This window comes from Gossypium arboreum, chromosome 13 (genome assembly GCF_025698485.1).
Source record: "Gossypium arboreum isolate Shixiya-1 chromosome 13, ASM2569848v2, whole genome shotgun sequence".
NCBI classification, from domain to species: Eukaryota; Viridiplantae; Streptophyta; class Magnoliopsida; order Malvales; family Malvaceae; genus Gossypium; species Gossypium arboreum.
Window position 1 is genome coordinate 107,413,443 of NC_069082.1, and position 72,089 is coordinate 107,485,531.

Below are 72,089 nucleotides of genomic sequence, written 5' to 3' on the forward strand. Positions count from 1 at the left end.
AAAAATAGCTTAAAAGCCTAATTAAAAAATTTGGCATATTAGGCTAATGTAGCCAAGTTTTTAGATACTCATAGTTTTATATATATTAAATTTAAAAGATTTTATACATTAACCTATAATATTATTTAAGCTCTGATTGAGTTGGTGTTATGAGTCAATTGGGAACAAACTCGGTTAGGAAAATTATAAAAATATCATTTCATAATTAAAATAAGTTATATTGTTCGAGGATACTTCAGACTTTTTATTTTTATTTTTAAAAGCCTATAAAAAAATTCCATATGATTAGATTTGAACCCAAGTTAGTTACAGTTAAACATTAATTTTATCACTCAACCAAAATTTTATTTTAATGTTCTTATACAATATAATTTTATTATGCACAAATTATTATTACCTCCATCAATGGTATATCTATACTTACTATTACTTTAGCCCCTGACTGAGTTGGTGTTACGAGTCAATTGGACCCCAAGCCGATTAAGGAATTATGAAAATGTCTTTCCATAATTAAAATAGTTCTATTATTCAAGAGTACTTTAGTCTTTTTTTTTTTGGAAAAGCCAATAAATATTTACATATTATTGGATATGAACTCGTGTTATTTACATTAATAAAACATAAATTTTACTACAAACTAAAACATTATTTTAAATAATATTTACATTTTAATTGTATTATGCATACTTTATTACCTCCATCAATTGTATATTTATCTCAATAATATTATTTAAGCCCCTAACTGAGTTGGTGTCACAAGTCAATCGCACGTAATTGATTTGAACCCATGCTATTTACAATAAAACATTAAATTTTCCACTCAACCAAAATTCAATTGTGATATTTTTTTTTTACACATTTTAATGTTATTATGCATTCATTTTTACCTCCATCAATTATTTATCTATACTATTATTTCTTTTGGTGAAAAACGAAAATACAAATTATATTAACTCAGTTGCCTAAAAGCATCACTCACTTCATCCTATTGTAAGACCTCAAGAATCTCAATCAAGGCCACATTAAAGACTTGTAAGCTCGACTTCCACGTTAGGCTAAATTTGGCCAACTGGTCTGCAACAATGTTGTGTTCTTTATACACATACCTAATTTGCCATTGCCTTTCAATTCTCATAATTCAAAGAAGCCTTCTAAGCAGAGTAGTACCTGTATCTTCCAAACTAATATCAGTTAAATTTTGAATCATATCAAGATTATCAGTCTGAATTGTTGCTCATTTAAATCCTTTATTAAGCAGAAGAAGGAATCCATCCAGGATACCCCAAACTTCAGTCTAAAAAGGTGAGCATTTACCCAAGTACTTATTAAAACCCAGAATCCAATTTCCAAATTGATCCCGCAGAAATCCTCCAGCAGAAGCATTTCCCATGTCTCTTGCAACTGCTCCATCCGTGTATAACTGAACCCACAAGCTTTTGTCTCGAGAGCTATGAATTGAATTTAGAGTGTTGGTCTTGTACACACGTTGATGGAATTCGAATTGTTGAGCCCAACAAATGTAGACTTTAACAACTTCCATGTGACATTCTAGAATATGAAGAGGTTTCTATTCTTCTAGATGCGCTAGACAATTAATCTAAAAAGGTACAACCAAGTGATACCACGATCCTGCAATCTCAAATGACAACATAGGTTAGAAGAAAACCAAACTTGAAAATTATCAGAAAAGAACCTTTGGTGATACTCTGTTGGAATCATATGTTGCCACACTTCCTTAGTTGTCAGACGATCCTGAAGTACATGAATAATATCCTCAATTCCATGGCCACAAATAAGACAAGAACTGATGTAACCAATCCCTCACCGTGTACGTTCCGAATTTGTAAAGAGCCTTTGTTTAACCACCAACCAAAAGAAAAATCTCACTCATTGCAGCCCCTAACAATTCCATGTAGGCTTTCAAAATTTCTCTTTAGGGTTCCCGGTTCATTCTTTTAAGAACCAATAAGCATTGCGCACAGAATAGGTATCTGAGGCTGAACGAGCTTAAATAATTCTATTGGATCCCGAATCCAAATGGGGAGGAGGAATACTAACAATGTGATTAATCACTTCATCAGACAACCATTTACGAAATAGGTCCAAATTCCAAGTACCATAATGCTTGAACAAATCCTTTAAACTGCAATCATGTCAAGATTAGCATAGGAGGGAATATGTGTGTTTAAAAGTTGGATATCTAGAATCTAGGAGTCTTTTCAACATCGAATATTTGCATCGTCTCCAATGGACCAAGCTAATATCTCCCGAAAAAGAGTCCAAACCTTAAATAGGGCCCGCTATAAATGCGAGACTTTTAGTTATAGAATCAGGTAATTGCTCTTTCCAGCCATATTTTGAGCGAAGGGTCCGAACTCACAATGCGTTGTCTTTGGAAACTAAGTTAAACCCAATCTTCATAATAAATGACATATTTTGATCCTACAAGTGTGAAAAACTAAGACCACCTTGATACTTAAGCTGACAGATAGAATCCCACCCTACTAAGGACATTTTTGGTTGACCACCAGAGCACCCCCTATATAAACTACCTTGCTAAGCACTCAATCTCGTCACAAATTCCTTCCGGTATCAATACAGATTGCATGAAGTAGCTCAGGATGGAAAGCAAGACAGACTATGCCAGGGTTATTCTACCAACTATGGATAACTTTTTAACGTCCCAATTTGGTAGCTTTCATTTCACCTTATCAACCACAAAACTTAGGGTACTATTAGGAACCCTATAATGAATGAGATGTACCCATAAGTACAAACCAAGATTCTAAACTTCTTGAAAACCAAGCATTGAACTAATACAATTGCTCATCTCATTTTCAATTCCTTTGGAAAAGTAAATATTGTTTTTCCTTACACTGATTTTGTGTCCAAAAAATTCACAAAAATGATTCAAAACTTTCTCCAATAAAAAAGCATGGTTAGGTTCTGTTTTACCAAAAAAAACCAAGTCGTCTGCAGAGAATAGATGGGAAAGAGTAGGACCCATTCTTGAAAGGTATATAGGCCTCCACCTAGCAACTTCAATTTTTAATCGATTAATATGACCTAGCCATTTCATGCACAAAACGAACAGATATGGCAAAGGTGGACAACCCTGACGAATCCCTTTCACCGACTTAAACTTCTAAGTAGGAACTTTATTCCAAAGAATTTACATGGTAGAAGAAGATATGAATGGAATGACATGATCACTTTCCAAAGGAAATCGGGAACCCTGAAAGCTTGTAAAGAAGCATCAATAAAAGCCTAACTCACTTTGTCATATGCCTTTTCTAAATCAAGTTTAATTGCCATCCTATTCTTCCTATTTCATTTTCTTCGCATAGTGTAGATCACTTCTTGAACTATAATAATATTATCAAAAATATTGCACCCATCAATGAAACTGGCTTGTTCCTGAGAAATAAAGTTTGGGAATGCCATATTAAATTGGTTTGCAATCACTTTAATCACTAACTTATATAGGACAGAGCAAAGACTAACGGGTCGAAATTGGCTGAAGTTCTCAAGACAGTCTTTTCTTGGAATTAAAACAATCGGAGTATTATTCAATTCTGAATCAATAGGTTTGCCTACAAAAATTCCTTGTACCCACTCACAAACAGTACTATCAACGATATCCCATTGGCTCTGGAAAAAGGGTGTGTAGTATCCATCACTTCCAGGGCTTTTAGCGGAGCCATATCGAATAAAGCCCTCTTAATCTCAACATTTGTTACTTGTTTCCCTAAAAAAGAAATATTCGAAGAACCAAGGCTAGGGAAAACATCGGATGGAAGATCTCTCATGGGTTCTGAGACTTCTCCATACAATCTCTCAAAAAACTCAATGCCTTAGTTTGAAGTTTGCTCTGATCAAAACACCACCCTCCACTATTGAGTCGTAAGGCCATGATGTGATTAAGCTTCCTTCTTTGTATCATGCGGCTATGAAAGAATTTTGTATTCTTGTCCCCTAAATAAAGCCAGTCACACCTCGCCTTTTGTCTCCACAATAATTTCTCATGGTTAAGCACATTTTCCAACTCATCACAAATCTCCATTTCTTATTGGACTAAATGATTTGAATCAGAGTGGTCTAAAGCTACTTGGACTATAGAAAGCTTTCTCATGAGATACCTCTTACTGGAACCTAGGAATCTATAAACATTCCCATTCCAATCTTTAATAAACGAAGTAAAATCAGTAAGAGTGTCAGCCATATTACCCACACAGTTCCACTTATATTTGACAAAATATGATAAGCTTGTGTGTTTAGTCCACCTCACTAGAAACCTAAAAGGTCTTCCTCCAGCCAAATTTAGATCTGGTCTTATATCTAGAAGGATGGGTCTATGATAAAATTTCATGCAAAAAAGGTGAGAAACTAAACATTGAAGGAAATTTGTCACCTAAGCATTATTAGCCAATGCCCAATCTAGTATTTCAAACGTACCTTCTCCTTGTTAAGTAAATGAAGGACCAATGTATCCCAAATCCTGCAAATCATAAGAATCAACAAAATTTCCAAAAAAAATTTGCATCTCTTTTCGGTCGCACAGCAACTTTTTTATCATCAAGTGAAAGAATAGTATTGAAGTCACCTATTATTAACCAAGGAGAGAAAATATGTAGTAACACAAATTTCAAACCATCCCAAAGTAGTCTTCGTTTCTTCGTATCAGGATTACCATAAACAAATAAGATAAAAAAGGAATTAGTAGAAAAAATATCATCAGCATGAAGGAGAATGAACTAAGGATGATTTTGGATAATTTGAATCTTAATAGAATCTTTGCAAACCACCCAGATGCCTTCTGAAAAGCCAACAGCTTCAATACGGTGAGAAAATTAGACCTTAATTTACCAATAACATAATTTTATTTTTTACTACTTATTCTCTGTTCCACAAACATCCTATATCTGGATTAAATTATACATTATATTCAGGAAAAACTCAAAGAAATTTACTGTTAGCGCACCCTTGGCAGTTCCATGAAAACAATTTTAATTTTAAATCCATAAAAAATTAAACATTAAAAAAAATTAAAAAGAGAACGATACAGTCTTACTGTCCATGAGGATCAATTCTGGCCAGATGCTCCTCTAACCTAACAAAATCACCTAAGTTGATTTCCCCTCTGTTATTAGTCAAAATAATCTCAGTCAAGTAGTTCATGGTCTCTCGCAACGGAACGCGTGAAGTTATCCAAGTTTTTGAATCTATTATATCAGCCATGATTGATTTTATTAAGTTTTTTTGTTATTTTCCTACCTCTAAGATTATCACCATTCTCTTTTCCAGATTAGCGAACCACTGCCTTCAACACAATTATTCCATTATTCCCCTCATCGTTAGAATCATATTTTTAATCTTTTTTCACCTTAAAAATCACAGCCGTGTGTTTTTTGGGGTCAAGGTTGCCGACCATCACCTCTGACGCAATACCTATCATTCCTTCTATTGTTGAGCATGGAGCAAAATTAGATTCCAAAGAATCCCCATCGTTGCCATTAAATAGCTCAAATTCTGAATCAACAGACTCATCATTCTTTATCAGATACTATTTGATGATAGTAGCTTTGGGTGTCTACTATCTTCCAAGTCCTTCTATAACCTTGTTCACCTTAGAAAATGGCATACCTTCAAGTGAGCCATTAAGATTCAACCGCTCATTAGTTTCTTTTATATTCTTCCTAGACTCGCCATTTCCTAAATGATTACCATTAGCCAACGTACTAGTTGCACCAAGCCCAACAGGCAACCCACTAGCAGCTCCATTTGATCTCACCAGGCCAGCAATATTTTTAAAACCCAATTTATTAGGTGAACCTTTGTCCACTAATTTACTTACCGGATGACCGTTGCTTTGCCTTAAGGTTTCTTTTTTGATGGTCCCCATTCATTATTCCTTTCCCTTTATTACGTCGATTGTCAATCACCTCGGTTTGATAACCAGAAAAAACCCTAGCATTTAGTTCCAACTCCATCAATACTTTAAACTTAAACATTCCCTTGTTCTTCGCTAGATTTTTAGCATTCAACTGCAGGGGATCCCTAGCCTTTCACCTAGATTTCTTTTCCACTAACATCCATGACCCGTAAGTTTTTCTGTTCTCCAACATGTTGTTGATAGCTAAATTTTGGTTTTTTGGTGATAAACCAATTAGCAGTGATTCATCTGTGGTGTTGTGTTCATCTGCCTTGAAGGTGCACATTTCTTTAACATGTTCATTTCTTCTACACTAAAAGTAAACCATCAGAAAAAATTCATATTCAAATATTTTAACTTTGCCATTAATTAAAATTTTAGAAACCAGAGGCCTCTCCAAGTTGATATAGACCACTATCCAGATAAAACAGCCTCTTACTCTGTTATAAGTTTTCATATGCAATTTGGTACCTTCTCGATCATTCCTCCTATTTCCCACAAAATCTTTCATTTGTACAAGTATCCTGTCAAACCAGGAAGCCTGATCCATGAGATTACTACCTTCGAAAAATTTTGTATTGGACTGAAGAAGGTGGTCCATGGTTGTACTGTCAAGTATTGGCCAAACACAATCCAGGGACCCCTAGAAAAGACCTTCTCACAATCAAGCTTATTCTGGAATTTGACTAGAAAATATCCATTTTCTGTGTCCATCAAATGGAATGGTGATGAGAGCTTTCATAAGCTATAGACTTTATTCTGCAGGACTGAATAACCAATATTACGCCCTAAAAGTTTCAAGATCATTGTGTTTTTCATATCTTTAATGAGGATTTGATGGATCTGATCTAAAAACTCAATGTAAGGGATACCATTCACTATAGACTTTTGGATATCTCCTTCCAATAAATCAAAATCCTCTTTCTCCTCTAATCCATTCCTATTGAATTTGGAAGATTGGCTTACTAGCTTGTCTTTCCAAGAGCTTATCTGTTCAGCACTCAGATCCATCACCATATCGTTACCTCTATTTCCATCTTTATCTCTAAAATGAATCTTGTCAGGGATCAAGCCTTCCATCGAGAATTCTCTAGAACCAATAACAATATTTTCACAGAGAGAAGACATGAGACTCCCTCAATATCAATTTTTTTCCTAAATTCCATCTATACTATTATTTAAGTCTCTAACTGAGTTGGTTTCACGAGTTAACCATGCATCAATTCAGTTAGGGAAATTATAGAAATATCCTTCTTTAATTAAAATAAATTATATTATGTGAGGGTATTTTAGTCTTTTATTTAAAACCCAATAAATATATATATATGGTCGGATTCGAATCCACACTAATTAGATTAGTAAAACCTTAAATTTAGTACTCAAGTAAAGTTTCATTTGACTTTGACATATGTTTTAATTGTAATATGCATAATTTATTACCTTCTTTAGTTGTATATCTATACTATAATTTAATATGATGTATTCATGTGTTTAAATTTAATTTTACTCACAATTTAATCTAATTTTTAATATCGTACATATTTCATGTGGTATTATGATTATTTAGTTTCAAACCATACGTTTTATTATATATTGTATGTTATTTTGTTGGAATTAAGTGACCGAATCCTTATTTAAATGAAATACAATGGTAAAATAAAATAAAAGTAAAATCCATATAGAACTATATTTCTTTTATTTTATTTTAGAATAAGGTTTTTTAAACCTTATTAAATTCCATCTTTTTTATATTGATTAGAATAAGGTGTTTCAACCTTACTACGCTCTTATTAGAATATGGTTTTACAAGCCTATAAATAGCCATAGTCTACTACTCTTGTAATTATTCGAATTCAACATAGTGAATTTTCTTCTCTTCTGTCCGTGTTTTTTTCCCTAAAGGATTTTCATATAAAAATTTGTGTGTTCTTTATTTTTATTTCTCTTTTCTTTGCGATATATTGTCATTAACGGCATTCTATTTTTTACAAATTGGTATCTGAGCTTCTGGGTTGTTTATCTCGATCACGGTAATGGCGTCTTTGAAGTATGAAATTCTGTTGTTGGATTACAACACCAGATTTATGTTGTGGCAGATTAAGATACAAGCAGTTCTTGTGCAGATGGATTTGAAGCATGCCCTGCTAGGCATAGATAAAATGCCTTCGACATTAATGGATGAAGAGAAGAAGAATAAAGATCGAAAGGCATTAACACAATTACATTTGTATTTGTCTATCGAAATTTTGCAAGATGTGATGAAGGAGAAAACCACTGCTGTATTATGGAAGAGGCTAGAATAAATATGTATGTCGAAAACTCTAGCCAACAAGTTATATATTAAGCAGAGTCTTTATGCTCATCGTTTGGAGGAAGGTGCGTCTATGCACGAACATTTAACAGTGTTTAAAGAAATTCTCTCAAACTTGGAGGCCATAGAGGTTCAGTATGATAAGGAAGATCTAGGGTTGATTCTACTTTGTTCATTGCCCCCGTCTTATTCAACCTTTAGAGACACGATTTTATATAGCTGCAAGTCTCTCACAGTTGATGAGGTTTATGATTCTTTGACCTCTTATGATAAGATGAAACATCTTGTGGTTAAACCTGACTCTCAGGGAGAGGGTCTTATTGTTCGTGGGAGACAAGATTGAAATGCTGATGATGATCATGGAAGGACACATGAACGAAATCCTCGGGGTAAATTTAAAGGTAGATCAAAGCCTTCAAACAATGGTAAAACTTGTAACTTCTGTAAGAAAAAAGGACACATTAAATCTGAGTGCTATAAGTTGCAGAACAAGAACAAAAGGGAGGCTGCGAATCAAAAGGGAAAACAACTAGAAAAATTTGGTGAAACTGATGTTGTAGAAGACTACAGCAATGGTGAAATTCTAGTCACTTCTATCGATAATTAGTGATCGAGGAGTGGATCCTTGATTCGGGCTGCACCTTCCACATGAGTCCCAATAGGGATTGGTTTACAACTTATGAAACAGTCTCTGAAAGTGTTGTATTGATGGGAAATAATGCTTCGTGTAAAATTACAAGTGTTGGAACGATTAAAGTTAAAATATTTGACGGAGTTGTTAAAACACTTAGTGACGTGCGACATGTTCCAGAATTGAAAAGAAATTTAATTTTGTTGAGTACTCTTGATTTAAAAGGGAACAGATACATAGCTAAAAGTAGGGTTTTGAAGAATTTCAAAGGCTCTCTCATTGCGATGAAAGGGTAAAGAAAGACTGCCAAGTTATATATTTTGCAGAGTTCTACTATTACTGATGATGCAGCTGTTACTTCCTCTTCCTTGTCAGATGATGATATTACTAAACTTTGGCATATGCGCCTAGGGCATATGAGTCAGAATGACATGGTAGAATTGAGCAAAATAGGACTTCTTGATAGGTAAGGAATTCGCAAAATAAAGTTCTGTAAGAACTGTATTTTTGGGAAGCAAAAGAGAGTTCGATCCACTAGAAAAATTCATAACACGAAGGGAATGTTGGAGTATTTTCATTCTAATTTGTAAGGGCCATTTAGAGTGCCTTCAAGAGATGGAGCTAATTATATGTTAACTTTCATTGATATTTTTTCAGAAAAGTTTGGGCGTTCTTTCTGAAGTAGAAAAGCAATGTGTTTTTCGCATTTAAGTCTTGGAAAACTATAATTGAAAAACAGACGGGAAAACAAATAAAACACATCCGCATAGAAAATAGCTTAGAGTTCTGTTCTGATGAGTTTAATGAATTATGCAATGCAAGTTAGAAGGGCTCATGAGACATTTGACAGTTTTTCATACATCACAACAAAACGGTGTTGCAGAATGAATGAACAGAACGATCATGGAGAAAGCTTGATGTATGTTGTCAAATGCTAACTTACCAAAGTTGTTTTGGGCTGAAGCAGCCTCAACTACATGTTTTTTGATCAACCTACCGCCATCCGTTGCCATTGAGAAAAAGACTCCACAAGAGGTATGGTCTGGTAATCCTGCTGACTATTCTGATTTAAATATCTTACGTGTCCTGCGTATGCTCATGTTGATAATGGAAAACTGGAACCAAGATCCATTAAATGGGTTTTTCTTAGTTATAAAGCTGGTGTAAAAGGGTATAAGTTATAGTGTCTTGGAAATAGAAAAGTTGTGATTAGTACAGATGTTGTTTTTTTTATGAAATTGCTATGATACCTAACTTATCGCTTAAAGACTCTTCTAATAAAGAAAATCAAAAGTTGGTGCAGTATCATATTAATCTAGAATCTACAACAGAGTCGACTCCTTAAGCCAGTACAAAAAATCATAATAGAGTTACTTCTTCACCATAATACTCTCTTACCAAAAATAGAACTAGAAGACAAATTAAACCTCCAAAGAAGTATGAAGAGGTTGATCTAGTTACTTATGCTTTAAATGTGGCTGAAGATATAGATGCAAACCAAGAGCCATCTAATTATTCTGAGGCGGTTAGCTGTGAAGACTCAGAAAAGTGGATGTTTGCTATACAAGAGGAGATGGAATCACTCCACAAAAATAGAACATGGGATCTTGTGAAACTTCCTAAAGGTAAAAAGCTTGTTCGTTGTAAATTGGTGTTTAAAAAAAAAGAAGGGACTCTAGGAGTTGAAGAACATAGATATAAAGCAAGGCTTTTTACAAAGGGTTACAGTCAAATTCCAGGAGTGGACTTCACAAATATGTTCTCCCTAGCTGTGAAGCATAGCTCGATTTGAGCTTTACTTGGTATTATGGCCATGCATGATTTGGAGCTTGAGCAGTTAGATGTAAAAACTGCATTTTTGCATGGAGAACTTGAGAAGAATATTTACATACAAAAACTAGAGGGTTTTATAGTCTCAGAAAAAGAGGACTATGTTTGTTTGCTGAAAAACTCTCATTATAGTTTGAAATAGTCATCAAGATAGTGGTACAAGAGATTTGATTCCTTTATGAATTCTCATGATTTCAAAAGAAGTAGCTTTAACAGTTGTGTTTACTTTAAGAAAAATAGTGATGGTTCTTTTGTATATCTACTCATTTATGTTGTTAACATGTTGATAGTAGTGAAAGATAAAGGAGAGATAAGAAAGGTCAAAGCCTAACTAAATAAAGAATTTTATATGAAAGATTTGGGACCAGCAAAGAAGATACTTGGTAGGGAGATTCTCAGAGATAGAAAAGCAAGTAAATTGTACTTAAGTCAGAAAAGGTACATTGAGAAAGTTCTTTACAGGTTCAATATGCAGAGTGTTAAGCCTGTTACTCCTTTAGCAGCCCATTTAAGACTTTCATCAGCTTTGTCTCCACAATCAGATAATGAGATTGAGTACATGTCACATGTTTTATACTCTAGTGTAGTGGGATCTCTTATGTATGCTATGGTTTGTTCACATCTAGATTTATCATATGCAGTCAGTGCAGTTAGCAGATACATGGTAAATCCCTGTAAAGAACATTGGAAAGCAGTTCAGTAGATTTTAAGATACTTACGAGGTACTACTGATGTTTATTTACAGTTTGGAAGAACTAGAGATGGAGTCATTAAGTATGTTGATGCTGATTTTGCTAACGACCTTGATAGAAGAAGACCTCTCATAGGTTATGTCTTTACAATCGGAAGTTGTGCAATCAGTTGGAAAGCCACTTTGCAAACTACAGTCGCTTTGTCTACTACTGAAGCTAAGTACATGGTAATTACTGAAGCTTGTGAACTCAATGAAGACATTCAAATAAGTACAGTATTTTGTGACAGTCAGAGTGTCATCTTCCTTACAAAATATCAAATGTTTCATGAGAGAACAAAACACATTAATGTTCGGTATCATTTTGTTTGTGATATTATTGCTCATGGTGATATTGTTATGAGCAGAATTAGTACTCATGAAAATCCTGCATATATGATGACTAAGTCACTTCCTATAACCAAGTTTGAGCATTACTTAGAATTGATTGGTGTTCATTGTTGAAGTTAAACCCTTAAGGGGTTTTATGGAAGAGGTGGAGAACTTGTTCGTTGAGAGTTCGTTATGGAAGAGGTGGAGAACTTGTTCGTTGAGAGTTCGCAATGAATAACTTGTTCATTACAATTCGTATCAAAGTGAAGATTGTTAGAATTAAGTGACCTGGATCCTTATTGAAATAAAACACAGTGTTAAAATAAAATAAAAGTAAAATCCATATAGAACTACACTTCTTTTATTTTATTTTAGAATAAGGTTTTTTAAACCTTCTTAAACTCCATCTATTTGATATTGATTAGAATACGGTGTTTCAATCTTACAACACTCTTATTAGAATATGGTTTTACCAGCCTATAAATAGACATAGTCTACTTTTCTTCTAATTATTCGAATTCGACATAGTGAATTTTCTTCTCCTCTGTCGGTGTTTTTTTCCCGAAAAGGTTTCCATGTAACACATTTTCCCGTATTCGACACCAGAACAGGGTACAAGGCATTACCAGACTTAAAATCAAACAAACATTCGAAATCGAGACATGAAATTCCACTCAAATTTAAAACTTTTCACATACATTCATATCGTCCCTTAAACGAGCCTACGAGGCCCAAAACATGCATTAGGAGTGGTTTGGGACCAAACCGAGAACTTTAGAAAATTTTTCAGCAAAAGAGTTACACGGGTTAGGGACACGGGTGTGTGTAACTCTTTGTTTATGATGTCATCAACAAATTGAAGACACACAGCCAAGTCACACGCCCGCGTGCTTAGGCCGTGTGAGCGATTTAATTTTTATGATTTTTCATAAAATAGGTGCAGACTTCACACACCCTGGGCACAAGCCCATGTCCTTAGGCCGTGTCTTTCACACGGCTGAGACACATGGTCGTGTCTCTGCCCATGTGGCCAATTCAAAGCTAAAATTCAAAATGCAGAGGACACGTGGTCGGATCACACATATATAGGGCAAGCCGTGTATCATACACGGTCTAGACACACGCTCGTGTGTCTACCCGTGTGGAAAAATTTAAGGCTATTTACCAACCCATTTTGCTACCCTTACTTGCACCAAACTACACAACAACAAGCAACACAAATCCAAATATATTCATACAACTAATTCAGCCACAAACAAGATATCAATGTATCATTTACATACAACCATCTACCACATACAAACATCACCTACTTATCAACTCAATCCATGCAAATTCACACATCTATGAAAACATCATCATATGCATACATATACTTAAGCCAACATTAACCAATTTTAATGGCCATTTACAAAATGAATTATCAACCATTATAAGCCAACACATTTGGCCAAATCAAGTATGAAACATTGCAAAATGACCAAGTCCCTATACATGCCATACTCAAAATAATGAAATCATAAGTATCCAAAATGATAATTTGATAGTGGGAATGGATCTTCGACCGTCTTCGATCCCCGAGCTGGCTTGTAAGACAAGGGAAAAAGAAAGGGGAGTAAGCTTTAAAGCTTAGTAAGTTCCTATGCAAATAATAGGCATCATAAACACACTTTAACATAGATTTAACATAAAGTAAATTAACATAAATGTCATTATGAATTCATAATCAAGCTTAGCATAGATGTATTTGAAATCTTAACATCATAACTTACTCGATCAAAACCAATCAAAGGTTTCATCACATAATGAACTCATTAAGCATGAGTTTTGTGTACATACCTGTACCAACTTGTAACTCACCATAATCGTTCACAACATACCATATTCTTTGACAACTTAAACATTGTCGTTAAGTTTCCCGTTGAACCACTTGGAATACTAAAAGATACTCGGGATATCTCACACACATAGTACTATACTAATGCCATATCCCAGATATGGTCTTACATGGGATCTCATATCGATGCCAATAGCCCAGCAATGGTCTTACATGAAATCTCATATCGATGCCATATCCCAGAAATGGTCTTACACGTAATCTCAACTAACCCTAATGTCATGACATTTGTATCCTAACTATTCCTAAGGTTCAACCGGGATATTTCTCACTCGTCATCCATTTACGATTTCATCCCAATAGTCAACCATAAATTCATACAATATTAAAGTAATTAAAACATAAATAAACAATGCATTATTTACATATGAAGTTACCTCGGTACCAAAAATAGTGGATAAGGATTTAATTATCAAACACCTTATTCTTTCCCCGATCAAGGTCCAAACTTCATTTTTCTTGATCTATAATAACAAATTTAGCTTATTTAATATTCACATTACTCAAATTATTCCAAATATCATATTATGACAAAATTACCTTTTTGCCCCTCTTAGGCTCGTAAAATGAAATGCACTCAATTTATTTGTTACCCAAGCCTGGCCAAACCATAAACATGCTCATATCAGCCTATACTTTTCATCAAATTAGATTTTTACTATTCATTTTACATCTATTTTACAAATAAGTCCTTTTTAGGTATTTTCCTGAAAAATCACTTAGTAAAAGTTATTTATTACACATCAAACTTTCATTTTCTACCATTAAACATCAAAACACATGCATGTCACACATGGGTGAATTTTTAAACATGAACCCTACTTCAAAACAATGGCAGAAATGGAATCGGGTGAATACGACTTCAAAAACGTAAGGAGCATTAAAAATGGGGCTAGGATGTACTTACAATCAAGCCTGAAAGTGGCCAAAACCCTAGCTATAGAGAGCTTGTAAAATTCGGCTATGGTGAAGAAAATGGACAAAAATTTTGACTTGATTTTCCATTTTTATTCTTTTATTTACTAAATGACCAAAATACCCTTAATGCATTTCTTTCAAAATTCACCTATCCATGCCCATTTTTGTCCAAAAAAATAAAAAATGGTCTAATTATCATATAAGGACCTCTAGTTTAAAATCTCATACCAATTGGAAACATCTAGCATGTAGAACTCAACTTTTGCACTTTTTACAATTTAGTCCTTTTTACTAAATTGAATCATTCTGTGAAATTGTAGATCATAAAAATATAATAAAAACAATTTTTTCTATGTCAGATCTGTGGTCCCAAAACCACTGTTCAGACTAGCCCCAAAATCGAGCTATTACATTCCACATAAAAATCTGTGTGTTCTTTATTTTCATTTCTCTTTTCTTTGCGATATATTGTCATTACTGAAATTTTATTTTTTATAATTTTTAAACACACATTTGTATTCTAAATTCGTAGTTTCCACGTGCATATGCATTTGATAAGATTTCTAATAGTAATAATGTTGTTGATTGATTTGGTGTCATCAGTTAACTCGACACCAACTCAAGATTAATAACAACATCATTATAAAATATTGTCTTCATTTAGTATTTTTAATTTGACTTATCTATGCGTTTAAATCTTGTTTTACTCACAATTAATACATTTTTTCATTTTAATATCTATACTATTATTTAAGCCCCTAACTGAGTTGGTGTCACGAGTCAACTGAGCAACTCGGTTAGAAAAATTAAAAAAAAATGTTCTTTTGTATTTAAAATAAGTTACATTATTCGAGAGTAATTTACTCTTTTTATTCAAAATAGTAAAAATATATGCATATAGAGGATTTAAACCCACGCCGATTGCAATGATAAAATCTTAAATTTACCACTCAATCAAACTTTATTTTGATTTTTATACATTTTAATTTATTATGCACACTTTATTACCTCCATATATATTAATAATATTGTTAATTGAGATAATGCCACAAATTAACTTGACATCAACTTAGAATTGATGACAACACCATGATAAATAATAATATTCATTTAGTATTCTTAATCTAATATATTCATGTGTTTAAATTTAGTTTTACTTACAATTTAATCTATTTTTAATTTTAATACCTTATATATTTCATGTGTTATTATTAATTAGTTTCCTAATTGCATTAATAAAATTAAATTTATCACACAACCAAAGTTTTATTTTAATGTTTTTATATATTTTAATTTTATTATGCATACTATTATTTAAATCTCTAATCGACTTGGTTTCACAAGTTAATTGAACACCAACTCGGTTAGGGAAATTACTTTAATGTCCTTTCATATTTAAAATAAGTTATATTATTTAAGGGTACTTTAGTCTTTTATTTAAAAATTTTAAAATTATGTATATGATGGTATTTGAACCCATGCCAATTACATTAATAAAACCTCAAATTTACCACTCAACCTAAGATTTATATTAAAGGCTTTTTAATACATTACAGCTTTTATTATGCACATATTATTACTTCCATCAATTGTGTGTGTATATATATATACATATTAATAATGTTGTTGATTGAGTTGGTGTTACAATTTAACTCAACACCAACTCAAGATTGATGGTAGCACTATGATAAATATTTATTCATTTAGTATTTTTAATCTCATGTATTTATGTGTTTAAATTTTCTTTTACTCATCCTTTAATCTATTTTTTTTCATTTTAATGTCTTACATATTTCATATATTATTATTAATTAATTTTAAACCATGCATTTTATTATTTATTGTATGTTATTTTTAAATACATCTTTATGTTCTAAATATGTTGTCTCCATACACATACAAGTGTGATAAATTTTATAGTACTATATTTAAATCCATAATTATATTAGTGTCCCTAATTAATTAGATACAACTCAATTGAGAAATGACTAAAAGCTTTTCAATTTAAAAATAACAAATATAATGATACTGATTATTTATTTATATAAATCAGTAAAAAAATTAGAGCATTATAAAATAATTTAAACTTAAAATAATTCCACAAATTATAAAACTTTAACCTAGGATATTAAAATTCCAAAATTTCATTTTTGTGATTTTAATTAAAACCTTATTTATATATAATTTATTATAAATATATTTTTAGATAAAATCTTTTACTTGTATACTATACTATACTGTAATATATATATATAGGGTTTATTCTTAGGTTAAAATAGATAAATATGTCAATTTTTTAATTGGTCAAATAGGTCATTTTTTTTTATTTTAGAGAAATAGGTTGTTTTTGGATAGAGAGTGTAAAAGCGCGTTCAGCTAGACGCGCTTTCCTTCAACTGCTAGAATTTAAACAAGGCCAACTGTAATTTTTTTTTCAAATCTATAATAATTACACAATAATTTAAAATTTAAAATTTTGTACATAACAAAATTTATAATTGCGCACTACAGTTTGAATGGATGTCATACATCAATCTAGAAATCATAGAATACATCTCGCCCGAATTTTTTTCCATTCGGATTATGTATGATGCAAAGGTGCCATTGATAGTTTACGCGACGGTGGAGATGCACGAATCAAATTGAGTGATGTGACAGTTCGGGTGGAGGCAAAAAATTTCTCCACTACCACAAGACATTGAAGCACTGTACAAGCTTGATCTGCGGAGGGAAGACTGACAAAAATTAGTGATATTTTCACAAGGAGAATATTAACATTTGGGATTGTAGGATGGAATTATTACCCATTCACAAACTTTTTTTCCTCATCAGATACAACGACCTATTTGGAGTACATGTCGTGGTTTAGAGTCACCAGCAAGTCATATCTACTATTGATGGAGGCGAGGAGTTGGCAACTTTGTCCAAAGAGGTTGTGATGACCACCCCAGTATCCTAGGTTCGAGGAAAGTGCTGCGACAGGTTCATCTTCGACTACAACCTAATAAAGGCCATTAATGTCTGCACCACACCTCGACCAGTTCCCTCCATATATTTTTATTCCTTTCTCTAACCCCATGTTTTATTCATAAGCACCACATTATGCACCACTGCATCATCCTGCATCTACACCTCCTGCAGTTATGTATTTTGCGCCACCTCCATCCCCAGTATATTACGCCCCAATGCCAACATTGATTCCGACACAAATACCAACACCTGTACCAACACCAATGCCGTCATATATACAAATATCAATGCTAACGTATCCGAGTTTTACAACATTGTACGGTTATTCGTCGATAGTGCCACAAACACCCACTACATTGTTATTTTATTAAGATGGCTCATCATCGTAACCACTTTCTTGTAGGATGGAGGATACATGATGGGAGGCTAGGATACATCATTGTTGTTTTATTAAGAAGGCAATAGAGGTGAAGACGAAGATGAGGGTGGAAATGAAGATAAAGATGAGAGAGATGAAGATGATTACAGGGGTCAATGTGAAGACAAATAATATGAAGATGATGATCACGACCAAGAGGACAAGTCAACACCCCAACTTGTACGTAGAAATCTTACTTGCAACCGTCAGCCACTGCCCTAGGCGTACATTCGGCTTGACGATGCCAATGACATATTTTTCACTTATTTTTTGTGATGTAAATATAAATGATATCAATAAAAAATTGATCAATTTTTTTTGTATTTCTATTGTAAATCATATTTTTCTTTATTAAATTGTACATAATTTTCCATATATAATATTTGATATAAAATATGTAACGGTCGAAAAGTCTATAGTATCGAAAAACGTTGTTTTGAGACTCCATTTCCATAAGCCAAAGTCATAAATATTTTTATTCAATATTTACGAACTTATATAGTAGGCGAATTGAACTCTAGATAGGTATTTTTATCGAACTAGTGATTAATTAAGGTACAAAGACAAAATAGTAAAAATGGTAAAAGTTCAATCGCTAGGGAAATTATAATTGGTACTTGAAGTAGCGTTAAAAGTAGCAACTTTTCCACTATATGAATGTTAGTAGATGGTAGAAAATACAAATGAAAAAAAAAAGAACGAACAGATTTTGTACAAAAAAAGAAGCATTGTAATCAATTTCTGTACAAAAAAATATATTAGCGACATTGAGGTCTTAATGTATCCCTCAATATGGAACATGTTGTCTTTCTATGCCTTAGGTTTCTACAGTAGCCGCATAACCTCTGTTTTTTGTCCATCTCCTGAATACCCAAATTGGTGTGTATTTGAGTAGAATTCGAACAAACTTTTGGGACGCGATGCAAGTTCATATTCGGGGCTAACTTGAAAGGGGCACTGAACATTGGTGATCACATATTCTCATTTAAGACGAGTGGGAATTCAAATTTGCATACATTGTGCTTGTTTTCTAGTCTGTACACATTGTTAATATAAGGTGTGTACTCTATTCATACAGTCGCACATACAACAATTACATGTGTGCATGAAATCGAAATGCTTGGAATATCCCACAATCGTAAGTCCCTTCTGATAAGTTAACACGGAATGATGCCCCTGACATGTCTTGGTTGGGCCTAGCGTACTCCGTGACCTAAAATCTTAGGTTTGGACGTTAGTGGCACACTACGTACATAGTGTTTTCTCTCTCTACATTTTGTCTAATTTATTTCATGACATTCTCACACCAAATATGACTGCCCGCTATCTATCCAGTATATGTCATAACCTACTTTAGAAATAAAGTTGTCAAGTGAAAGTATGTTTCTTGACAACTGATGTTATCGGCAAATGACACATCCCTTTTAATATGAAACTGATGCATTTCGCTAGGTTTGTTGTCACGTGCCTGTATCATAGACCCCTATTATACGATTGTGTCTATTGTTCGAAAGGTATGTTGGCGAGGTAGCTTGCATTGGTGCTATTAATGGAGCGCAAGTTATTTAATATTTCATGGAAATGATGTTGGATGAGCTTATACCCTGTCAAGAAAGGTATACCCATGAATGCAAACAATGAATGAAATATGGTTTAGCATTATTGTGAAAATAGTGGTAGCTACGTACCATGTCAACACATTGAACTCGCTTACTTTCTAAAGGCTATTTAGTTGGAGCCTACATATGTATACAATACCTATGGTGTTTGTAATCCCAAAGGCTACCATGTCGTTCAATAGTGACCAAGATTTTGAGTCCCCTATTAGATATGACACATATGTCGAGTTGCAGAAAAACTCGATGGTGCAATTAGTTAAGGAAAAAATCTCAATCATCTACCTTTTTGAAGGGAGTTATTGCAAACGCTATCGATAGAATCCTCCAATTACCATCCTGGGCAATGACCATCAACAACCGATGCTCATACCTCTCGTACAGCCAAGTGCCATCAATTTGTATCAAAGGCTTGCACTGTCGAAAAGCTTCCCTGCATTGATCAAAGGTCCAAAAGAATCGATGAAATACTCTTTTCACAGGGACCAGATGGTTGCCGAAGTACGTTGGGTGCATTTCCAAATTAGTTACAAAACTTTGTATGTACGAAGCCAGTAGCTAACATCATTACCACAAATCGTTATATGATCTATCCCAACCGTGATGCAACTTATCCATAACCTTTTGTCTTACAACTCATGCATTGTAATACGATGACTTGTAATCGTACTAGCTATGAATGTTATCAATCAACACCGGGAAGAGAATATTGGAACTCGCTTTCACCATAGGTAGAATTATGTTAGATATCATGTTGGAGTCTAGCCTTGGATGATCCTAACTTACATCGGCAAAGTAAGAGTAAAAGTTATGTTATTAGCAAAAGCGAAGACCTTGGTTAGGTCACGTTAAGTCAAAAATCGAGTGATCGTATTGTGCACCTACTACAACACAAGTATGTCGACTGGTATACTTATTTAGTGTCCACAAGCTCATCTTCTAAATGATGTCATGATTTTCCATTTGCACCTCCCGTTGCGCATTGTGCACTTTCCTTCAAATTTCTCTAAACGAGATTTTGTGAAGTGATAGTTCACATCGTTCTTAAAGCTATACCTCTTCAATGCAGCAACAAAAAATCTTTACGGGGATACTCCATGCCAACTTCCAATACCCGAACATTTAACGATGAACTTGTATGGCTAGATGTTCTATGCGGGAATTATCAGAACTCTAAATCACCCTCGGTGGAGAGGTCGATGTTGGTTATGTGGGGCAAAGGTTCATATGCCCTAAATCGTGAATTTGGATTTGAAGCATTGTTCGAACCATCATCGCCTAAACTATAAGGTTCTGGCTTAGTTGAAAACTGCTCTAATTTAGAAAAAAATGCTACTTTTGAACCATTTAGACCAAACTGCCAAATTGGATTGGGGTCTGATTCTAATCCATCAGCAACATCTGTTGCCCTTCTTCCTTAACTGTGTTTTCTTGTTTAGTTGCATCTTCATTTTTATCTTAAACAAAGGGTTCGATGTACCCTTACTAGACCCGATCGTAGGGAGTAAGTTATCAATTTTTCTATACCTTATGTGCTCGGTAAAATCTGTACTGAATTGTCAATTAGTGTAGGTTAATAGCCTCTTGGTATAACTGCTTCCACCTGAAAACATCAAACCACCAAAGTTAAAATTGAATGCATTGACTAAATGTTGTACTCGGGTGTCGAAGTTCGGGTTACGCTCATATCCCAACTGAAAATGGTCATCGAAGTTGAAATCGATGCCTGAAAAAGAAGAATATCTACCCATTGATGCTTCAGAGACATTATAATATGAGCTTTGTAACAAATCAATGAACCCACCGTACAACCATGTAGTGAAACTTTTTACTTCTGTTTTGGTTCCCACACATTAGTTGTAACAGTAGTCGGGGATAGAATAGTTCCATCAATCTTGGTAAACTTGACATATAACTACATTATAACATTTCCACTTGATCAGTATGATGATATGACTGCTTTCAGCTCGAGTTCACCTTTCATATCAAATAACTCATACTTAAAGGGGTTTACCGATGCTAGATACTACATTGCAAGCTCAAAATTCTTCTCTAGCTCAAACCTCCAACTTTTCTCTTGATTCTAGTCCGTAGCTCATGTAATTGAATGGTATGGTTGAAAGCCAATTCCACAGACTGGGCTTCTGCAAATATGACATCGATGTCCTTATTACAAATTTAATTATCGTAATAAACTACGGATTTCACTCATCGACTAATTTCAATTTAAAATGAATTAGATATTTAGAATAAAAAATTCTTCAAATTGTTATCCAAAGAAATGCAAATGGCACTAATAGTGCAACTATTCAAAAGGGAACGAATTTGTTACATGTCTAAGTATTGAATACTTTTATAGTTTAATAGAAAAAAAGAACAAGGAGAGAGGGAATGCGTCTTCAAAATGTGTTTCAAGAAAGTATTTTCATCGAATAATAATAATGAAAGGCTCTTCTGTCTCGAAAACACGTTTCAGAGATCAACTAATTTCATCAAACGCATGCTTTAAAGGGTCTTAGTGTGCTTCAAAACATGCTTGAAATCTTACCCAAGATTCCTAGGGTCAGGACACTTTTAGCAGGCTTTTAATGAAAATAGTAAGAAAGCTCGCTCAGTTGGATGAACTTTCTTACCATTACCACCACCGCCACCACTCAAAGCCTAAAAAAGTGCCATGATCTCGGGAATCCCAAGTAAGATTTGAGACTCCTCTTTTAGATATTTAATGAAAATGCCTCTCCTACAATGTGTTTTCATCCACGATTTTTTTTCTTTCTAATCTCACATCTCCCTCGCACCTATAAAAGAAGGGCTCTCCCTCTATACTCCATCATCCTTAAACCCATCATCTCTCCCAACCACCATCCCTCCACTTTAGAATATTTCGCTCTCTCGATTTTCTTCTCCACTTTATTGTTAAAAAAATTTTCGCTTATAAAATTTCCTGTTTAAGGTATTCTTGAGTCATTGATAATGTGACATCACTTCGAGACACACACATTTCATATATCTTGTTGAGATGAAACCATTACCTTGGAAACTTATATTATGGAAGTCAGGTTTCGAGGTGATTTTGCTTTATATTGTGATGGGTGGAAGCCTACAGAGAGGTCTCATTCGATAGTTGTCATGAGGTCATAGATCAGAATATAACAGGGGAGCTAGTTGACGGTCGTTATGCGGACATGAGCTCAAAATTTTAGATACTCGGAGATATTGCCATATAAATACCATACAAAAGTTTGAGGGCATAATCATAAGGAAAAACTATGGGGCTTCTCGCCATAATCGATATAATTCTTTTCTTCATTTCCACGTAACCAGTATCTTTAACCTTCCTTCTTATCTGAAGGTCAGCACTGCTGTGGATGTAGGACTATGAGGCAGGGAGAGGCTATTTCGGTGGAGTAAAGGTGATGCTCCTTTCGGGGAGACAACGATTATCGTTATTAAACAACCCATTAATAACTACAACTTCTATTGCGCTGACCCAAGTTTGAACTCTACTTTCACTGAAACATCCACTTTCCTCTTGAGAGCTCTCTTATCCCCACCTTGATGTCAACATTCGGATAAGAATGAAAGGTTAAATATATCGGTTGCCTGGAAATAGATAAAATAATTACGTTGATTACACCGAAAGCCCTTTATTTTTCCCTATAAATATGACATCAATATTATGTATGGTATATATATAAGGTATCATTTTCGGTTATCCAAAATGCTTGAACCCGTGACTGCATAACGACTATCAACTAGCCTTCGATTATACTCGAACCTGTGACTGCATAATAGCTGCCGACTGGGACCTTTACTTAGACTTTGACCCATGATTGTATCAAGTACTGTCACCTTGAAACTTGACTTTTATAGGATGGGTTTCTAAGGTAATGGTCTTATCCTGGCATGACATATGAAATGTATGTGTTCTGAGACACATTATCGCACCCCAACCCCTCAAATCTACCTGTAAACTTTTACAGTTTCACTTCTAAAACTCTAAATACTAAACCCTAACCTTAAAAAACGAGAGGTTGAGGAAACTCTCCAAAATTTATTTATTTCCCTAAATTTTTAAAAAGTACCCTATTTAATCAATTAAAAAATTCAGCATATTTGGCTAATTTAAAGTTATTCTTGTTTTTGAGCAAAAATTTTTATAATTGATACTTGAAAAGAGCTAATTTGATTAAATTATTTTGACAAAGCAATATGAAAAGAAGTACAAACATTTTCTGTAAATTTAATTTTCGCCAAAAAAGAAACCCTAAATCATAGAGAGCTTTAGGTTTCAAAAGTAAAAAAAAGCCTCACTGTTAGTAAATTTTACTAAAAGATTAATACTACATAGCATAGTACTGTACTGTACTGTCTTTCAACTTTATTATTGGCTTGCAATTTTTTAGGGAAAAAAATAAAGAAAAGGAAAAAGCTATACTATTAATACAACGTCTCCATAAAATAAAATTTATCATTATCTTAAAAAAAAACTACAAAATTCAAATGAATCAATGATGATTTAAAAGTTATCGTTTTCCCCTTAACAGTTAAACACCAATCCTACCCTCCAAAATCATGAAAAACGGTGAAAATTTTGATATTTTATTTAAAGGGTGGAAAGGATGGATACAGGAAATGGATGGTGAATCATCCATATCATGTATTTTTAATTAATAATGGTGATTGTAAAGACAAAAACAGGGGAATTTTGTCGGCTAGTGGGAGAGGGGCAACATGGGTTTCGATTTTCGACGACTTTCTAATCTAATAATCTATCAAACTCTTGTGTTTGGAATTTGCAGAAGCACAAAAATATTTAAGTGATTGAATTTAAAACCCACATTTCAACCATGGAAATGGGAAAGTATTATTATTGATAAACCAAAAACAAAATATCTACAATAAATATATAATAAACACAAGGGGAAAAATGAAGGGTTGGGTTTGTTTACCATTAGATTTTCTTTTTGAAATAAATGTATTTTTTAAAAAAATCGCTCTCTCTCCTCTTTGTTTTTTTAATAGTGTTACTGTTTGAATAGAATGGAATGCTACTGCAGACTTTGCTTGCTTTTTTTTTTTTTTTAATATTTAATTTTAATTTAAGGGTGGGAGTGGAAAGAAAAGAAGGGGAACCTGATGCCCCTTTTGATGTGTGAGTGGGTGGCTCTGATCTTTCCTTCACTTTCTCATCTCTCTTTCTTTCTTCCCAAACAAAAACTCTCCTCCCCAAAACTACAGCCTCACTTCAATCAAATTCTCAAAGGTAACTTCTATGCCCTAATCTTCTCTTCTGTTCTTCTACATCTATTCTGCCTGATCTTGTTTCAAACCAAACCAAACCCACCCATCTTTCTTTTCCTGCTTCCTTTCTTTTTTTTCACTCATCAACTTTCCTTCAAAAACTAATTCACTTACTAAATATATGTACATATGATTTCACCGTCTCCTCTTTTTTTCCCCCTCAGCTTCTGAGTTCCTTTCTCGCTTTTTCTGAACCCCAAGGTGAAGAAGAAGGAGAATCTAGTCCATGGGGTGTATATACTAGATTTCCTTTCTGGGATCTGTTCTACTATATATTTCAGATTTGGGTTTTTCCTTTTCTTTGATTTCTCTCAACTCTTGACTACATATATCGGTTTCATGAAGCTTGGTTGGCTCGTTCTCAGCTTCAAAATTTCCCATTTATATGTATAACTCTTGCCTTTATTATGTGATTAATTATGGTTAACCCTTTTCTTTTTATGGGATTTGATCATTTGTTGAGAGTTTGGTAGTGGATGGTGTTGGCACAAAGTCTGAAAGAGGAGTACTTTGCTATTCTCTGGGTTCGCTCACATAAAATAACGCTTCCCATGGACACTTTAGGCTTTGGTTGAGCAACATCTTTACTTGCGGGTTATGTTCTTTGGTTTCCTTGATGAACCAAAACACACATGCTTCAACTACACTCCATCCCTTTCACATAAAATAACGTTCTTTCATTGCCTTGTCTTCATCATCTTCTTGGCTTCTCTTTTATTGCAGGCTATAAATGAATGAAGATAATGAGGTTTTGAGGTTATCAGGGATCACAACTAGAAAGAAATAGGATACAGTCCAAGAGGGAAGAGATCAGAGGGGGTGAAGTGTTGTTATGCTGAAGATAAGGGGCTCTACTGCTGGAGAAAGAAGCAGTATAAGTGTGGCTTGTGACTGTTGTCAAAACAGCACAAGAAGAGAGAAGCTTTTCATCAGATGTTATCCATTGAAAACCCTCCATCAGATCCCCCATGTCCCTGCCAAGTTATAGTACAGCTGAAAAGTGGTGGTGATGAGATTGAGAGGCCTCCTCATAAGCTTCCCTTGCCTGAGGTAGATCTGCTGAAGAAGCCGTCTCTTGATAATCATCATCATCGTCATCATCATCAAACCCCACTCCCTAAATTCTCCATAAGGTAATCTAGTTTTGATGTGATTTTGATTTCCTTTCTTTCCATCTACCTTTCTCTTCAGCTTAAGAATGAATAGTAACCCTGATGCTTTTTATCCCCATGGACTCTCACAGCTTATCTTTGATCTCATCTTAAGACTTCTGTTGGGTCAGATCCAGAGGTTGTATATTATCTGGTGACTCAGTTTTTACATGGGAACCTAACTATTGACACACCTCAAATCTTGTCTCTATTTTGGTCTTGGGGAAGGGGGGTGGGGGTTACTTTTGGTCTTAATTTTTTTGATTTCACGTCACTTTGGACATGGGATTTTTTTTTCTTGGGGAGCAAACTTCTGGGAAGTTCTTGCTTCTCTTAGCTGCTACCTGGGTACTTGTCCCACTCTTTACCATTTCATGCAGAGAGGGAGTACTTTTTTCATTTTTCCTCTCTCTCCTTTGCTGGGTAATTCAGTTTAAAAGATCAATGAATCTTGGGTTTTGTTTTGCTTGGTCGTTTCTTCTCTCTTTTTGAGTATTGTTATGGTCCATGTGTCCCCCTCCTTCCTGACTTAGCATACAATATCAGAGTCTTCTAGATTTCAACCCCCTAAGTAGCTCTTTGGTGTTAAGCTTTCGCTTCTTTTTATCTATTGTCCCTTTTAGCATATAGTTTTTTTCACGTATTTATCTCATTTACTGACAACAGAGAAATTCTTGTACTGTAGAGATTATGTGTTCACTGCTCGGGGCAAGGATATCAAGAAGAATTGGCCATTTTCTCCCAAGAATTTGCAACTTTGTTTGAAGCATGGCTTGAAGGATCCATTGCCACCATTTCAGCCTCTTGATACTGTAAGAAACCTATCCATAGAGAGATGTGTGGTTGAAACCAATCCATTTGAGAAGCAAAATATAAGGAAATCCGGTGAAGAGCCATCTGGGTCAAGCGATCATGTGGTACTAGAGTCATCCAATGATGCTCACTCAAACCATAACCTAGCAGGTACTTGCATAGACAATAGCTCCTGCAGATCCGGAGAACATGGAAGTGGTTTACCCTCTACAACAGCTAGTGTTTCTCAATCTGACATAGACTCGGTTCTCATTAACAAGCAGTCCAGCTTACCATTAGAAACCGATACATCAGTGGAAGCATCAGCTGAAGTTCAAGCTACTGGTAAGATCCGGAAGACTGAAAACACAACTCGACCATCAGGCAAGAAGTGCAGGTTAATTGTGAAATTTGGTGCCCATTCTGATCGTAGCTCGACTGAAGATATTACTTCGAATTGTACCATGTTATCTGAATCCATGGCTTCTAAAGTTTGCCCTGTTTGTAAAACTTTCTCGTCCTCTTCCAATACCACCTTGAATGCTCACATCGACCAATGTCTTTCTGACGAATCGACTCCCAAGTGGACAGTGGATTCTAAGCTTACCCGCCATAGAATTAAGCCAAGGAAGACAAGACTGATGGTGGATGTATATGCTACTGCCAAGCCATGCACTTTGGAAGAACTTGATAGGAGGAATGGTACAAGCTGGGCCACTGCATCTAACATACCTAGACAGGATTCTGGGAAACTTGAGATATCTGATGAAGGGAAAAAGCAAAAGATTTCCTCTACTATTCCCAAGGATACTGGTGATGTAGGTGCTGTTTATTTTGATGCCAATGGTACAAAAATTCGTATTTTATCCAAGCCTAATGATGCTCCACTAGTGTCAAAAGTTGGAGATGATCCTGGACCAAACAAAGCTTTTAAAGGGAGTAAAGGAAGCAAATTCCTTTCAACCAAAAAGAAAAGGCGACATTCCTTGAAACATAACAAGTATCTTAAACTTGCTCCTCAAAGCCGAAAACTTTTTTCACATAAGACCCGTTCTTCTATGGTATGTTCTTGTTGTTTTCTCTATATCTATATGTGCTTCTTCGTAGCTACTTTTGAAGAACTTTACTGCCTGTATTTGTTGTTGCCTAGCTGATTGGTTTATCTTTCTAAATGCCTTGAAAACTTATGTAATTTTGAATTGAAAAAAAAAAAACAACCTTATATGCCTTTAGCTGTTGAACCGTCTCCATCTTCTTTTTGTAGTTTGTGATTATAAGCTCTGCAGTGACCATGGTATCTACATGCTGCAAAAATAAATAGGGTTTAAAATATAAATGTTTTCTTGACCTAAACAAATTTAACTTCTCATCCTTGTGCGAATTTTGTTATCGAGGAATTTATCATTTGTAATCAATATAGTTGCTATACTGTTTTTCAACAGATAGTTGGAGGCCAAGAAGGGTGCTTTGGAGTATCTGAAAGTTGCAAGAATGAGGGATCGCATGTGCCAAGGCAAGTTAAATCAAGTGATTCTAGAAACTTTAGGGAAAGGGTGTGCTCTAAACAAGCTGGTCTTTCAAGGAAGCCTGATAATCAAGACAGACTTCAACCATCGAATTGCAAACGGTATGTTACCCTGGACTTGCAGGTTCCAAGTGACCAACCACATCAAGGTGATCCTGTTGTGGAGAGAAATTGTGTTCGTAGGTTAAAAAATTTATCTAAAAATCCAATTTCTTCTCCTGAGAAAAGTGAGAAGACAGAGAAGCCAGTTTATGAAGCCCCTTCAGATATGGTTGAGAGGGAGCATTCTTTGGGAAGAAAGAGAGTAAGGAGCTCCTTGTCTGGAGCCAGAATCCGTAACAAGGTGGAGCTAAGGCCACTTAAGCAAAATGCGAATCAGTTGAGCAAAGAACATCCCCATCTAGATAGGCATCATATGGTGAGATCTATGAACTCTGGTGGAAATTCTTCATCTTCATTGAGCAAAAAGGTGATTGATATCGATGCAAATAGTAATCCCAATAGTCCTGTCACTGCTACAACACCTATCAGTGATCAATCTTTTGCATTCAAATGCTTCAGATCCTCACCAAAGAAAAATTTGCCGTCTGCTAGCAGCAGGCCTTCTATGGTTAAATCTGGGTCTAATTTGGTTAAGAATCATTTAACAACGGAGAGCCAACTTCATTTTATGGAAGAAATAGATGAGGAAGAATCCTGGGGTCCTGAGTCTGATCAAGAATGTGACTTGGTGCATGATGGTGCTAAAAATCAATGTGGAAGGAAAGAGATTACTAAAGAAATGTCATTTGGTGGAAGCAGCATCCAAGGAGCCCAATCTGGGGAACAAAGAGGAAGAAAAAGTGTTTCCAGGGAGGAATACATGGCTTTGAAGAGTTTACATTCAGAACCTCGTTATTATGATAATGATGAGATGGAGAACACAGATTCTTCTGCAAGAGGTAGTGAGAATATTCTGGATAGAGTTGATGGTTTGGAATCTATTGAGGAGACAGTCACTAGTTTGAGTCAGCCAGTAGAAACCAAGTTTAACGAACTGAGTAATCTTTCCATGAATAGGTCCAATTCTTTACAGACTAATGAAGATTACAGCAGGCCTCTATGTGGGGGTGAAGAACTGGCTAACCTTACTGAGCCAAGTCTTGTTGGTAAACCACACAGGTTTTGTGCTGAAGTTAGCGATGGTATAATTGGGCAAACAGCTAATATGGGAGGAGAATTGGATTCTGACGCAGCACAAGTGAACTCTTTTCCGGAGGTAGATCCAATACCTATTCCTGGTCCTCCAGGATCGTTTTTGCCTAGCCCTAGGGACATGGGTTCTGATGATTTTCAAGGGAATTCATCATTGACCACCAGCCGAATTCAATCCTCTCAAGATCAGCTTGATTTGGTTGATGGGGACTCATCAGATTCACCAATATCTGCGGTATCTACTATCTCTAATTCTGTGGAAGCCAAGTCAGATTTGAAGTATGCGGAACCGTTAGCATTTGTTGATGCTCCTGCAGTGCTAGAAAATTATAGGTCTGGCTACTCTACTACCAAATCTGAACCTTTAGCTGAAAATGGTGCTGCATTTCCCCATTCAAGCGCTGGACTGGATAGAACTTTGGAAGGAGAGAAGCTTAGAGTACATAGAATATCTTTTGAAAAGAGACCTTTGATTTTTAAAAATGACGATCAGCCATGCTGTTGCCAAAGAAAAGATAGATCATCTCAGGGTTTTGCTCTAAATTATCAGGAATCACAACTACTAAGGCAACGGACAATGGGTTCAATGCTGGTCCCTGCCACGGGAATGCAAATTGCTGCCAATCAAAATATCAGTCCCGATAATTTGGATGCAAGACCAGAAACAACTTCTAGGAGCAGTAGTGCGAGTTTAGGATCTGAGCAAATGGTTCTACCTGTCATGAAACTGCCTGCAGATCCCATTCCTTTTAATGGATTCCCTGATGCTAGTGTCAAGCTTTCTGCATCCAATGATCGTGATTCTGCTACTCCGTCATCTTCTAATCCCGTTCTCAGGCTGATGGGAAAGAACTTAATGGTGGTTAACAAGGAGGAAGACAAATCTATGCCAGTTGGTCAGGCTCAGTCATTTGCCCAGAGTGATCGTCCTACTCCTAAGTTTCCAACTCCTTCTGGAATCTCTCCTAGCAATATGGGGAATCAAGCTGGGATGCCATTCCATCACACGATGTCTCAGAGTTCGTTAATCTTTGATCAGCATCCAAAAGATTTGGTGGGGCAATCTTTTGATGTCCAATTTACAAATGGCTATAGGAACCATGCAAATCTTGGAACACCACCTCAATTTCCAGCTGGGATGTTTTTTGATGAGCGTATGGACCGTGGTTTGACAAACTCCATGGAGTTCTACAAATATGAATGTGACTATAATTTGCCAGCTCAACTGAACAGACTGAAGAACAAGCCAGTTCCAGCAGCAACATATGATATGGAGAAAGTTGCAACTCTAGACGGCCGACATAGGAATGGTGATTCTGCTGTTTCCAGTAAACAAGTAATTATCATTGATGATGAGCCTGAAAGTGAAACAACAAAGTTTGCCGACATTGCCAAACATTTCGAAGGCTTGAGGGAAAGCCCGCTAATACCTGCTGGCATTTCAATGCCATTAGTTCCTAATCATAGCATAAGGCGCAGGAATCCATTTTCTCGTTATCATTCTGAAGGAGCTTTAGTAGGTGACCCAAACATGGTACAAAATAAGAACTTCAATGCAATCCCTTCGGGTCGAGCCAATACTGTTCCTGTTAGATGGGATTGCTCTTCAGAAGGTTCTGGGGTGCCGCAGCGGGCTTCTCTTATGGCTGTATCACCCTCGAGGGGCCATCTCAGACCTGCAGTTTATTATTCTCCGAGTTTGTCTTAGCAGCTTTGCGGGGTATGGGAATTGTTAGATGGACTGTGCTGTGCATCAGCGGGTTCCATATCAAAACTTGTACTGTATCTTGAGCGTCTCCATGACTACATATTGACACAAATTATGGGGCTTCAAATTGATTTGCAAAAGCTAAAAATAATTGGTGTTGGGAGTTAATAGATTCGGTGCAAGTTTAGCAATTGAGATCTGAGTTTGTATTTATTTTTAATTTCACAAACTTTTTTGTAGGTTTTTGAGGCTTCTGCTTAGACAATTAGAAAGTTACCCCAAAGACTAGATAATGTATAAGCTATCCTTGAAATAAAGCCTGATAAGAAGTGTTACTATAACCATTTTAATCTTGTTTTTCTGACGTCTATTTATTTTTGTTATTGTCTCGACATTTTCAAATGGCTTGACAATTTCACTGATGAATGGTGCAGGGATCATGAGTTTTCAATGTTTATTTTGAAGAAATATGTTAGTACTTTCATTTATTGAAATTAAATCAAGGAATGTAATGTAACGTGATGAAATATTAGAACTCTGAACTTTGGGATCATTGAATGTGAGAATATGTAACGTGTATAGCCACACAAACAGCATTTGTGTGCGAATTTATGGATACTTGGCAGCTGAGGAATTTTAAAAGTGAGGATGATTGCATGGCGGTGTGAGAATCTGCACGTGTGCGAGTACGAGGCAATCAGTGGTAGTTAAATGTCTGAGGAAAACATATGGTGTCGAGTACATCAAATGCATATGCATGTCGTTAATTTTGAGATGCTCATTGCTATCTACAGATATTGGACATGCATGCATCCAAGGGAAGGGAAGGGAAGCAAGATACCGACTAGAAGAACTAAAGCAAAAAATAAAGAAAAAAGTTAAAAAAACAAAAAAATATATAAGGATGGAGGCATTAGATATAAAAATATAGGTGATGAACATGGGAATAGGCATGAGCAGGGGGGATTTCATGATATTGATAGTACCAAACTGGGATATACTTAATTAGCAGACAAGCGATGAAGAAGAAGATAACTGAAGATAATTGCATGATCTCCCATACTCGATAATGATGATGATGCACAGCCATGGCTACGTACGTGTGTAGTTTTATTTGTTGTTATTATCACTGACTCAACCTCTTAAATATAATTAATCGCAATTGGTTATTATATATCTCTTTTATATGGAGAGAATAGAATAGGGAAGAAAGTCGAGTACAGTCTGTTGTGGTCAAAAAGAAAGAAAGCGGTGGGGTTGGTTGGTTTTTGGCTAGCAGCTCAGCTCAGCTTAAATAAAAGCTTTTTCAAAAACACCAATAATAATATACTAATTTTTAGCTTAAGTAAGTGTATGTGTGTGTGTCCACAACTGGTGTGGATATTTCATTATTTTTCTTCTCTCCTCTCCTATTTATAATATACTAGTTTTTAGGATCACATACTTGCATATAATTTTAAATGTTTTTTTTAATTTATTAAATAATATATTATTTATTTTAAGTAATTAATATATGATTTAAATTATTAAATATAATTATTATTTTAATAATTAAATTATTATATTATATTCCATGACATGATTGTCCTACATTGCTTTGCTGATCTGTCTGTATTATATTTATTATTAGTAAGTTTGTCGTCAAATCAGTAAAGGTTGAAATATGATGTTAGTCCCTACATTTTGACAAAAATTGAGATTTAATCCAAAAGTTAAAAGTTAAATTCTCCTACTTGTTTTATTTATTTAAAACTCTTAGCCTAATTATTACAACCCTAAGTATTTTCTACTAAAATTTATTTACTTAGAATTTTGATTAAGTTGTCCTCATATAATTGACATAAAATAAACATGTTAAATTAACAAATTTTGGTAGAAATTACCAAAAGTGATAATGATTGGACTAAGACTTTTAAATTGAAAAATAGGATTGAATTTTTAACTTTTAAAGTATATGGACTAAATCTTAAATTTTATACAAGTACAAGGATTAACAACATATTTAACCATCCAGAAACTATCAAATTTCTTTTTTCTACTAACTCCTATATCATGTATGTATGTATGTTGCTTGGTTTTAATTTTCAATTGGATTTATCATTTAGATACAAAAACTTTCAATGTATATATATATAAATTTTAATGTGTGAGATGAAAATTTTAATCTGATGTGATTGTATATATATATAAATTTAATTATAATACAAGATCCAACTCGATTGCATCTCCAATCAAACTTATTGAAAAACCAGAAGCCCAAGTCCCTGCCTGCATTCAGGGTTGCACCTCAATCTCATGTCCTTAGCCATTACAATTTGTGATTTGGAGTGTGCTTCCATACATACTGCATTTAAACTCTATCTGCAAAACGTCCTGATGCTTGAAATCTTCTACCATCCCAAACCTCTCAACCGGCAATTACTATTATCATTTTATTAAATATATATATATATATATATATATATATATAAACGAAAAAATGCATTTATAAAAAAAATTGACTTTTTTCTATCTTTTATTTGGGTTTTTTATAATAAAGACTAAATTGATAGTATCATAATATGCATAAAGTTAAGAGTTAAATTTATTGAATTTTTAAAATTAAGACCAATTTGATAGAATCATAACGTTAAAAGTTAAATTTAAAAAGTTACATATTAATTGGATTTAAATGTAATTAGTCATGTGTGAGATGTAATAGAGATAACTATTTATTTTTTGAACAAAATCAATTATTATATATAACTATTAGACCACTAAACTAACCTCAAAACAAAATAACTAACTAGAGAAATTTTTGTAAGGTAAAATAATTTATAAATAGGATCGGGGGTTGACAAGTGTCCTATAAGGCATAATAGATACATAATAATTTTTTAAGGTGTTTGTGGAATAAAAAATACCTCCTAGTGTACCAAATACTAAACCTTTTTCAATCAAAATAAATTATTATAAGTATTGAATTAAACACCTAAACAAAGTAACTAATTATAACATATAACATTTGTAACTCGTTTGGTTACTAGTATAATAACATGAGAAAAATATTTATTTATTATATATTTATTACAATAGTTAGGCATATAATAAATAATAAAGTTTTAAACTTGAAATTAGAAAGATTAATAAAAATTATTGTAAAAATAAGTGAAAAATTTTCTCTTTTGCTAAAAATAAGGTATGGGAATGACTAAATATTAATTACCAATAGAATTAGATCCTTGCTCACTTATATACTAAAACATGTGGTAAAAATAATACTCCTATCAAACATATCATTGTTGTTTTAGATAAACTTTTATTTTTCCAATTAAAATTAATTATTATAAGCAAAGATTTAAATAATTAATTCAATAGCTAATTAAACTCAACCAAACTAACTATAACCAAAATAAATATAAAGGAGAATCGACACATTTACATAATGTGAGGCTTGAACATATAATCTCAAAGTTCTAAGACCTCAACTTTGTCATTGAATATGGTGTCATTAGCTACTTAATTTGATTTTAGTTGCAACAAGATAAAAAGAATTTAAAATTCTACATAAGACACATAATCGTCAGTCAATCACTTAGGGCCTCTTTGGATGGGCGTTTATCTCTAATGCGGTGCGTTTTACTTTCTTCTTGTCTCACGCTATAATATTTAATATCATCGTCACCACTGTTTTTACACTAACAGTAGGTAGACACGCAACTCATCCAAATGGGCCTTTAGTATCGGATTGCTTAAGCCTTATTGACCCGAGTATCATATTCAAATTCCAGAAATTCTTTTCTTTATCAATTGTTAAAAAGTTAAAAATGAGTAAACTCTACCATTAGCCACTTGACTATTTAGCATGTTTCTATTTTGACTCTAAAAAATCTTTATTTAGTCACTAACATTCGACATTTGATATTTTGGCCACTCCTCCGTTAAATTATTAACGAAATGTTGATGTGGTCTAGGTAAAATAACAAATTTAGCTCTCTAATATTTACAAATTCTATCAATTTGGTCATGATACTAAAAAGTTCAACAAATTTAGCTTTCAACTTTACACATTCTATCAATTTAGTTTTGATTCTAAAAAGGTTTAATACATAATTTGGTACTTGAGTTTGACACATTTTTTCTAATGTGGTACTTGTGTTATTTTTTAGTCCAATGTGATACCTGTATTTGACAAAATGTATACATTTTAGTACTTGAAGGTAACAATGTTAACCTTTTAGTATTTAACTCGGGTTTTAAAGTTAATTTGATTCATATTCATAATTAGCTAATAATATTAACAATTAGCTTTAATCAAATTAACACTAAGACCCAAATTAAATCACATCTATCGGGCTGTATATGACAAAATAAATGCAAAATTATCAAAAGTCACAATTAACACTAAATTTATTCTATTAACGAAATTGTGAAAAATTCAAACCCAATAATATTAACAATTAATTTTCATCAAATCAACAACAAAATCTAAATTAAACACCAAAAGTTAATACCATTACTTTTGAGTACCAAATTATATAACTTTTGTTACATACATGTACCAAATTGGACTAAAAATAATACAAATACTAAATCAGAAAAAAGAATATCAAACCCGAGTACCGAAAGATATATTAAGCCTTCTAAAAATAATAAATAATAATTAAAAATAAAATTTGTTTAAAAATACATAAAAGTTTTAAAAGGTTTTGTGTATTTTTATAAAAATTAAAATTTAAAATAATGGTAATGTAAATGATACCTTAAATCAAAGTTGAATTTGATGCCAGTTTAGACATTTTGCTGACTAGCTTCTTCTAAGAGATGCTAAGCATGATATTGAAGCTAGTTAGTTCATTCCACGTTCTAGGTAACACAATCAAAAAGGCATTCATCCTAATTATGAGATAAATGTTGAGCAAAAGGGAGGGATATTTAGTCAAACCCACACATCAACTCTTCAAGGACCACATCAAGCCCTTTAGCTTTTCAAAATCAACTGGAGACTTTTCTTCCTTTTTCTCAGAATATTATCCATAACTCCCACATTTTTGGGGTTTTTTTCATCTCCATTCACCTAACGACTCTCGGCCTTCAAGTGAATCATCATCAACCACCGAACCCGCATTTGTTTATCAAGTGAAACAAAATCTCTTAATAACAACATAAAGGGTAGTTGACAGTAACTCTTGCTCAAAGATGAGACGATACTTAATCTCACATGTCAAATTTGATAATGCATGAAATGATGTTTGGTAAAACTACCGAAGCCTAATCACACAGAAAAATAAAAGGGCTAATCTTGAAAAGTAGAAATTGGAGAATAACAAAACATAGAACGAAATAAGGATTGAGATGCTAACCTTTGAAAGAATGGTTTTTTTTGCTACAACACCTTCATCCGCCCAATATATATATAATTTAGTCCTGTCTACAGCCTTGTTATAAGGGCCTTCACAATGTTCTCAATTTCCCACCAAAAATTTTAAAAGGAGGAACACCAATGGAAATTTTGTTTTTTTATAAAAGTTAAAAGTTAATTTTTTTAAAAAAATAATTTTATAATTCTTTTTAAAACTTTTATTTTTTTATAAATTTTTAATATTTTTATTGATGAATTTTTATTTTTTTAATTTTTTATGTATTTTGAAGTGTCTCGAATAAATACTAAATTGAGAAGATGAGTAAAGTTAAGATGACTAAATCAAAAGTTCTTAAAATTAGTTAATCAAAACAAAATTAAGTTAATAATTGTCACTATTGATGTGTTTTACCCATAAAAACACATACACATACACATGCACATGCACATGCACATGCACACAACGCACAGCTATAATATAACGAATATATAATTGAAAAGGGGACAATGTAGTAATTAGGAAAGCCTCTCCATCTTCTTCTGTTCTGTCATTTCCAAAAGATGGGCGGCCGACCAGTCCAGCCCTATGTCTCAGTGTGGGCCCATCCACCATGTGTGCCCCTCATCAGTCATCCCCACCGCCCACTTTCTTTACCCTTTTTATCATTTATTTTGTGGGTTTACCACTAGTAGTGTAGAGAATAATAATTTCGTTTTCCGTTTCCAAAAATATGTCTTTAGGCACCACTGAATAATAGTAAGAAAGTATAACTAAAATGGACCTTTCACGGCCTTTTGGTGATCAAGTGTAAAATTGTTATTGCAACATTTATGGTTTTTTTTTACTTTAATATTATTATTTATTGCACCATTTTATCTTTAAAATAGTAATTGCACCATTTTATAAGTTCTTCTTAACTACATGTTGAAATTAGATTTAAACAAATTTTCAGAATAAGTTATATAATGGTTTAATATTTATAAAGGTGTTTAAATAAGGGTTTTTTATTCCTTTAGTCTAGTTTGTAGTAAAAATTAAATGAATATTGACGTGTTTAGAATAAAACACAATAACTGAATTAGATATTGCTTGTAAATAAAAGAAAAGAAAAAAAATATAATTTGAATCCTGACATATAAAATTTGAGAAGCCTTTGTTTAAGTACTTTTGAAAAGGTTTGGCCCTTGTTTGATCATTTTGAAAGGTTTAGCCTTATATGAGCAATCCCTAAAACATTAGGCTCCAATTTGAGCATTTAGCCATGTATTTGGAAATGTTTGGAGGATATTGATTTGTATGTGACTTCTAAAATGAAGAATTTGGATGTCATTCTTGAATTGGTTGTTACCTTAGCCAAAAGATGGAGGTCGAAAACATTTACATTCCATTTGACATAAGGAAGAAACCATCACTCTTGAAGATGCCTTGGTATGTGATATTCGTGATAGGTCTTAAAGATTTATGAAAGGATAGTTCTTAAGACTAACTGATTATCACAATTAAGGCAAGTGTACCTATCGAATAGTAGTATAGTTCAGCAAGACCGGATTGTCAAACCCAAAGGAACTACGAGTACTAGTATTTACTTCCTTTTTATTATCTAGCCTAAAAATTAAGAGGTTTGGTTATCTAAACTAATTACTAACTAAGAATGCACAGAAATAAAATTTGGGAAAATACTTTTGGGAAAATTCGATTGATTAAGACAATACCTAAGGAAAAATCCACCTAGACTTCACTTGTTATTTGACTTTGAATCAGACGATTTATTCATTTGACTTGATCCGTAGAAATCCCTAAGTTATATTAATATCTCTCTCGAGACTAATAACTTCTAACCCTAGATTGAATAATTGAAATCTCTTTCTAATTAACACCCTAGAATTGCATTAACTCGATCTATGGATTCCCTTATTAGGTTTTACCCTAATCCGGCAAAATCTTATCACCCTATCTCTAGGCGTGCAATCAACTCCACTTAATTATGACAAATTTACTCTTAGACAGGGTCTATTCCTCCTCTGAATAAGAGCTTAACTTGAATCAATATCCTGGAATATCAAAACAAGAATTAAGAACACATAATTAAGAACAAGTCAAATATTTATCATACAATTTAGAAAATAATAACGAGATCCGTCTTAGGTTTCATTCCCCTTAGGTATTTAGGGGGTTTAGTTCATACTTATGAAAGAAAACATCTCAAAAGCATAAAGATAACAAAACATAAGAAAACCTAAAACTCCTGAAGGAACTTGAAGGGAGATCTTCAGTCTTGATGATGAATTCGGTTTCTAAGATGGATCAATCGATTTTCCTTGAGTAATTCCTTGCTTCCTACTCTGCGTCCCTCTTCTAAGTGCCTCATCAGGTGTTTAAATAGGCTTTTGAATCCTTAAGAGCCCTCAAAATTGGCCTTTTCAGAATAGGGTTATACTTGGGCTCGACAGGGACACGCCCGTGTGTGATTACTCCAGCCCGTGGCTAAGGCTGTTGAACAGGCGTGGGCTTGTAGTATACCCGTGTAAGTCGTGCTTCAATCCTGCCAAGGGACACGGCCGTGTGACATGCCCGTGTGAGAAAGTCCAGGCCGTGTTGATTTCCCACGTGGGTCTATTTTCTCTATTTTCAGCCCGTTTCTCGCTCTTTTTACTCTCCTATGCTCACCTAAGTATAAAACATGAAATTAAAGGATTAGGAGCATCGAATTCACCAATTCTAATGAGAAACCATCCATAAATGTGCTAAGCATGGGATAAAAATATGTATAAATTACGGTTTATCAAATACGCCCACACTTAAGCATTTGTTTGTCTTCAAGCAAAAATCCTCAACTCATAATCAAAATAAATTCTTCTCAATTCATAATCCCTATCATAATATCTCAAAATAATCCATAAGTACTCATACATTGAAAATTCAACTAAAAGTACATCAGAGTTTCAAACATTCCAAGTTGAGCATTTTATCACGAAAATGTGCTAAGCATGGGATAAAAATATGTATAAATTACGGTTTATCAAATACGCCCACACTTAAGCATTTGCTTGTCCTCAAGCAAAAATCCTCAACTCATAATCAAAATAAATTCTTCTCAATTCATAATCCTTATCATAATATCTCAAAATAATCCATAAGTACTCATACATTGAAAATTCAACTAAAAGTATATCAGAGTTTCAAACATTCCAAGTTGAGCATTTTATCACGAAAACATAGGTGTCTCCCCTCATCTAAGCGATTACCTTTGATCAAAATATCACAGAGTTTAACATCCTCACTAAAGATTCACTCAAATCACTTAAGGTGTTTAAGGACATCAATAAAAGTACTCATTAGTCAATATGAAAAGTTATTACCATAGGCTTGCTTGAAAATTAAATCTCCACCACTATATATTGAGCTGATACATCAATAAAAAAGGTCTTTTATAGGGTTGTAACGTGGCTTTGGTTAGGGGGTGTGGTCATAACCTGAAAGAAAATGTTAGAATCGAGATTGAATTGAAAAATCACTTAGCTAAAAAAATAACCAGTCATCAATTGAATACAAGTGAGCTTCTTCTCAGAATATGAAATTAACATTCAAGCTTAAAAACGACGCGTTGTAACTAATATGTATTGAAGTACATTCGTTTTTTTTAAACAAGTCAAATACATAGAAGAGCAAAACATAGTTAAGCAATTAGTTCAAATCAAATCTCGAAAAAAATAGGGATCAAATTAGGGGATTTCAACAATAATGGGTTATGGGTTAATATTGAGGGTGAATCAATTAATGGCTTGTTAGGCTCAAAGGGGTTCACTAAGGGTTAATTGTAAAGGTAGGCTTTTATGGAGTGATTGGGTTAAATCTAAGTGTCTTTATCATCTTGACATATCAAATCAAATAGTATGGTCTTGACATGCATAATCAAGCAAGTTTTAGAATAACAAACCAAAACTGACGCACTCATAATGAAAATGAGCATGAAAGGAATAAAATATGCTCTAAAGGCTCAAGATCTCACAAAAATTATGGCTTTTTGATGTTCAAACTTGTGAATTTCAACTCAATATAATACCTAAGTTTAGGGAAACAACTTAAAAGTTTTTAATTCTTCAAAAATCAACTTATCATGCTTAGTTCCCTAATGTCCTAAAGTTTAAACAATCAATGCATAAATACCTATGTTTTAATTCAAGACATATCAATAAAAATAAAAAATTAATCAAAATTCATTCTAATAGTGATATGAGTGATTCACGTGAGAATAAAACAAAATTCAGGGATTTTTAATGATGATATGAAAGACCCCCCCACACTTAAGATGTACATTGCCATCAATGTACAAAGAGAGATATATTGACAAAGATAGATATATAATCATAAGATAGGGAGAAAAGTGAAACTTCTTGAATGATGTATGGACTCCTTGAATTGGAGTCATGAAGAATAAATGGCGAAAGCAATGATGAGGGTGGAGGAGGATACTCCGGTGGTGGTAGAGGTTGGGTTCCACAAATGCTGCGCCAAAAGAATATTATATATCAAGTTGGCTGTGGTCGTGGTCGAGCACGGCATGGTAGTCATGGAGAACCTTTCCTAGTAGAGTTTTAAGTTCTTGAGTAATAGTGAGCTTTGGAACTCTTTATAACTGTGATAGAATCAGGAACTTTTTTAGGAAATATATAAGGAAGAATAATTACTCGTAATGAAATAGTTGAAATTAAAAATTGTAAAATAATAATTATAAAACCTAATAAAAATAAGCTTAAAGAAAAATAAAAAGTAGTCTTAAAATAAAATAAAAATAACAACATAAAATAATAGATAAAAGTTTTTAAACATCTTTATCGCTAAATGGTTCGCGAGGTGGAAGTGGCGATGAGATGTGGAGGTACTGACAAATCTGCTATAGAGTAGCGTTAATGTTATCAAAGTGCTGAAAACAATGCTGCTCGAATTGAGTAAGGCACTCAGAGATGTCAGCGTATAAAGCTGCCGCATGAACTAGACGAGAGGGGGTGGTGGCTGAGACGGTAGGTCCTCATGAAGTGGAGGGACATCATTAGTAATGTCCTCTAGATCCTCCTCCTCGGTGGACTGGGCTAGGTAGTACTGAGGAGGGTAGGTGCCCTGTGGGGACATCTGGCCGATAAGAGTGAGAGAGGATGATTGGGCTGCTGTGTTGAGAAGCCCGAACTGCTGAGCCAGTTGAGTCATATAAGGCCCGATAAAGATGACCTCTCTCTTATGCCGCTCCGTCTGGTGGCGAATGGCGAAGGAAATAAAGTAGGTGAGGTCGATGACATGCTCATTCACCATACTCCATAAGAAATAGGCGCCATGGGTGGTGACGACGTCGGTGCTCTCTTGTCTCCTTGTCAGAGTATGAGCCAAGATGGCGTGTAGATACCTCAAGGATAGAGGAAGAGCCGATGCCTTGGAGCAGCTAGGATCGTAGGTGGCCGAGGTAGGGATGAGGTCCTTCCAGCATTTTGAGGGGGAGTAGTGGATGTGGCGGTAGAGGGTGTTGAGTTCATTGTCGTCCATGAACTCTTCCTATAGCCCTAGTGTAATCCCGAACTCAGGTATGCTTAACTGACGTACTAGACCACCAAGGCAGAACTAGACCGTTCCAGGATCATCGAAGTTTGTCATGACGGTCTGAAGATAGAACGTCGAACAGAGTTTCAATGTAAACTCAAGATACGTTGGCTCGACGATCTCAAAGAAGAGCCCTTACAGGTCAGTCGTTAAGAGGGCTCAGATCGTGTCAGCCAATTGAATCTGCTCAAGTGCAGCCCAGTCAATGCAGCGGCCTACACCTAGGGGTCGAGCCCGTAATATCTGATATAATTTCTCCTGGAGTCCCAAGGGAACCTGGAGGAATGGGTGCCTAATCTCTGTGGTAAGACACGAGGATGACGCTGCTCATTTCCGCTTCTTCGAGGCGGGAACATCAGTCTTCTTACCACGTGAGGATGACATTGTACCTGCGTTGAAAAATTGAAATTCAACCAATACGTCCCAAAAATAGCACGGAAGCACAAAATTAAATAGGAAGATTTCATGAGACTTACGTAATGGATGAAGTAAACAAAACTACTAAAAATATCAAGTTATAGTATTATGGGAATAATGTAACGGGAATATGAATGAATGCATGTGGGTAAGCATAAATTTCATGGAACTAGGAAAAATGAAAAAGTAGAGCATAATGGAGTAACTAAAATGACAAAATTTTTATAAACTAGCATGAGTATTTTAATATTCTAACTATGAATATTCATTCAAAATAGTTCAATAGAGCAGAGAAATCATGAAATAAGTAATATATTTAGAGAAAATAGAGAGAAAAGAGTAAACAAACGCAAAAAGAAGGAGCTTGGGGTGTCGAAATCGGTGTTGTAGACGGTGCACGGGCTTGGGGAGAGGGCATGTGGAGTTACAGCGGTTAGGGTTAGGGATTTTTGGGGATGATGATGATGAATAGTGAGGGGTTTATATAAATTTTGGGGTACACGGCCGCGGAACACGCCCGTGTGGCCTAATTTTTGCCCTTGTGTTTCGCGAATTTTGAATTTGGGCTCGTCTGACATTCGGCCTACGCCCATGTTCTTTGGGTGTATGGGTACACATAGCCGTGTCGAACGGTCGTGTCTTGCTTCGTTCGCTTCTCCCATGCTCGTGTATATAGGTCCATGCCCATGTTCATTTTGATAGTGTCGCTCATAGGTGGATGGCACGGGCGTGTCACACACCCGTGTTACATTCTCAGTTTCAACCACGGTCTCGAGGCACGGGCGTGTCACACGCCCGTGTTGCTTTGGCAGTTTCGCTCATGGTCATGTCGCACGGCCGTGGCAACTTATTATATCCCGTGTTGGGGAAAAAATCTTGCCCTATTTTCATACGGCCTAATGCACGCCTGTGTGCCTGGCCGTGTGGTCTTTAGAAAGTCTGCGTTCCATGATTCGGTTAGTATGTTAGATGTTAAAAACTAAAATTTTAAAGAAATTAACACTGTTAATACTCAAGTTGCCTCCCGAGAAGCTCTTATTTATAGTCTAAGCTCGACTTACCTCACTTTTGCATGGTCAAGATGGAGCAAGGGGTTTACACTCCTCATCCCTGCTATAAACTTTATCAACATAAGGTTTAAGATGAGTATTGTTTACCTTAAATGCACCAAATTTGGGATAATTTACCTCGACTATACCATATGGGAAAATAGTGAGTACCGTAAGAGGAATTTCTTCATTAGGTTCAAAAGTGGTAATGCGAGGATCTGCTACATCTAGTAGTACTTTGTCTCCAACCTTCAGTTGATTTGGTGAGGTATTGAGCTCGTCCTGGCTCGATTTCGGCTTATCGGGTGTTCTCGATTTCTGTGTCTGCCATTCATCTAACTCCTCGATTTGTAGCCTCCGTTCTTCATAGATAGGTCCCTTTTTTTTATTTGAACACGGCTCATATACGTTCTTCGTAACTGTTTCCTGCACAGAAGGTTTCACCACGTGATCAGTACTAGTAGAATGATTTATACAACCACCTTCAATTTTTCATGTGTTACTCGAATTACGAGCTTGAAGGGTGATTGTTTTATCACCCACACGAAGAGTGAGTTCACCTGTACCAACGTCAATAATGGTTCTAGCAGTCGCTAAAAAGAGTCGTCCTAAAATTAAAGGTGCGTTACTATCCTCTTCCATGTCTAGAACAATAAAGTATACCGGGTATATAAATTTATTGATCTTAACAAGAACATCTTCAATGATACCCCTAGAAAATCTAATGGTTTTATCAGCCAATTGAATGCTCATCCTAGTTTGTTTGGGTTTCCCAAAACCTAGCTGTTTAAACATTTTATAAGGCATAACATTAATGCTTACCCCTTAGTTAGCCAATGCATGATGAACATCTAAATTACCAATTAAATAAGGAATCGTAAAACTCCCTAGATCCTTCAATTTGTTAGGTAGCTTATTCTGTAATATGGCTTAGCAAACTGCATTCAACTCCACATGCGACGCCTCATCCAACTTTTATTTATTTGTCAAAAGCTCCTTTAAAAACTTGACGGTGTTTGGCATCTGCGAAAGGGCTTCAATAACCGGTAAGTTAATATGTAGTTTCTTTAAAAGTTTAAGGAATTTACCAAATTGTTCGTCTAATTGGTCTTTCCTTGTCGCATTGGGGTATGACACACGAGGTTTATATTCTGTACTCATCGACTTTGGGTCATTGTGGCCTACATCATTCTTACCTTTGCTTACCACCGTTTTTGGCCTTGGTTTTTCAAATAACCCTTCCTCATCTTGAATTGCAATAGCGTTGAGTTAATCCCTTGGGTTAGATTCAGTGTTGCTTGGCAAGCTACTTTGTGGTCGTTCGAAAATCAGCTTGGTGAGCTGTCCAATCTGAGTTTCGAGCCCCTAGATTGATGCTTGTTGATTTTTGAGTGCTGTCTCGGTATTCTAAAAATGAGTTTCTGACACCGAGATAAATTTGGTTAGCATCTCTTCAAGGTTTGGCTTTTTCTCCTGCTGGTACGATGGTTTCTGAAAGCCTGAAGGGGGTGGTGGTCTCTAATTTCCTTGGCCTCCCCATGAAAAATTTGGGCGGTTCCTCCAACCTGCATTGTAAGTATTGCTATAAGGATTGTTTTGAGATCGAGGATTGTTACCCAAGTAATTTAACTGCTCGTTCTCCATGTTGTAGCCATAAGGTGGGTATTCTGAACTGCTTGTTCCACCTTCACTTGCTTCGCACTGCATTACTGGGTGAACCTGTGAAGAAAACCATCAATTTTCTTATTCAAGAGTTCTACCTGATTAGAGAGCATGGTGACTGAATCAACGTTATAAACGCCGGTTGTTTTCGTTGGCTTTGTCCTCCTGACTTGCCATTGATAGTTATTCAATGACATCTCCTCTATAAATTCATAGGCATCTTCAGGTGTCTTATTATTGATGGTTCCGCCAGCAGCTGCGTCAACCATCTGCCGAGTCGAAGGGTTTAGGCCATTGTGAAATGTTTGAACCTGTAGCCAGAGTGGTAACCCATGGTAAGGGCATCTTCGCAAAAGATCCTTGTATCTCTCCCATGCATCGTAGAGTGTTTCTAAATCCATCTGCACAAAAGAAGAGATATCATTACGTAATTTAGCCGTTTTAGTTGCGCGAAAAATATTTTAATAAAAACTTTTCGGTCATTTGTTCCCAAGTAGTGATTGACCCCCGTAACAACGAGTTCAACCACTATTTAGCCTTATTCTTCAATGAAAAAGGGAATAACCGAAGGCGAATGTCATCATCAGAAATGCCATTAATTTTAAATGTATCACATAGTTCCAAAAAGTTTGCCAAGTGAGCTTTGGGATATTCGTCCTGCAAACCATCAAACTGAACAAATTACTGTATCATTTGAATTGTGTTAGGTTTCAGTTCAAAAGTATTGGCAGCTACAGCAGGTCTAACTATGCTCAATTCAGTTCCTGTTAAAGAAGGTTTAACATAATCATACATAGTGCGCGGAGCAGGATTCTGATTAACAGCAATCGTAGGAGGTAGCGAATTTTCTTGGTTTTCAGCCATCTCATCGGTTGTGGTTGAAGTATCGTCCTCGTGCTCTTCCTCAGTGTATCATAAGCTTCACCTTATTTCTCTTCGGGTTCTGTAAACTGTGCGATCGAACTCACTATCAAACAGTAACGGTCCTAACGGGTTTCTTTTGGTCATAAACTAGAAAAACCTGTCAGAAGAAAATAAATGAAGAATTAGAAAAATAAAAATTTAAATTACAATAAAAGTAAAATGGCTAAAGTAATAAAAATCGAGTATTCCTAATATCCTACTTCCCCGGAAACGGCCCCAAAAACTTGATACGTGATATTCGTGATAGGTTTTAAAGATTTATGAAAGGATCTTTCTTGAGACTAACTTATTATCACGATTAAGGCAAGTGTACCTATCGAACAGTAGTATAGTTCAGCAAGACCGGATTGTCAAACCCAAAGGAACTACGAGTACTAGTATTTACTTCCTTTTTATTATCTAGCCTAAAAATTAAGAGGTTTGGTTATCTAAACTAATTACTAACTAAGAATGCACAGAAAGAAAATTTGGGAAAATACTTTTGGGAAAATTCGATTGATTAAGACAATACCTAAGGAAAAATCCACCTAGACTTCACTTGTTATTTAACTCTGAATCAGATGATTTATTCATTTGACTTGATCTGTAGAAATCCCTAAGTTATATTATTATCTCTCTCGAGACTAATAACGTCTAACCCTAGATTGAATAATTGAAATCTCTTTCTAATTAACACCCTAGAATTGCATTAACTCGCTCTATGGATTCCCTTATTAGGTTTCACCTTAATTCGGTAAAATCTAATCACCCTATCTCTAGGCGTGCAATCAACTCCGCTTAATTATGACAAATTTACTCTTAGACAGGGTCTATTCCTCCTCTGAATAAGAGCTTAACTTGAATCAATATCCTGGAATATCAAAACAAGAATTAAGAATACATAATTAAGAACAAGTTAAATATTTATCATACAATTCAGAAAATAATAACAAGATCCATCTTAGGTTTCATTCCCCTTAGGTATTTAGGGGGTTTAGTTCATACTTATGAAAGAAAACATCTCAAAAGCATAAAGATAACAAAACATAAGAAAACCCAAAACTCCTGAAGGAACTTGAAGGGAGATCTTTAGTCTTGATGATGAATCTGGCTTTTGAGATGGATCAATCAGCTTTCCTTGAGTAATTCCTTACTTTCTACTCTGCGTCCCCTTCTAAGTTCCTCCTCAGGTGTTTAAATAGGCTTTTGAATGCCTAAGAGCCCCCAGAATTGGCCTTTTTCGAATAGGGTTATACTTGGGCTCGACAGGGACACGCCCATGTGACACGCTCGCATGCTATTAATCCAGCCCGTGGCCAAGGCTGTTGAACAGGCACGGGTGTGTAGTATACCCGCGTAAGTCATGCTTCAATCCTTCCAAGGGACACGGCCATGTGACACGCCCGTGTGGGAAAGTCCAGGCCATGTTGATTTCCCATGTAGGTCTATTTTCTCCATTTTCGACCTGTTTCTCACTCTTTTTACTATCTTATGCTCACTTAAGAATAAAACATGAAATTAAAGGATTAAGAGTATCGAATTCACCAATTCTAAGGAGAAACCATCCATAAATGTGCTAAGCATAGGATAAAAATATGTATAAATTACGATTTATCATGCCTCTTTAATAATTAACCTTCCAATTAATGGGCATATGATGAAAAACCTAGTGGCATCAACATAGAAGGCAAGTGCAAACAATTATTGGATGTGATACGATCAAAAGATAGGTCGAAAGAATTAGATAGGTGTAATTGTTAGATCTAGTACCCTAAGTGTAGTATTTTTGCCTATATACACTTGTATTTTTCGAAAAATTTGGTTTAATAATAACCATTAATTACGTTAATACCCTTTGTATATTGTCATTAATGGTTCTTGCACATAAAGCAAAATAGTAGTAAATATTGGCTCACTGGATATTTAACGTTTAACTAATACTATGTGGTATTTTGTAGGCGAATTGTAATACAAATAGGTAACTTGTATTAGTAGATGAACCTAAACATGTCCTTAGTCTAATAAAAAATGAGCAAACCAATTGAAAGACTAATATATCGTCTATCAAGCCCAATTGGGGAGATGCTTTGTCTTGAGTATTAGAGCAGATGACTCCCAGAAGATAGAGAGACATAAATGTGACTGACTGGATTGACAATACATTGAACAAGACCTAAGTTGAATAGATCCTAGATCTGTTTATGAATTTATTCACTTGTGATATTCACAATGTGACATACTTGAATACTGAGGAGAAGATGAACTATGTATGTGTGACTCATATACTTTAATGTAAGTAAAAACTTAAGTTCATATAGAGAAGGAATTGAAAGCTGGTGCGTTGAGTATACGACTTCTTTAGAATGTAGTATCATTTATAATAGTGAGACTCATAACCCAATTAATAGGTAAATGATATCCTCTTATTGGCATTACATGATAGATGAAAAGTAAACGTGGCCACAGGTCGTTTGTCTTTGTAATATCACTTGATTACTATTTGATAGTGATTGACTTTTAATGAAGGAAGATGTAATGTTTACCATGAGATAAAATAGGATCATATTGAGAGAACAAATTTATCCCAAAAAGATTAAGGATATCCTATGAGAGTAACGCACTGATGATATGGTCATTGGATGAGCATTGAGTAAGTAGCTTTCGTAATGGTATGTAATAATGGAGAGTTCAATCACGATACTATAGTGAAATAACTTTGTGACTAAATAAGTTTATAATTAATAGACGAAAAGTTGGAACTTAATTATAAATTTTTTGAGCCCTAATTACATATGTTCAATTGGTCCCTTTACTAGCTCGTTGAAACCAAAAATAAATTGTATGTAGAATCAAATGAACAGAAATTAATAGAAATGATAAAGTTAGAGAAATAAGTCACATTCACAAATGAATGTGTTTTCTCATGAGTATAGAATGACTTGAGAATTAATTTAAACTTTTTGAATTATTATTTAATTAAATAATTAAAGTTCAAAAATGAAAAAAATTAATTAGTCATTGTGAATATGTTGGATATGAAAATTAAATAGATTTCCTCTTAGATTCTTTTACGGCAAAGTTGTCATGACTTTAATGGGATTAGAAAATTATTTAATTGGAAAAATTAATTTATCTAATTAAATTAATTAATAAATAATATTTATTTTGAGAAATAGAAAAACATGTTTTGGGTTGGATTAAATTATAAAGTGTTAGGTTAAAAGTCTAGAAAGCACATATATTTGGATCCAATATAGAAGAGACCCAAGCCTTAGTATCGTGATGAAGACGGTTTCGTCATAGACAGTGGTGTGGGTTTTAAGAATGAGGTGATGACAGCAGAATGGGTTGAAGTATATACTTTTGAAGAAAGCATAAAGATTGTCTGTTCCCTTAACATCACAACAGTTGTGTTTGAAACTGACAATACAAGTCTGGTTAGTAGAGTGAAGAATCGAGGTACGAATGCCACTGTCATAGGTGCGTGGGTCAATGAAATTCATAAAGCTATGGAAAATTTTATGTCAACTAGTATTTGTTAGGCCAACTGGTGTTGTAACACTATGGCTGATTTTATTTGTAAAAAAGTGACTGATGATTCTTGTAATTGGTTTTTTGGCATGGATTACCCTTCAGAAATCTATGAACTTGTTATTAGTGATGCAATTTAATTGAGTTTAACCTTTTTAGGTCTTTTTTTAAAAAAAAACTAAAAGATTGTTTTTTCTATTAAATAAATATTATTTGTGTTTTATTAATTCAACAAAGATTCTCCTATCTTCCTATAAATATATGGCACCGGTAGAGCTATTTGCACAAGTTTCACATAACTTTTAGTTATTGTTATTCTACCAAAAAGTAGAGAGAATTTATTTTCTAAGTATAGATTATATTTTCTAGGAATTACAATTCTACTGGTTTCTATTAAGAGAGAATTACTTTCTTACTGAAAGTAATATATCATTTCTGGTTTTGTGATTGATTTGTGATTGTTTGAGCCCATATTCGAAGAAATTTGTAGTATGAGAATAGTGGAGAAGGTCGTTCGATTGAAAGCCATAAATGTCTAGAATTTGTCTTACCCAAAGCACAAAAACTTTTCAGGAAAAGTTTATTACTATGAAAATCACAAACTGACTCAATTTTCAAATTTTTAATATTCTACTATGACAACCATTTTTAAACCAAAATTTTCCAACAGTAACACCTTAGGAACCCAAGGAAGTAATGTATCAATAACATCTTCAGTTGTTCCATACAATTAAAATTTCAAAGACAAAATTTCTTTTAAATATAGGAGAGTTGTAACACTGGTTGACTAAGGATATCATCGATTTAAGTTAGAAGGTGTTACAATAGATACCGATTGAAGTGCACATGGTTGAAGAATCTTGTCGTACCAACCCTTCCACCTCATGCAACTATTGTTGAGATGTATCGATACACTAAAGCTTAGATGCTTTGGATGATTGAAGGTATGTTCTTCATAAACAAGTCTGGGAATAAGGTGTATACCTATGTTTCTTCCGATGTTAGAGGATGTTAAAGAGGCAGAGATATATAGGTGTAGTTTTTCTTCTCTAGTTTATCTCTATCTGGCACTTTCCAAAACTATCCATGAACCTATCAACTAGATCAACAACTTGCTCCTATAGACCTAGGCATGGATACGCATGTCATGGTTAGTGTTAATCTCCTCGTAGCCATGGTTAATGTTAATCAAAGGTAAAAGTAACACATTGTTTAATAAATCATTAAACATGTTTAAGAACTAATACTTAGTATTTGTTGTTGCATTGAATTTGGGAGTAGATTTAATGGTTGGTTGGACCATACATGTTATAGGAAGTACTTGACACAGATATGTTAAGAAATTGATCAGTGAGCTAATGTATAAGTATGTTGATGTTTGATTCACATTCAATAAGATTCATTATTTTATTGTTTTCCTATATAAATAGGAATTATGGGATGACCTAACTACACATGTTGTTAGGCGTCGTTTCTCTATTTGGAAATAGTGATAATTTATTTTTAGAATAAATTCTATTTTTTAAAAAAGCTCAAAGTTTCTGGTTCCCATAAAGAGAAATTAACTTTCCCATTGAAAGTTAATAAAAATTTTCATTTTATGTGTTCTGTAACATCCTGCCCAATAAAGTCCTACTGTTTGAATATTGTTTATTGAAGTATGGTGTTTAGAGCAAGTAATAAGTGGGAAAGGTATTAATTGTGACTAGGTATGTAACTTTGTGAGTGGGCCTTTGCGTGAAGTTTGTGTTAGACGAGCTTGGCTGTTTGGCAGACTCTTTTGTAGAGTATACGCCACCTCAACTATTAGACGAATATGTTAAGTCCTTAGTTTGAAAAGAACTATTTACTATATCATTATATTATTATTCTGGTTGGACAATATAATTAGATAAATGAGAATTGGTTAGAATACAACTAAGTTACTACAGGCGATAAGACTCACATTTATAATGAGAGAGAAAATGCTTAGTCAGAGGAATCGAGGGAGTTTAGTGGGATAATCAAACTTATCCACTAAACCCAACTTCTGTGTATAGTTGTGCAAGGTCGGTATTAGCTTCTTGAGCAAGTTTTACGTTTTCTCTTACACCCATATTTTCTTCTCAAATTTTTCTCTACACATTTTTCTTGGAAAACCTAAGACTAGAAACTTGCTTAAAGATTTGAGTTCATTGTACTCAGCCAATTTCTTTATTGTTTAGCACCTGATAAATAATGATAAACTTTAGGTTATTTCCATAGTTATTTATGTGACCTTAGAGCTATACGTTTAAGCGTTAGTTAAGAATGTAAATAAGGAAACTTCCTAAATTTTGGTTTTTGTACTGACGTTTCTTGCAAGATTATTTAGTATTCTAGTACAATGATCTGATGAGTTTAACCATTTATATTATGGCTCAAGACACCCCTGAAAGTTATTGTGATAAGGACAAATGTCCTACAGTTTAATCTTGTTGTGTTTTCTAGTGAGTTCCTTCTTACTCCATATATGTGTAGTACATTATTTATTTTTGGTTTAAGGTAAGTATGTATGTTCTATGAAGATGGATGCTTGTCGTTATTAGTCTGGTTTGTTTTGTCCGTGTTAAAAATGTAAAAACCTTTCTTTGTATGTATGCCACTACCCATTACTTTTGAAATAGACAATATGATCTAAAACATGGAAATGAATTCATGGCATTGCCTTCAATGAAATGAGCATTGAATTGGCAGATCGAGATACATGAAAAGGGTCGTGTAGCCTCTGGTAGGGCAAGTATTATTACAAACTAGATTGGCAAATGATGACAAAGGAAAATGAATGAAAAAAATGATATGGCTCTGAATATGGATCAGGGTTTATGGCTAACACGAAGAAGGTTATTTTTATGATTGCATAGGCGTAATGTACACGCCAAAGGAATAGTGTCTGATGTATAATCTATCTGTATTTGGTATTCGCAACTGGCGAATTGTGTGACTGTGCTGAGTTGGAAAGGTTCACTTGAATTATATGTTTTCCCTTTGGAACACACTAAGTTCTTTGAACTTACTTAGTTACCTTTCCTTCTTAGGTCTGCTGACGAAGTAAAAAAAATCTCTGAAGACTACGCTAGAGGGCTATCGTCACCATGAGACTTCTTATATTTTGTATTATGCATGGCATTGGGGTGGTATCAAGACATTTACATTTTGAAGAATGTATTTTGTATCTAAACTCATGATCATGAATCTATGGTTCCAATGAAACTTCAGTAAAGTATTTATGGTTTTCAAAGTGTATTATCTTATTTATCCTTTAATGACAAATAATTTATATTTCATAATAACTTAAAGTGTGGCGTAAAGTGGTTTACACCAGGTATGATTTTAATGATAATAATTTTAAGACAGTGATGCGCCATCCTTGGATCCTTCGTAAGGATTGGGTTTGGAGAGTTAAATGTTCAGTTCGTTTTGTTTGGGTCTACACTCAAAATAATTTAAGGTTTGAGGATAGAGTAGGAGGTCGTTTGGTAGAAAGTTGAAAAACAACTTAGACCACCTTGCAAAAAGCACTTGTAATAATTCAGTTAATGGTTTATTACTGTAAATACCACAAGGATCAATTTAAGAAATATTTTAAACTTTTGTCTCGCCTAAAAACATTCTTTTCTACATCGATTTTTTCAACAAAGGAAAACATTCACTTCTTAATTCATCACTTTACAACCCTTGCATAATGCCTTGTATACCGTAGAGCCTCAACAAAAGGTACATGGCATGGGCTAAGTTTCTAGACTTTATTGGCATCAACACACCTTTGATCATGCTAAAATTTATACTTGAGCATGGAAATCAAGATCATCAAGTGTTGGATTCTATGAGAGATTTTGGAAGTGCTTCTATAACTATTCAATCTTCACTTGCTTTTAGTTGTAATTGAAGGAAGGTCAGTACCTTCCCAACACTGTAAAAAAGGCTTGTTGTAGCTTAAATTTAAAGCTTTCGGTTACAAAACGCTATTCCACTGGAAGCCCTGTTAGCAATGCTACATCTTTTAGCTTTATTGTCATTTCACCGCATAGGAGATGAATCATATGAGTCTTTGTTCTCCATTATTCAATTAGAGCAGATAGAAATGACAGAACAAAAGTAACTCTCCCTATTTGGCTTGCATGATAGAAACCAATTTCCTTTAATTAAGACTGATTCTTTTGTCAAACCGACTTTTACTCATTGTCATGAAGTTAAGCCATAAAAGAATATTGCAATGTTATTGCTTCCCAAGAAACATGTTCTCTTTCGAAACTCAATAAGTTGCTAGCCATTACAGTACTATTGGATATAATATTTTGGATCTTAGTGTTTAGATCTAGTACCCTTAATGTAATGATTACATCTATGTACTTGTAAATTTTCGAACAAATTTATTTAATAAAACTCCATCATTATTAATATGTTTTGTATATTATCCTCAACGATTTTTACACACAAATAAAAAAGAAAGCAAATATTAACTCACTGATTATCTAACATTTAACTAGTAATAAGCTTAATTGCATGGTTGGATTGTAATGTGAGAAGACAACTTGTTTTAGTAGATAATTTAAACATGTTCGTAGTCTAATAGAAATTGAGCTAGTCGATTAAAAGACTATTATACCGTCTATCAAGTCTAATTTGGGAGACACCTTGTTTTGGGTATCAGAGTGGATGACTCTCAGAAGATAGAGACATATATGTGACTAACTAGGCTAACAGTACATTACACAGGACCTAAGTAGAATAAATTGTTTATCTATTTATATATTTGTTCACTTGTGACTTTCATTGTGTGACTTACCTCAATCCTTAATAAATGATAGGCTATGTGTATGTGACTCATATACTTTTATGTATTGATAGCCTTAGTTCAATTGGTAATAGAGACGAAAGTTGGTACCTTAGATATACGACTTCTGCATGATGTAGTTTCACTTATGATAGTGGAATTCATAGCCCAATAAAGGGTAAATCATATCCTCTAATCAGTATTGCATGGTATAATGGAAAAGTAACACGACCACAAGTCATTTGTCAATAGACGAATGATTTAATTATCATGTGTTGGTAATTGACTTTTTCATGGAAGAAGCTGTAATGATTACCATGAGATAAAATAGGATAGTATTGGGAGAATGAAATTATCCTAAAGAGATTAAGGATATCTTATGAAGGTAGCACATATATGACAAGGTCATTGGACGAACACTTTGATAGGTAGCTTTCGTAATGGTATATAATAAAGAGAGCTCAGTCATGGTACTTTAGTAGAATGACTCCATGGCTAAATAATGTAGTAATTAATAGACGAAGAGTCATAACTTAATTATCCATAATTCTATATGTCCAGTTAGTTATTCTGCTAGCTTGGTATAACCTTGATGGTTTGCATTAATCGCTAATATGGGAAAATATGAAATGAAGAACTAGAGACATTGATCGCTTATATCACTGTCTGCAATAAATGTGTTTCCTCACTATGAACAAGAGATGAGTCAGGAATTAATTAATTAATATCTTTAAATTATTATTTAATTAATTTTTAATTAGATAATTGAATATAGAAACTGAAATCAAATTATTTAAGTCATAATAGTTTCAGAAGAAAAAGTTAATTAAATTTATTTGCTCATAGGTTCTAATATAGTAAAGTTGTCATGACTTTAATGAAATTAGAATGAATAAATGAATAAATAATTTAATTAATTAAATGAATGGATAAATAATATCTTTAGGAATAAGAAATACATTTATTGGGGTGGATAAATTATATGAGTTCGTTTAAAAACCATATACATATATAATTGATCCCATACATGACAAGGATCAATAGGCCCAATTTAGAAGCAATAGGCAACAAACCCTAGCCCTAGAAGGGTGCTACCGCTGCCCTTCCTATACACTCCTTGTGTGGCAGCTGTGTTTCCTGTTAAAATATTATTATTCAAATATATCTTGTTCTACTAAGACTCTTGTTATTTTCTCTATAAATAGAGACTAAGGGATAGGTCCAAAAACACACTTCTCTAAGCTGATATTCTGTCAAAATATAGGCAAGTTAATTTTTAAATAAATTCTACATTTTGGCAAAATTCATCTTTCAGTTTCTAGCTCTAAAAGTTTCATCAAAATCTTTATTAATTTGTGAATAGAGCTCACACTTTAACAAACCGAGGTTAAGATTAGCAAAGAAGATCAAGTGGTAGAAAGTTGAGAATAACAAAGTGGATGTCCATCAAGATCAAGATAAGTTTTGATGTACTTTCAATTCTAATAGTCATTAGAATTAGATCTCTACTTCATTTATATTTATTATGCCTATAAAATATGCTCTCTCTTTGCTCTCCCATCCTCATTGTTTTTTATTCTTTGTCTTTTATTTTATAACACATTATTAGCACGATTCTCTTTTAATTGTTTTTCTCCATAAGTCATTAAATTTTTTTCCCTTTCACCAAGCCTGACCCCTTTCAAGCAACAACCAATGCAATAGCTGATCACTCAAATTTGCTACTCAAACTGTTGTCGATTGCCTTTTAGAGCTACTATTATTTCAGTCTTCAATTGAGGCTTGCGCATTATGGGTAATCATTATAGAAAGAAATTTATATAATTCTTACGTGGCATGTTTTTCTCCTTTATTAATTGATTTTTGGTAAAATTATTTTATGAAAAATATTATTACTTTAAGGTTTCTTTTAAACTAAGATTCTTTATTAAATTATAATATGTATGATATTTGGATGATTAAAATTTTTATCATTAAATTATTGTTATTAAATATGCTTGAAATTATTTCATTATATCTTTTAAAATTGAATTTATAAGTAGTTGATTAAAGCATCATAAGATTTTATAATATATATGTGGTATCGAAATTTGGTACAATGTGTATCGGATAACTTTCAAGCATCGTACATGAAAATTTTGATTTTTTTTATTAAATGATCTTTTTACTACTAGATTATAAATGCTATTACGAAAACAAAGTTGTTTTTCTACTTGTAATAGTGCTCGCGATACTAGTTAGGATGATAACGATGATGTTAAAGAATCTCAAGTATATTTTATTATGATTTATTTATTATATCATGTTTGTTATAATTGGAGACTAATCATGACAATATAAATAGATAGATTTTGATTTGAAATCCATGCATGTTTTGCGATTTTATTATAAAATAAAGAATCAATGGAGGCGTTTAGAAGTCTGTCCTACCAGATTTGTTGCATTCCATGAAGTGAATGCAAACATAAAGAAAATAAAGGATATAATCATGGACCACTAAAAGTGAGAACATAGCAATAAATAAGAGAACAATGAGAGTTCTTAAGATAACTCTTCAAAAGGTAAAGATAACCTATGCTATCAATGTGATATGAAAGATTATTGGCAAATATGTGGCGTATGCCCAAATATCTTGTTTTTGTTAATATTCTTTGAGGAAGAATATGAGAATGTAGTAATGAATTCTATCATTACAAATATCAAAATATTTATCTTATTTGGTACTGAAATAAACAAATATTATTCTAATATTTGATAGTACAAAATTAGTTGAAAACTCCAATATCAATAAATAAAAATCACAAAATTTGTGATGGCTAATGCATTAGTTTTAAAAGATATTCATTATAATGGATATCATATTAGGATTGTGAAAAAAAGATTACATTTCATATGAATCAAAAAAGGATTGAGTTATTGGTTTATATTTATTACCCTCGATATAAACTGAATTGATCGTGACTATCTTTGTGATCTTCTTTTGTCATCATCCCCGTTAAGGGGTTGAAATTGAAATATTTGACTATAAAATATCTAGTTATGAGCAATAGAATATGATTAATCTATCTAAAGCTCGTTATAGTTTGATGCACTTGAAGTTGTAAGTTTTTTTAATACTGAGTATAATTCTACAGTAATCAGAATAAGTTCTCATTTAAAATTAAGTGGAAAAATATTATTGATGAGAACTGTGCAAGAGAGAACTTATTCAAATTTTCAAGATTCAAATGTGCCCTTATAGTAGCAATATCATGAAAAAAAATTACTTATGATTGAACAAAAGTTTTTAACCACAAAACCTAATCATTCCCTAAAGAAAATGTAACAATATCTAATAAATTCAAAAGACTTAATATATAACGTGGATGTCGTAAATTGGACTATAATAATAGTCATGGGGATGGTCGTAATAAATTTTCTCACCACCAGAAGTGGAAAAATGAAGAAAGTAAGAAAACTAAAAGAATTTCTAAGAACCTTTTAAGAAGAGAGACAATTTATTTATGAAGAGTCATTGGTTATGTACGTATTGTACACTTGGAAGATAACATCCACTCTCAAAGTTTGCTATTAATAGATTTTGATTGGATTGAAAGACAACTAATAAAGTTTAATTTGCTTACTTCTTATCGTCAAGAATCAACGTAGAACAAAAAATGGTACGTCTTTAAATATTAAATCAACTTGATATATGATTTAAATATTTTGAGATGGTCTTCTTTTTAAGTTTTGATTACATATGTTACATATTATTTTAAGCATCTCATTTGTTCATGAAAATGAAGATTAATTTATTTATTTATGTCCTTATAATAAGTTTTATAATTAAATAATATTTGATTAAAACATATCTAGCATGCAAAATTATGTTAATAAACCAATGAATTTTATGGTTATTCAGATTTGATTTAGTTCAAAAAATTGTTAAAGGTAATAGTTCATAGGTTTTTTATTATACCGCTCGTTAATTATTTAGAGAAATGACATGAGCAATTGTAAGTGAAAAGTTTTATGAGTTTGAATGGTTGGATTTTAAATTAAATTTCATGCATGTTTATGATGATGGTTATGAAAAAATTGCTAGTTTTCATTATGTCATATTTTTATGTTTGAGATATAACATTTATTAATATATTTGGAATAGGCTTGTTTCTATTCATGACCTAGGCAATTATTCTTGGTAGTTAACTGGTTATAGAAAACTCTTTTTAAAAGGGTTTTAAAAGTATTTTGAATCGAATTTGGGACTTCTCACATCCGAAGCGAGAATCATACCACTAGACCAAATGCCCTGCGTTCGAAGATTTTGACATATTCTCTTAAGCGAATTTTACATATAATTATTTGGAAATTGTATTTATTGACTTAGTGACATTATAGACTTCACATTGATTTAGACATTTCCAGTAATAAATGTCATAATAGTACTTATATGTGGATACGAAGTAAAATGAATGATAGTAAAATTATCAATTTGTTACAATTTAGTACAATTGAAACACATGTTAAAGTAAACTAGAAGTTTACTAATACAAATGCATTTACTACTTGGTGTGACCAGTTAGACCACTTGGATCATATATGATGTGAAAATTAATTGAGAATTCATATGGACATTCATTAAAGAACCAGAAGATTCTTTAATTTAAAGAATTCTCATTTGTTGTTTGTTCTCAATGAAAATTGATTATCAGAAACTCACTAGCTAAAGTTGAGATTTAATGTCTTGCATTTTTGAAATGAATATGGGTCCATTCATCCAACATGTGGATGGTTTTGATTTTATATGATTTTGGTAGATGCATCTACAAAATAATCACGTATGTGGTATCAACTTGCAACCTGTCATTTGCAAGATTGATAGTTTGAACAATTAATTTTAGATCATGGAATTAAGACAATTCATCTTACTAATACTAATGAGTTTATATCTCATTCTTTTATTGATTGAGTTTGAAAAACTTTTGTAAAAGTTTGTTATTTATGTGCATAATGGTTTAGAGAAATTATTGATTGAACGCCTTTGATTAATGTCTAAACCATTACATATGAGAACTAAACTTCCAATTTCAACATAAGATTATGTTGATTTATGTGTTATACGCATCAAGCCAATAAGTTATAAATACTCCCAATTACAATTGATATTTTATCAAGAGCTAAATATTTCTCATCTTTGAATTTTTGTATGTGCATATATGTTCCAATTACTCCACCACAACACACAAAAATAAGTGAATTCTCAAAGAAAGTTGGAAATATATATTAATTATAAGTTTCTTTGTATTATTAGATGTTTTGAATGTATTGGAGATTCAATTATGACATTGTTTGTGATTATAATTTTGATTCAATAGCTTTCACGATATTAGGGGGAGATAAATAATAACTTGTAATGAGTTAGAGGGAGAGTAATTTGAACCAGAAGTTTAACAAGGATAACTCATTACAAGTTAACTATTAGATGTACTTACAAAATTAATGAGAATAATCAAGTGTTATATACCATCTAATATTTTAATTTGAATCAAAGTCCCAGTTGGACAATCAGTTAGAGTAAATAATAGATTGATTGATTCCAAAGATGAAAAATCTTCTAGATGGTCATATAGAGGAGGCAGATGCTCCAGAAGAGATCTAAGACATAACTAATAAGTAAAACTCCAGAAGAGATTCAGGCACCTGAAACTGAAGATTAAAATAATGAAAATAAAAGATCTTGATAAGTTATGTCAATTCGAGAAAATATGGAATTGAATAATAAAAGAGGTCGATAATGATTTTTGCATGCAATATTATTATTGAAATAATGAAATAAAAGGAAGATCTTGAATAAATCTATTGAGAAATATAGATATTGAATAAATTGATCAAAATAGAAAGACGCAACTCAAGTACAATTAAATTCGTGGAGTTTTCAGACCAGTCATCCAAATATCTAAAGCTATAAAGCTAGTGAGGGTGCAAATGAAGTAGTTTTTGTAACACCCTAAACCCAGCCTAGACGTTATGGCCGAATCTGATGATGTCACATGATAGGGTGTTTGAAAACCATGTCATCGCAATAAAATCGTTTCCATTAAATTGCTTTTCCTTTTCTCTTATTAGTTCCAAAATTTGTTTCACTCGTTTAATCAATTGTTTAAAACGTGACTCGTTGCAGAAGCTTTAAAAAAACCATTTATTTTATGAAAATCGAATTAATTAAGTAAATCCATCCATTTTAGGAAAACCCCTTCATTTTAGAGAAAACTGTTTGTTCATTGAATTTTGCAGTTTAAAAACCCATTAAGTGGTCAAAAATCCAACAGAAAGTCAAATAGTCCAAAATGTCCCAAAATTACACAAAATATCCCCAAAAATCATTAAGCAAAAATAACCTTAAATCATACTGAAGCAGAAACAGTTTCTAACAAATGTGTGACCACCGCTGAGTCCTCCATCGCACCGATCCGTCTAAGTCTGAGGATTACCTGTACAAATTAAACAGAAGGGGTGAGTTTACATAAACTCAGTGTGTAATCCCCACAGAAAACAAACATACAGTCAATCATAGTAAACACTCAAATGTAGTCTAGGCCTAAGCCCATAACAATCCCAGTAGCAGTTTGGGTCGTAGCCCAACTCAGGTTCAGTATTCAGTATCAATTATGCACCAGAGCCGTAGCTCATCACAGTATAAGTCATGCATATAGTAATCAATAATAAAGCCCTACCCAACCAGCCTCTACACACTATCTCCGTCCAACCCTACACTTCATGTGGGGATTAAATCAACCCACCTATCCCCACACTCCAGATAGTATCAAATACGGCACAAACAGTAGTTTGCAGGTGAGCTACCAGTATATTAGGCTTAAGAGCCTTTCAGTACACTTCCTCCAAATATTATCATCCCACCCCATGCAATGCAACATGCAATCGAATGTCATACTAACACAGATCTATCATATACGCATACAGTTCAGTGTACATGCTTATTTATATAACATGCTCAGTACATAATTCACATAGCATGTTTTACACAGATAAGGGTCTAAGTAGTGCTTATCGACCCTACGGAAGGTTTACATTCGACTTGGGCGACCCGTGCAACCTTAACAGTCATTTCAATAAAAATGGGCTCACACACCCATGTGGCCTGCACGTGTGGGCCATACCATGTGGACCTACTCGCCCGTGTAGCCCATACAGTCCAAATCAGTCTAGCCCGTGTGTTGCACACGGCCTGCCTGGCCTTCATATAGTCGCGTCATGCGCGCACGGAATTCACAAACCCAAACGTTCAGATCTCTGTAGAAGCACTAATCGCTACTTGATTTTCACCTAATTCGCAAGAACCAAAACAACCCTTTTTTAGAAATAGACTACGAAACAAGAGAAAGTGACAAAACGAATACTTACCGAACTGAGCGAGTTCAATCGTCAAACACGATAGAGGCATAAAAGCAATCAAAAGAAAAGAAGGAGGAAACAATAAAAATTCGGCAGAAAAGGGATGAATATACGTCAGAATTGTAGAGCCCAAATTTTGCCCGGGCCCAACAAGCAGAGCCCAAAACACCAAATAAATTAACAGTCCAATTAATACCCCACTAAACCAACCAAACCAATCACTAACTCCATCACCCCACTTGCCTGCAAAAAGAAAGAGGCAATCGGTTAGCAAACAAGTTGCAAAATTTAGCTATAAAAGCCATTCAAAACCATTGATTCTTTTTTTTAGAGAAAAAAGGAGAGAGATTCGAATACAAGAAAAAGAGAGACTTTCAATACAAGAAATACACGAGATTAATCAAAAATCAAAGCAAAAGAGGTGTTTTTTCGTCTATTCTCGTTTTAAGTTCCTTGTTTATTTTATTTTATCTTTCAATTTTATTTTGTTTTTTACATACGAAAGTAAAAATAAGGAGAAGAAGTTTACCCATTTTGAAATTCCCGAAAAAAGTTTTTTTTTTAGGTCCGGCCGCCGTATAAGGTGGTGCCGAGGCGGTGCGTGGAGGTCCGATGACCGAAGCAAGGCCGGATCGATTGCCGGATTTAGAAAGGAGGGGGAGAGTGTTATTTTTAATATAGTTGTTATTATTATTATTATTACTATTATTATTTTTATTTTTGTTACTCTTACTATTATTCTATCTACTATTACTTGTTTTCTTTTTTTTTTTAGTAGTAACGTAATAGTGTTTTTATTATTTTATTATTTTTTTACCTTTTTATTACTATTATTATGAACCTACTATTATTATTTTTATCAATATAGTATTATTTTCTTTTTTATATTATTATAATTATTAGCACGTATATTATTATTAATGTATCATTGTTATTTTCTATTTTATTATTACTTTTATTACTATTGTTTCTATTATTATTATTTTCATTACTTCCTTTATTATTATCATTATTTTCTATTATCATTAATATGTCGTTTGTTTATTATTATTATTATTATCTTTAACACAATTATCATCATTATATTTACTTTTTTTAATATTATTACCATTATTTTTTAAATTATTATTACTATTATTTTTATTATCCGTCCTATTTTTAAACTATTTCATTCAATATTTTATTGTACATGTGTTTATTTGCCCACTCCCGATTTAAATTAAATTTTCATTCGAATTTTCTTTGTTATTTCATTTTTTATCTCTATATTATTTTATTTAGTATTATTTTTGTCTGGATTTTTCAAGTAAAGGCAATATTCAGTACTTGGAAATTCGAGAAATCGTGTCCTAACGTACTGGGTTTCGATTTTTCGTTTGATCTAAGTAACCGATTATCCTTTTAAATTAAAATGCATGAGTTTTAAATTAAATAAAGGCAATATTTCGTATTTAGAAATTCGAGTAGTCGTGCCTTAACGTACTGGGTTTCAATTTTCTGTTTGATCTAAATATCTGAATATCCTTTTTAAAATTTACATACATGAGTTTTAAATGAAATAGAAGGCAAGCTCATACTCGAGGGTCGAGGTGTTGTGTCCTAACGTACTGGATATAACATTTTACCTTGAGATGAAACGCTCCTTGACATACGCTTTAATTCATCCAAATCCTTTAAAAAAACATTAACACTAAGAGGGATCGTATTTTAAACTCTTGTCAAATTTTCAATTTTCGACATTAAGACACTGAATAATCAATTAGGTACCAAATTTGGGTGTGACGAGGGTGATAACCCTTCCTCGCACATAATCGACTCCCGAACCTATTTTTCCAATTTTCGTAGACCAAAATCGTTGTTTTGATAAATCAATCTGTTTATTGAAAAACGACCATGTTTTGAGGTGACCCGATCACACCTCATCAAAAAGGATTAGTGGCGACTCCAAACTTTCATTTTAATAAGTTGATTCCCATTTTTTAAAAAAATGGTTTCAACAAGAAAGTGGTTATTGCTCCTTTATTTTCAAAAACTCGTATACACTAAAACCAAAGTCTTATCCATTTGTAGATGGAGCTTCAATAGCAGCTAGGTCTAGAGGGAAGTTATGAGCATTACGTTCATGCATAACTTCCATACCAAGGTTAGCACGGTTAATAATATCAGCCCAGGTATTAATTACACGACCTTGACTATCAACTACGGATTAGTTAAAATTGAAACCGTTTAGGTTGAAAGCCATAGTGCTAATACGTAAAGCGGTGAACCAGATACCTACTACAGGCCAAGCAGCTAAGAAGAAATGTAAAGAACGAGAATTGTTGAAACTAGCATATTGGAAGATCAATCGGCCAAAATAACCATGAGCATCAATAGAGATTCATCAATAATTAGATGAATATCTGTTCATTGAAGAAAAAATCAAGAGCCTTAACTTAAGTCAATAAAGATTGAGAAGGTTGACTCAAGAAGAAATTTTATTTTTATTTTATTAAATAAATATTAAATTAAATTAAAAAATTAAATTTAAATATTTAAATTAAGGCTCCATTGGAGAATTCAGACCTAAGCATTAATCGAGAGCGATGGGGACGACGGAACCCGTGAATGCAGAGGATTCTATTGAAAACGAATCCTAATGATTTATCGGGAAGAACGATGGAAGAAATTTTGAGAAAGAAAATATAGAATTTTGGATGAACCGAAACTAGTTAAAAGATTTTGATAAAATTCCCAAAATATCTTAATTATCTCACCACTACTCCCACTAACCTTCAACTACTCAGAAACCCAGTTTTACACAACTCTAGTAGAAATTTGAAGCAAAAACATCATCCATGCTCGCGCAAGGATTTGAACACAGGATCTTCAACACACCAACACTCCAACTAACCACTAGACCAGCAAGCCCACTCTGATAACATTTTACAAACAATCAAATAAAAGCCTATTGAATAAGGTTAAGGCTTTATTTAGAAAAATACCAAAATTTTGACAAAGACATGATTACGTCAGCACTATGATTACGTCATAGAACCTTCACCAAAGGAATAGATTTCTTCCTGAAAACCTTCACGTCACGATCCAGAATCTGAACAAGCTCCTCCGCAAAGGCCAAATTTGGCCTAACCTCAATCTCCTCAGCAGGGACAATATGAGTAGGATCAGAGCGATAGCGTCTCAACATAGAGATGTGAAACACATCATGGATACGATCCAACTTTGAAGGTAGCTCCAACTGATAAGCGACCGGTCTCACTCGCTTCAGAATACGGTAAGGTCTAATAAACTTAGGGCTCAATTTGCCCTTACGACCAAACCTCAGTACTTTCTTTGATGGCGAGACCTTGAGAAACACGAGATCCCCCATAGAATACTCGATCTCGCGTCTCCTCAGGTCTACATAAGACTTCTGCATGTCAAAAACCGCTTTCAAACGATCCCGAATCAATCTAAACTTACCTTTTGTCTCGGAAACCAATTCAAGACCCAGAACATGTCGCTCGCCCAACTTAGTCCAACATAAATGAGTGCGACACTTACGACCATATAATACCTCGTAAGGTGCCATCTGGATGCTAGACTGGAAGCTATTATTATAGGCAAACTCCGCTAGTGGCAGAGAATCCTCCCAACTGCCTCAGAAATCAATAACACAGCTCATCAACATGTCCTCTAATATCTGAATCACCCTCTTAGACTGACCATCGGTTTGAGGATGGAACGTCGTACTGAAGTCCAACTTTGAACCTAGAGCCTCATGCAATTTTTTTTAAAACCAAGATGTGACATGAGGATCCCTATCAAAGATGATTGAAACCGGTACCCCATGTAGTCTCACTATCTCTGAGATATAAAGTTTCGCCAGCTTTTGTAGAGCATAATCGGTATGAATCAGTATGAAGTGATAATCAATATGAATCAGTATGAAGTGAGCGGTCTTGGTCAACTGATCCACGATGACCCATACTGAATCCTTCTTAGTGGGTGTTAGGGGCAACCCACTTACGAAGTCTATAGTTACACGCTCCCACTTCCAAATAGGAATCTTAACCGGTTGTAGCAAACCCGAAGGTAACTGTTGCTCAGCCTTAACTTGCTGGCACTTCAAACATTTAGCCACAAAATTGGTAATTTTCCGTTTCAGTCCTAGCTACTAGTACAACTCACGGAGGTCTCGGTACATCTTAGTCCCACCGTGATGCATAGCATAAGGGCTACTATGTGACTCCCTCAACATGAACTGCCTCAAATCAGTGTCATTCGATATACAAATTCATCCATGGAAACATAACACACCTTCAGAGTTCAACTCAAAATTTGTAGTGCAACCACACTTAATCTATCAGAACCGAGGACCCAAAGACTCGTCCAGCAACTGTTTACCCTTAATCCGATCTATCCAAGTCGATTTAACCTAAAGCTTAGCCAATAGTCTACCATCATCAAATAAACTAAGGTGAGCAAACATCGCCCTTAAATCGGTCATAGCTCTATGGCTCAATGCATCGGTCACTATATTGGCCTTGCTAGGGTGGTACTCAATGGTGCAGTCATAGTCCTTGAGCAGCTCAATCCATCTACGCCACCTAAGATTCAGCTTCTTTTGAGTAAGGAGATACTTGAGGCTTTTGTGATCAGTGTATATGATACACTTCTCACCATACAAATAATGCCTCCAAATTTTTAGTGTGAAAACTACCGCGGCCAACTCCGAGTTATGCGTCGAATAATTCACCTCATGAGTCTTAAGCTGACGAGACGCATATGTAACCATCTTACCATCCTGCACCAACACACATCCCAAACCAACATGTGACACATCACTATAAACGGTAAACTCCTTTTCAGACTCTAACTGTATCAGAACAGGGGCCTCAGTTAGTACAGTCTTGAGCTTCTCAAACCTCTCTTGTTGTGCATCAGTCTAGTTAAACGGTGCACTCTTACGTAGCAGCTTAGAAAAGGGTGCTACAATCAATAAGAAGCCTTCTACAAATCACTAATAAAAACCAGTCAATCTCAGAAAACTGCGGATCTCAGACACGTTCCTAGGCTGCTTCCACTCCAGCACAGCCTCAATCTTTTGAGGATCAACTCAAATTCCCTCAGCAGAAACCACATGACTTAGAAATGTCACCTCACGTATGCAGAACTCGCACTTGCTAAACTTAGCATAGAGCTGCTTCTCCCTCAAAGTCTGCAGAACCATCCTAAGATACTCGCCATGCTCACCCTCAGTCCTCAAATAAACCAATATGTCATCGATGAACACCACCACAAACAGATCCAGGTAGGGCTGAAACACTCGGTTTATCAAATCCATGAAAGCTGCTGGTGCATTAGTTAGTCCAAATGGCATTACTAGGAACTTGTAGTGACCATAACAAGTCCTAAACGCCGTCTTATGTACGTCAGCCTTCTTGACCCTCAACTGATAATACCCAGATTGGAGGTCAATCTTAGAGAACACCAAAACCCCTCGAAACTAGTCAAACAGATCATCTATCCTCAGTAAAGGGTACTTATTCTTAATTGTCAACTTGTTCAGTTATCGATATTCGATACACATCCGCATGGGTCTATCATTCTTCTTCACAAACAGTACTAGTGCTCCTCACGAAGACATACTAGGGCGGATGAACACACAATCCAATAACTCCTGAATCTGAGCTATTAACTCTACAAGCTCCTTCCGTGCCATTCGATAGGGAGCGATGGACACCAGAGTTGTACTAGGTAGGAGCTTAATACCAAACTCCACTTCACGATATGGATGTAAACTAGGTAGCTCCCCAGGAAAAACATCCAAAAAATCTTTTACCGATCTGATATCCTTAACAGAGGAATCCCCAGAATTTGAAACACTTATATAAGCCAAGAACACCTCATATCCTTTACGTACCAAATTTTTTGCCACTAGTGCAGAAATCATATTAGTTAGATAATTTCGGCGCTCTCTAACCATGACTATCTCACCATCCTCTTCTGTCATTAATATGACCCTCTTAGTCACACGGTCCAAGCTAACACAATGCTTGACCTACCAGTCTATCCCCAAAATTAAATCGAACTCCCCAAAGGGAAGTTCCATTAGATTAGCCAGAAAGATTTCTCTTTGAACCTCTAAAGGAACATTTCTAAACAGCTTGTTAACCCTTATAGATTGTCTCAACGGACTCAGTACAGTAACTTCACTCGTAATACTCTCAACCAAGACCCCCAAATTTCTAGACACAGTACAAGCTATATAGGAGTGAGATCCTATATCTATCAATACAGTATATGGTACATTAAAAATAAGAAAAGTACCCGTGATGACGTCCAGAGGATCTCTATCCTCTAGGCGACAAGTAGCATAAACTAGAGCTGGCTGCCTCGTCTCAATCTGTCCGACACCTCTGCCAGGTACTCTCTACCTACAGCCCATACAATTACCACCTCTAGCTTGACCACGGCCCATCGGTGGCTGCTGAGCTACCCTCTGTGGCTGAATAATTCCAGTGCCCGGAGCTTGCCTCTGATCAGCCTTCAGCGGACACTCTCTAATGTGATGTTCGAACGACCCACGTCTCAAGCATGCCCCAATCCTCTTCTAACACTTGCCCTAGTGGCGTCTACCACAATCAGTACATGGCTGCAGTCTAGTAGTAGCAACAGGGGCCCAACTCTAACTTGCCCATCAACTCCGACCTTTTTCCTAAGCCTTTGCACCTCACCCAAGGGCTCTGAATCCCTCTTAGTCCTACCTCTCTCTCTATCCCAGTTTTGGAGCTCAGCGCGCTTAACCTCTCCGAAAATCTTTACATTCTCAACCAAGACAGAAAAATCCCGCTCTCTGCGGAGCTACCAAAACCAGCAAGTTATCTCTAAGGCTATCCTCAAAGCGGACACATTGCTTGTACTCAAACACCACCATACCTCGTACATAGCAACTCAGTCTTAGGAACTCGGCCTCATACTCGGCTACGGATCGATCTCCCTGGGTTAAATTTAGAAAATCCCTCCTACGAGTATCCACGTAACTGACTCCCACATATTTTCCCTAGAAGGCGGTCTTAAAGAACTCCCAGGTCAATCGTTCAAGCTAAGTGCCCTTCTTAACAGTAAGCCACCACTGATATGTCTCATTACGTAGTAGCGAGACTGCACCCTTTAATTTTTGCTCTGGGGTGCAATCTAGATCATCCATAATCCTCCCCGTGGCCTTAATCTAGTACTCAGCCACATTAGGGGCAACTCTAGGGACACCCCTGAATAACTCAGCCCCATTGGACCAGAGTCGCTTCATAACTGACCCTCAACCCTCAGATCCAGTATTGGGCCCAGCGACCCTCTCTGGTATCCTTAGCATAGACTGGGATGCGATCTTGAGACCCAATCTCGATAATAGGCAACACTGGCGTCTTACTCGTATCCAGATTAGGCAGGTTGCCAGAAGATGAGAACCCAGCTCGAGCCCCTCTACAGCCTCTACCATAGCCTTTAGTACCCCGTCCATGGATACCTCATATGCTCATATCTAATTGAAATATTTTACAATTAAATATTTACTAATAGATGTTTTATGTAGAACATTATCGATAATTCAGAGTTTGTTTTCGTATATCACAGTTTCACTTCAGTTTTCAGTATGCACTGACTAAACTATTTTCAGTAGTATACTACCTATAGTAGTTTCAGAATATACTATTAATAGCAGTTTTAGTTTAAAACAATTCACAATTCAGAATACTTACAGGATCGGCGCTGGAGACTCGGTGTACCACTTACTCAATAAAACATTTCAAATCATTTGAAAATAGGTCTTAAAAACTAAGTTTTAAACCCAAATCTACAGTCTAGTTCCTGACTCTGATACTACTAAATTTAACACCCCAAACCCGACCTAGACGTTATGGCCAAATCTGACAATGTCACATAATAAGGTGTTTGAAAACTATGCTATCACGATAAAACTGTTTCCATTAAATTGCTTTTCCTTTTCTCTTATTAGTTCCAAAATTTGTTTCACTCATTTAATCAATTGTTTAAAACGTGACTCGTTGTGGAAGCTTTAAAAAAACCATTTATTTTATGAAAATCAAATTAATTAAGTAAATCTGTCTATTTTAGGAAAACTCCTTCATTTTAGAGAAAATCGTTTGTTTATTGAGTTTTACAATTTAAAAACCCATTAAGCAGTCAAAAATCCAGCAAAAAGTCAAACAATCCAAAATGTCCCAAAATTACACAAAATATCCCCAAAAATCATTAAACAAAAATAACCTTAAATCATACTGAAATAGAAACAGTTTCTAACAAATGTGTGGCCATCGCTAAGTCCTCCGTTGCACCAATCTGTCTAAGTTTGGGGATTACCTGTATAGATAAAACAGAAGGGGTGAGTTTACATAAACTCAGTGTATAATCCCCACAGAAAACAAACCTACAATCAATCACAGTAAACAATTAAATACAGTCTGAGCCTAAGCCTATAACAGTCCCAGTAGTAGTTTGGGTCGTAGCCCAACTCAGGTTCAGTATTCAGTATCAGTTATGCACTAGAGCCGTAGCCTATCATAGTATAAGTCATACATACAATAATCAGTATCAAAGTCCTACCCAACCAATCTCTACACACCATCTCCGTCCATCCTACACTTCATGTAGGGATTAAATCAACCCACCCATCCTTACAGTTTAGATAGTACCAAATGTGGCACAAACAGTAGTTTGCAGCTGAGCTGCCAGTATATTAGCCTTAAGAGCCTTTCAGTACACTTCTTCCAAATATCATTATCCTACCTAATGCAATGCAATATGCAATCGAATGTCATACTATCACAGATCTATCAAATACGCATACAGTTCAATGTTCATGCTTATATATATAGTATGCTCAGTACATAATTCACATAGCCAATTTCACACAGATAAGGGTCTTTAGTAGTACTTACCGACCCTACGGAATGTTTACAATCGACTTGGGTGACCCGTGCAACCTTAACAGTCATTTCAGTAAAAATGGGCTCACACGCCCATGTAGCCTGCCCGTGTGGGCCCACACGCCCGTGTGGCCCACACAACCCTAATTTGCCTTGGCTGTGTGATCAAATCTCACATGCTCGTGTGGTTTATCCGTGCGGACCTACACGTCTGTGTTGCCCACACAGCCCAAATCAGTCCAACTCGTATGTCGCACACGGCCTGCCTGGCCCTCAGAAGACCGTGTCATACGCGCACGACTTGGCCTCATCGATCACACACCCATGTCCACCACACGGCCTACCATACGGGTGACCACATGCCTGTATGACTTCAACAGTGAGGTTTTCAGCTTTTGTTGAAACCTTATTTTCTGTGCAATCAAGTACACACCTGTTACGATTTTGCTCCTACACGTAATCCCGTATCTCTAGAACCTGTAATAGACATTACCAAGGCTGATTTTAGCCGCACAAAAAAAAAAAACTAAACCTGGGATATTTCACAATGAAACCTTAAAACATTGAAAAAGTAAACTCAGTTTCTTATCGATAGCGAGCCGAAAACCCAAACGTTCAGATCTCTACAAAAGCACCAACCGCTACTTGATTTTCACCTAATTCGTAAGAACCAAAACAACCTTTTTTTCAAAAACCGACTATGGAACGAGAGAATATGTCAAAATGAATACTTACTGAATCGAGCGACTTCAATCGTCGAACACGATGGAGGCATAAAAGAAATCAACAGAAAAAAAAGGAGGAAACAATGAAAATTCGGCAGAAGAGGGGTAAATACACGTCAGAACGATGGAAGAAATTTTGGGGAAGAGAAAATAGAATTTTGGATAAACCGAAACCAGTTAAAAGATTTTGATAGAATTTCCAAAATCCCTTAATTATCTCACCACTACTCCCACTAACCTCCAACTACTCAGAAACCCAGTTTTACACAACTCTAGTCAAAATTTGGAGCAAAAACATCATCCATGCTCACGCAAGGATTTGAACACTGGACCTTCAACATACCAACACTCCACCTAACCACCAGACCAGCACGCCCATTTTGATAACATTTTACAAACAATCAAATAAAAGCCTATTGAACAAGGTTACGGCTTTATTTAGAAAAATACCAAAATTTTGCCAAAGACTTGACTTGAACTTGGGACCTTTCACA

General features: G+C 34.5%; 1 protein-coding gene and 1 non-coding gene across 3 annotated transcripts; both read left to right on the forward strand.

Annotated features, from left to right (window-relative positions):
* Positions 1 to 24,065: 24,065 nt before the first annotated feature.
* LOC108463835 (uncharacterized) lies at positions 24,066 to 31,601 on the forward strand. Of its 2 annotated transcripts, XM_053023835.1 has the most exons (5): positions 24,066 to 24,852; positions 25,354 to 25,484; positions 25,614 to 26,023; positions 26,727 to 27,894; positions 28,276 to 31,601. In XM_053023835.1, exons 3-5 carry the CDS (start codon positions 25,824 to 25,826, stop codon positions 31,258 to 31,260), a joined length of 4,353 nt encoding a protein of 1,450 aa, XP_052879795.1. In that variant the 5' UTR covers positions 24,066 to 24,852; positions 25,354 to 25,484; positions 25,614 to 25,823; the 3' UTR covers positions 31,261 to 31,601. The 2 variants fall into 2 exon arrangements, with proteins under 2 accessions (XP_052879795.1, XP_017619264.1); XM_017763775.2 differs by lacking the exon at positions 25,354 to 25,484 and having other exon boundaries at positions 24,070 to 24,852.
* Positions 31,602 to 45,646: 14,045 nt separating this feature from the next.
* LOC128287649 (small nucleolar RNA R71) lies at positions 45,647 to 45,753 on the forward strand. Its single transcript, XR_008278348.1, has one exon. It is a non-coding gene; the product is annotated as a small nucleolar RNA R71 (small nucleolar RNA).
* The last annotated feature ends 26,336 nt before the right edge of the window (positions 45,754 to 72,089 follow it).

Bases quoted from the DNA above. Each gene is read 5' to 3' on its own strand.
- LOC108463835 (XM_053023835.1), top strand. From the start codon at position 25,824: ATGTTATCCATTGAAAACCCTCCATCAGATCCCCCATGTCCCTGCCAA. The intron at 26,024-26,726 runs GTAATCTAGTTT...CTTGTACTGTAG, and splicing joins CTCCCTAAATTCTCCATAAG to AGATTATGTGTTCACTGCTC. The intron at 27,895-28,275 runs GTATGTTCTTGT...GTTTTTCAACAG, and splicing joins ATAAGACCCGTTCTTCTATG to ATAGTTGGAGGCCAAGAAGG.